The sequence below is a fragment of the Erithacus rubecula genome, assembly GCF_903797595.1.
Source record: "Erithacus rubecula genome assembly, chromosome: 6".
NCBI classification, from domain to species: Eukaryota; Metazoa; Chordata; class Aves; order Passeriformes; family Muscicapidae; genus Erithacus; species Erithacus rubecula.
The window spans coordinates 24085044-24156070 of record NC_136688.1 but is presented as its reverse complement, the minus strand read 5'-3'; the positions used below and the strand labels follow the sequence as shown (position 1 = coordinate 24156070).

Sequence of the window (71027 nt, the reverse complement as noted above, 5' to 3'; positions counted from 1 at the left end):
ACTTGTTTAGCCAACTTATACACAGTGTATCCACCTCTTGTGATGTGGTTATGGCTCATGGCCGTTCACACCAGCTGAGGATTTGAGCTGCTAAATTAAAAATAAAATCAAATCTCAAAAGATGGTGAGCTGTATGTTTCTATTAATATCCCTCACTATGAGTTTTCCTGTAATTTCTGAAAGGACCTCATTGAGGTGTTCATCAGGCTCAATGTATTAATCCACTCTCCCCTCAGGTGGCCTCTCCTCTTATGCACATCAAGAGATTAATGGTGAAAGGACTGCATCCCTCCATCTGCCATGACTTTCAACAGCAGCCTGAGACCCTGCCAGACTTCAGGGGTCAACAGAACTTCTTCAGTAACAAGTTTATGTAAGGCTCCAGGCCACCATTTCACCTTCCCCCCTGGTTTCATCATCTCTTTCTACCCCTTTTAAAGACTTCTCTGCTTTGTATCCTTCCAAGTCCTTTGGTGCCTATGTGTCTGAAGAAGCTTCTCATAGGCTCACCTGTGCTGTTTTCCTTTCCCTCTTGGGTGGGTCCTCCTTGCACTATTCTTTGTTGGAAGTCAACGTTTGCTGTCGCTGCCCAGCCAACAAGTTCTGCCACCTCATCATAGGTCTGAGTAGCACTCAGATGGTTCATCTGTTTTATCTTGCCTCACCACAACAGCATTTATCACTTTATGGCCACACAGTGTTGAGAAGTGCTGGTTGGAAGGCAAGGTACTGGGCTGAGGAAAGTTCACCTGGCTGGGGCAGTGCCTGCTCTTTGGGTCTTTTCCTGCCTGTGTTACTTCCCACAGTCCTCACTGGTGTTCCCAGGCTCCCCAAACACTGCTTCCCTGAGGATAGAGCTGTCTAAGGGCTGGGGGCTGGCAGCAGGGCCATGGGCAGCAGAGCCCCAGGGCCACACCTGCCTTGTGGGGCAGATGAGCAGAGCAAACCCTGCCTGTGCTGCCCGCCCTGTGGGGCAGGTGAGCAGAGCAAACCCTGCCTGTGCTGCCCGCCCTGTGGGGCAGGTGTGCAGAGCAAACGCTGCCTGTGCTGCCCGCCCTGTGGGGCAGGTGTGCAGAGCAAACGCTGCCTCTGCTGCCCGAGCGCTGCCTGTGCTGCCGGGACCCCCCAGCGCTCTTCCGCCCCGCTTGCCCAGATTTCCTTCACGGGGAAAACAGGATACACGCGGAGGGGGAGGGGAGCGGAGCGTGCCTCCGGCTCATCCTGACACGGAGGTGACAAACACAAACATGCCCGTCTGCACGGGAGCGCCCCTGGGTCCCACGCTGCAGGTACACGCCCCTCTGCTGAGCCCAGGGACAGGCGGAGGAGACCCCCATCCTAAATTTGGCACCACTACTCCCCAGTTTTGAATAATTGTCTCCCCAGTCCAAGCAGCTGATGATTTGAAGGGTGCTCGCCCTGAGTTTGCCAAGCAACATTGCTGGGCTCTGCAGACAAAGTCCAACTCCTTACCATAGCACACCTAAAGAAATTGAGCAAGTTGGCTTGAGGGAATCAGGGCCTGGCTTGTTCTCATGTTAGATGCCATCTGTTCAAAGTCCATGTCATGCCGGAGTCTGTTGACAACGTCCAGGGGAAAAAAAAAAAAAAAAAGAGAATCCAGGCTTCACTTGGTTATTTGTCCTCCTTTGCAGAGGACAACTGCACTTTAACACCATTCCTGCAAAAAAGGAAGGGAAAAATGGCCTAAGCATTTGAAGGAAAAACACATTTCCTGTAAAGAGGTTCAGCCAGGGGAGGTTGTACCTCTGCTGCCTGTATACTCGTGTATTTTAGCCTCAGGTGTGCCCATGTGAAAGGGCAGGAGCGGTGGTGTCCTCCAAGAGGTGGCATATTTCCTGATGACCTTTGTGCTCATCATCATGAAATCAGCTGATATTATGCTGGGGTTTCAAAGATGCACTCCCATCCCAACCTTTGCTCTGGATTTGTGACCTTTATTCTGCTTATGACACCTGAACTGTTCTAATCCTGCCTAGACTCCTGCTCAGTCCTTCCTGGACACCTGACAAAGTGCAGCTTTGCAAAGGAAAGGCACCAAATTTACCTGCTGTCTGTTCAAAATGTCTAGGGTAACTTCTGTCCCCAAATCCATCTTCATAATTGTAGAACAGCTGGTGAATCCCTCTCCACTTGAAGAGACCTGGGCTGTAATTTACAGCTGGGAAGATCATGAGGGGCTAAGCTGGCCCTGGCCACAAGCACCTGCAAAACTGTCCACAACTGGGGCCTGGGCATGGGGAAAGAAACAAGAAATTTGCTTTGGAAAATACATCTCAAAGCTTACCTCAAACTGTTAATTGAAGTCCCACATTACTGAAGCACAGCCCTGCCAGGAGAATAACACAATATATGTCACTTTTAACTCCAAGGAGAATTCTGTGAGAAACAGAAAAAGGGCTTTTTTTTTTTTCCCCTTGAATTACCCTGAGAAGTATAGGCAGCTATTTGGCAGAATGGAGATAGGAGATGATGTAGGGTAGGCAGCCAGCTTCTCCTGCCACAGCCATGAAGAATAATATAAACACCTTGATCCAATAAGCAAAGAGTAGATCCTTGCTTGTGCTATGCTAGTTATGAGCAATTAGGATAGATATTGCACAGTCTGGGTTTTAATTGATAAAGAATGTTGGAGGGGCACCTCCTGCCTTTTACATATACAAGGGATTACATCAAAATTCCTGGTCACATTGCCACACTGAGACCATCCCCCAGTTACTTTTGGGAAGTAGGACAATCTAAAAAAACACAGAGAGAAACATCTGGGAAGTAAACTGTCCTGTACAAAGTTTACAGTTCAGCTCAGCCCAAACCATTCAGATAAAATGAGAGCTGCCTCATGTTGTTAACCTCAGAGGAACTTGGAATCAGACATTTGTTTCAGATTAAAAAAAAAAAAACAAAAAAAACAAAACAACCAATCTCAAAATGCAGCCTAAAATGCAAATAAAACCAGAATGGAAACCAGTTGTTTAAAAGAACAACTGTATACAGAAAGGACGGAAAAAAAAGGCAGAAAACTCCTATTATTTGCCTGAGGAACCTTAAGAGGTTCTCCACCATTTCCTGCATCAGGAAAATTGAGGTTTTTTCTCCCTGCAAAGTGAGGTAGAGAGAGGGTCTTTGTGTTGGCTCAGCTCATGCTGCCCTCAGTTCAGCTGTCCCATCTCTTCCTGTTGCTGGGCCTTAATGACTGACACCTTTTCCAAGAGGCTGAACAAGCAAGACAGCAGTCCCAAAATTTGAACCCCAAGTGCAAGAACTAAGCTAAGAGTCAGAGTAGCTTTACCTAACTAAACCCTTCTAGTCCCATGTCAGTGTGACACAGCATGGGCTGGGGCTTTCACAGGTAAAGCTACAATGTACAGGTAAAGCTGCAATGAGGCTGCAGCCATGAGGCCAACGGCTCCATCTGGGTTATTTGAAGCAGTCTGGTATCCAGAGCAAGCAAACTGCAGCAATGTGGAGCTTGGCATGGGCTGAGAAGGCTGGAAAAGCCCATGGGAGCTTAGCTCATGCTGAGCTCCACGTTGCCCCAGCTCGCCTGCTAGTGCTGGCCAAGCAGCCCAGCACTGTTGCTGGCAGGTCTGCATCGTGTGGTGGGTGCTGCTGGGGTTGCTCCAGTGTGCAACTACTCTGAGATGCTCATCTTGCCATGGGGCTTTGGTACCTGAGGGGTTCATCCCATAGCCCAGATCTTTATTGCCCCCACTGCTGACTTTATGAGAGCTGTTCTAGAGCCAGGGTTATCTGAGGACATACTGTGAAGGATCAATACTTTGAAAAGTGCTCATCTACACATGTGAAAGTCCAGGACTAGTTCTCCACTGCTAACTCCACCCAGATGAAACTTGTTGGTATCATTCCTGACTGATGTTAGAATAAGTAAAAGCAGACTTAAGCTTTCAGTTTCTGCATGCTTCAAAGAATTTCTGTTTTCCTTCGTGGAAGAAATGTTTGAATTAATTGTTACACTTGCATAACATTACGCTGAAGTGCATTTTTTTCCACGGTATAATTTCTAGATGAAAAGCAAAGTTAGAGTGAAGTTATCCAATAAAGGACCAAAGAGAAAATGTATGAGAGATCTGCAGAAAATACCCTCATAACACATTAGAAATGCTAAAATTTTGAAGTTAAAAATATAAAATAACTCCAAATGCAAAATAACAAATACTAGGCAAAGTATACACCATTAATGTTGGTCCAAATTAAAGCCTGAACAGGGAAGAGTGTGAAAGCAGTGAACAAATAAAAACTTACTCTAGGGCTTTTCCTGAAAAATGAGTATCAGTTAAGTACGAATTGCAAACACTCCAATGCCATTATCTCACTACCACTATTCCTGGAGCAGGGGGAGAGCTGTGGGCTGATCAAGGTGTTGGTAAACACGATTTCCTGAGTGTATGCATGCACTGCCCCGTGCAGCAGGTGCTGTGCCTCCACCCTCTGTGGGGCGAAGCGCAGAGCTGGAGGAGGCTGACACTCCCTGCTCCTCCTTCTCCCCCAGGAGCCAGAAGATGCTGCTGCACTTCCTCACAGCCAGGGCTGGGTATAAGGCACAGAGAGAGGAAACACAGCCCTTCTGAGGCTGTGCACACACATCAACTGTCCTTATTTACCTACAGTCCCACAGGCAGGCTTATGAAAGGGACCTGTCTGCTTTGGCTGCTCACTTGAGACACATCCTGCACACTGCTTTCCCAGCTGGGCCCATCCCATCCCGGCCAGTGACTCAACTGTGAGAGATGGAAGTGTCGCTTACCCCATCATCCTGAGTCACCAGCTATTATTGTCACACGCAGGTGCACAATGCTGGTGAGAGGAATTTCTCTAGGGTTGCCAGAAAAAGCAGGATCACCAATGTAAAAATAGACACTTCTCTTTGGGAATCGCTGCTTCAGATTGATTTTGAGAAGCTTGTGGCCTCCTGACAGAGATGGCATTAATTAGTCTCGATGTAAAAGAAGCTCAGGGATCGTGTCCTGGCAGAAAACCTTGGGGAAAGGTATGTTTGGAAGTTCTGTCTGGGTTCAGGTTCATTTGCCCTATGCCAACCCCACAAAGTGTGTACATCTGGATGCTGTGTGGGACGAGTGCCTGTGTACAGAGCAGATCTGCAGTATTATGCTGTACGTGGCTTCAGCAAGGTTGCCTTTGCCAAACTGAAAACTTCCTGATTTATCAGCCTTGATCTCTTTGGCAGATGAGCATTTCAGCGCTTAACATTTTGCAAGAAAGCCCTGACTTTTCTCAGCTGTTTTCTGATGACGTCCCCTGCATTTTCATTTGGAGGATTGTTTTCTGTGCTCTCAAACGTCACTCAGGAGTGCCCCGAGAGTTCAGGAGGGAACAAACAGGGCCATTTCCCCTGCAGATGCTGGGGACTTCCAGGCAAACCGAGCTTCTGCAGAGAGCACGGGGGGCCGCAGAGCCCAGCCCAGCCCAGCCCGTGGCCTCTCCGCCAGCGGCTGCCTACGTGAGTTCCCGGCTCCCCGCGGAGGTGCCAGGGAATCCCGGGCTCCGTTTCCTAGGGCAAGGTTTAAATGTGAAGCGGGTTTTGGCTGCGGGCTGCTCACGGGTCCCAGCCGTTTCCTGAGGAAACGCAGGCTGATGGCACCGCTCCGCCGTGCTCGGTCCCGTCCTTCCGCAGGCCCGGGACACCTGGAGCGGCACAGCCGCGGCTCAGCGCGGGGCGCGGCCCGGCACAGTGCGGGAGGGGCCGCGCACCCGAGCCCCGCACTCGGGCCCTGAGCCCCGCACTCGGGGCTGGGGGCTGCACCCTGAGCCCCGCACTCGGCTGGGGGCTGCACCCTGAGCCCCGCACACGGCTGGGGGTTCGCACACCGAGCCCCGGCCCGGCCCGGCCCTCGGTACCCCCCTAGCGGCCGCGGCCTCCCCGACCCTCCCGGCCCTGGCGGTGTGCCGGGCGCTGGAAACACGAGAACCCCCCGCGGGAAGCGCGGGCAGAGTCCCCTCCTGTGCCTGCAGGAGCCCAGGGCAACAACGCCCCGGCTGGAAGGGGAGCATTGGCCCCGCACGGTGCCCCGCGCCCGGCTCGCCGTCACCCCGAGTGTCCTTAAATCCGAGCTGCTGCCTTGGTGTGGCTGAGGAGATGGAAGGTTCCCCCAAGAGCCGCAGGTTGGGGGAAAGGCTGTGTTTAGCTCACAGGGACCTTGGGGATCGCAGCAGGACTGTGGCAGGATCCTGGCTTTCCCTGCGGTGTGTGATAACAGCCACGTACCCACTGCCAGTCCAACTCTGAGACTGCACAGACATTTCCCACTTCAACCCAATGACCTCCTCAGATGTTACAGCAGTCTACCTGCTTCCCAAGCAGAAACAAGCAGCTGCGTCTCTCAGATGTGTCTGGTCAAGAGGAGATCAATTACTGTTACAACCTGGTTTATGCTCTCACAAATGGGCCAGACCCTGACATCTACACACAGGGAACTTTCATCCATCCCCTTCTCCTCATTCATTCTGTGGGCTGCAAAAACTATACTGCTGGAGCTACTGCTCTGTTTTCTGCAAGTGAGACTGCATCTTCCTGTGCCAGGCTGGTTCCCAGGTCAGACTACACTCCAACACTCATTTACCACCCCTTGACTCTCATTTACTTTTTCAGCAAACCTTCAGCTGATGAGTGAGAAAAACAGACCTTCTTCCCTGCTTCTTCTACTGTAGTTGAAAACAGCTCAGAAATGCAGCCAGGGAACCCCTCTGAGTGACCAAGAGAAAGTAGGTTTGTGCAGCTGTAGTGGAAGAGGACTTGTATGAAACCAGGATTGGGGCAGGGTTTACTTTGCATTTTGTTTAGAGCAAAGAGCAGAGCTGAGTCTCGTTTTATTTCCTGACCTGTTAGGCATCTCAGCTTCAACATTCTTTATGCTTAGGCAACATAAATCATCTATAAGCTCCTCAAACCTGAAGGAGACTTTTTTAGTTAGCTCTTTTTTAGCTGCTCTACTTAGCAGCTTTTGGATTTCATGAACCCAGTCTATATTTAGGCTTAATTTGAAGGATGTGTAGACTGGATGTCCTGTTGGAAATGCATGGAAAACTGCCTGCTGACCTGACCCATGCTTGCATTTCACCCAGCAGCTGCAGCCTGATTGGCACATTAAACACTTTCAAGTCGTGTTCTCCTGTATAAAGAAATATCCTGAGTTGTGTTGGCTGTGAGCAGGAGGGGAAGTGACCTCTTGGGTCAGTGTTTATTGCAATAGTTATAAGAAACCAAAGAGTGACTCCATAGGAGAGGCATGATCCCAGGATTTCACCTCTGGTAGGATGAGAACCTCTCTCAAATCTCTCGATTTGGAGAACCCCACCTGAAACAGCAAGAGTAAGGCTTGAGGGACAGCTGTCTCCTTCTGCCATTGGTGTACTCTACAGTCTTATACTCCCCACTTTCCTCTCTGTAGAGCAGGGACAATAGCACCATGTTTTGCAAGACCCCAGTGTGACTTAACTAGATAGAGCTTCCCTTACGCTGTGGGATTCCTCAGCAGCTCAGCTGTGCATGGCTCAGAGGAGAAGGCAAGTCAGTCACTTAGCTTGCAGTAACAGCAACACCAGATGTGGATATTACTTTGTGAATCACTCTGAGACCTTGGCCTGCACAAACTGGCACTTGGAAATAGTCTCCAGCTTGTTCAGTCTCCACATTCATGTGTCCACCTCCAGTCTCTGACCTAGAATTCTGTTGTCATTCCATACACAATATCATTCACATACTAGGCCATGGGCTTTTCAAGGTCAGTGCCATCAATATGTGGAAAGCACTAGAGGACAAAAACAGGTTGATAAATCACATGGCAAATTAGGAAAAGGCCCTCAAGGGTTTTGAAATGTATCAGATCCACTTATCACAAGCCTTTCTGATAGTATCTGTGAATCCCTGGTAGTAAACATCCTGCTTACAGTACTAAGGTTGCTTCCTCATTGTGTAGGAGCAGGCAGTTGTCAATCCCAGCCACTTCTGATACAAACCTGAAATTCTCCTTTCTTTCTCTTGACAGGAACAACTAGAGTCAGTCACCCTGCAGAGCTGAGCAATTTCTGCTTTCAAAGCTCATGAGACACAAGTGAGGAGTCTGTAAAGAAATGCTGCAAAATCCCTTTGGATTGTGCCAGGATGTTTCCACTTGTTGAGGAATATATTTGGTGTTGTCAGCTTGGTGTGCAGCTGAAGGACAAATGACTGCACACTCAGAGACACAGCAGGAGCTGATGATGCCAGGCTTTGGAACACTGAGACTGTGAGGGTATAAAAGCCAAGGGTTCCCTTTGTTTGGGGTCCCTCCTTGGAGACACACAGCTCAAGCTGTTATTTTGTTATTGCACCATGATTAAATTGTTTTAAGGATCCTGAGGTCTGAGAGTCTGCTATGGGGAAACCTGGGGCTGAGCTGGTAAGGAAATCTGGTCTGACTGGGGTAGAGGGGGAGTGGGTAGTATGTAGCCATGAAGAGGCCTTGGTCCCAGCTCAGGTGGTGCAAGTGTGACTGCCACAGTGGCTCCTGCATGATCACACAGGGAAGTTTCCTTAAGACTCTCCTTGTTTTGCTCCAGGGTCAGTAGCTGGGACAGCAGCCAGAGGTGCTTGTAGAATAGTAGGGCAGAACAACATTTATGAGACACCTGTAAAACACTGATGTGGCTGGGGTAATCTAGGATCTAGGTTCCTCTATCCTAGTAAAATTAATGTTGCCAGGCACTGGCATATTGTCTGCTCTGTCGAATAGAAATGTCTCTTGTACAGTTTTGTCATGTGCAGTAGCTCCAGACATAGTACAGGAATTAGCACAACCAGTATGGACATGAGTGGCTCAATGCTACCTGGCCTCAGTGCTGAACAAAGTCACAGGTTCATTTAATTTAATAGTACAGGTGTACCATATGGCTCCAGAGTTGTAATTTGCTGCTTCTTGGGAAAAAGGAACACAGACCTCATACCTGTCCTAAGCATCTGATTCCTGGAAGAAAGGTTGCTCACCATTCAGTTTAGCAGACAAACCACTGAGCAGCACATCCAGCAAACACAATCCTTCCTACCCATCCTTGGGGTGGGATTCACCTCCAGAGCTGAGAACAGCTCTGTCTCAGTCTCAGCTCAGTCTCTCTGCAGAAGAGTAAAGGAGGACAGATACCTCCAGGAGATGGTTCCTCCCACCTTGGCCAGTGCTAGGTGCCTAATCTGAGTCTGGTTGAAAGGAGATGCTTTCTCATGACTCATGGGCTGGGATATGCTGAAAGGTGGTTTGAGTCCTCCTGCCAGAGAACAATTCTCTCCATGTGATATGGACACAGCAGACAAGTGAAACATTCACTGAGGAAGAAATGGCCCAGTTATCTTTATCCTGTTAGCTCTATTCCTGCCACACTGGGTCCAGTGTCACTTGGAGATAACAAGCAAGTACCTTATTATCACCATGTCTGCCCTTGAGGGTTTATTCTTTCATCCCCTCCTGTCTTTGTTTCTTTCCCCCTTCCCTGATTTTTTTCTGTGTTGTCTCCCTACTTCCTACCATGCAATTCCCACTTCCCATATGGGTTTCATTCCTACCCTGTCCCCATCCTGTCTGCTAAAATAATCAGCAGTGAGAGCCTGAATATGGCTGTTCACATTGTTTCCATGGGACTCGGTGGCAAGTCTCCTAGTGCGATGAATGAAGGCAGGACGCACTTCTCAGAGCCATTGTTTCAAGCTGTCTGCTGTCTCAGGAAAGCACTGCCTGCTCCATTTACACTGAGTCCTTGACTGCTGTGTTTTCTCCTCCATCTGCTATGGGTAGGAAAAGAATCAGGTCCTTGAAATTTAAACAGTGACTGCTTAGTTTGTGGAGTGCATGCTTCATCACCATGCTTCCCATGGGCCAGAGTTGATCCATGGGGAGGATGTCAGATGAGAGCATCATGAGGTGGTCCTTTGTAAGCAGTCACAGACTATATTCACTCTCTGATGTGGTTGTTAAGAGCAGGAATCTAGCCCATGACTGTGGAAGAGGATTGAGAAATCTGAATTGAGGCTCTCCTCCTCCCTGGAAATCCTGATGTCATGTTCATCACATTTACAGTTTTCAATCAGCTGAAAGCACAGAAGGAGACATGCCACATGTGTTTGCAGAGAGCTGCATAGACACCTCCTAACTCAATAACAATAATAAGAACATGCTGCAGCACCTTTTAGCTATGTTACATGGTACCTCCAGTCTGTGCTGGTCATTTGAGACATTTTAGTACATGATCTAAAACTGCCCACAAGGAAGCACGAATTGTGGTAGATGAACCTGGAAGATATCAGTAGGATTTGCAGGTTATAAAATAATTTCTTTTTGGACATTTCAGGTTGTTTTAACAGCTTCCAGACTTCTTCCAGCATACAGAAACTGGCAGGACCTTGCCCAATATCTGAATAGCTGAACTGTACAGTTTACAAACATGATTCACAGAAAGAAAACTAAGTGGGATCTGAACATAGACGTAACAAAAATGAATATGAAGTGAGACATCCCATCTGCTGAAGAAACCAGTTTTCTGGTAATTCTGAAAATTCAAAGCAGTCTCATCTATTTCAGTAAAAAAATCTTCCCATACCAGGAGAACAGCTTCCCATCCATGTCCTGCCCAGTTTTGCAAGAAATTTCTTGTCTGCTGCTGCTCCTCCCCTTTTGACCCAAGTGATGGATCAATGTTCTTCTGTGCAGTTTGTATATGCTTAAAGTGTGTAGATAGAGGCCCTGGTATAACAGTGGCTGGAGGGTCCCAACCTCCTATCCTAAACAAGAGATTCCCTGAGCACAGGGGAGGGTGACAATTTCTTGTAAAATGCCAGTCCTTTCACAACCAAAGCTCTCCTACTTTCCCCCATGCAGAACCAGGCTGTGACAATTCTTCAGTGGGCACAATGAGAAGGTTTCACTCATTCAGCCTGAGCAGAAGGCAGCTGTCTTATCCAAAGATCTCTGTGAGAATCTCCCTGCTCCTGTGATCACAGTATCAAGTCCTGATGCCAGGTTCTGGGTTTATTTCTGGGTTATTTCTTTTTCTGGTTTGTTTCTTTTTTTATCACATGTAATTCCAGGCTAAGATTGCAGATTCATGGGAGAGGGGGAATTCAGCAGCCAAACCCTTCCAAGCCCGATTCCTCTGAAGAAGGAAGACTTAAATCACTGTTGCTATTCATCACAGTCCCTGGCTAGTCCCACAAGGGAAACAGCTTCAGCCTAACAGCTTAAGAGTGCAGTTTCTCTCCAAATTCTGTCACTCAAGAGATGGAGCATTTGCCTGAGACATGCAGGTCCAGGAGAGAGAACCACCTCCAGCTGGTCCTGTGGACCAAACCACTGAGGACTAGAGAGCAGGCAACAGGACAGCAGTCCAGTGGTTAGTGCTCCTGGGTAGAAACATTGGTTTAGACCGTGATAATTGAACAGTTTGTGCTTTTTTGTATGACAACTGTGTATTTTACAAATACATCAGAATACACAGTACCCTCAGAACATCAGTGGCATGGCTGCATTAGCTGAGTGGGGTTTCTGCAACACAATTCAGCCTTGAGGGCTCAAGTCCTTTCCCAAACCCTAGCCCTTTTCCAGACCTAAGCCTAGGTGAGTCATCAGTTTGCCAAAATCATACTGCCTCGGGTAAATAGGTCTTTAGCCACTGTGCTATGCTGTGTCTTTGTGCCATTTGTTATTTCATAATCTTTCCTAGGCTGCTGACTGTTTCAAAAAATCAGTTATTTTGTTGATGCAAAATTTAGTGGTAATTACAGTTCCTGTTTGGTTTTCCCAGCAGCTTGGAGAAGGAGGTGCAAGCACAAACCATATGTGTGGCATTGTGGGTGGGGAGGGAGAAATTCTTCTGCAGTATGCGTAGATTAGAAATATGGCTGCCAAAAGGCAAGTTCCCAAGTGCCTGGGGTCCACATGTTGCATAAAAGCAGAGTACCATCTCGGCATGGAAAAGGAACAGTGCATGAAGAAACTCAAAATCTCCCCAGGTCACATTGTCCTTACCTGAGATGAAAGTCTTGAGCTGCAAAGTGGTACCACATCAGCTGCCTTTGCAACCAGCCAATGTATTTTGCTTTGACTGCTTTGAAAGCAAACCCCTTACAGGAAACATGTGCTGGGTATACAAATGTAGTGTTTTATTTATTTATGACACAAATGCAAAACCAAACAGGCTTTCACAGTTTTAGGTCACAGATGTCTTTAATGAAAACCAGCTATTGGAATGTTAATAACAGCTTCTGGTATCATAAGCAATGAGTCCACTCAGTCATGCTTTTAGGAAACTAAAATTTCAACAGATCAACCTATTAATCACTTGGCCTCCTAATAGTTCATGTAAGGGCAGCTCCTATGAATTTGTTAGTGTGCTGTGCTGACAGTTTGCCAAGCAGTATATGCAATCACCCAGATTCTGCTCCTATGAGGTCTGCAAGTGACAGGGTCTCTTCTGGGATTCTAATGGACAATCCATTTGACCCAAACTGCTTCCATTCATTCAGCCTTTAGTCATTTAGTTAACTCGGAAATGCTCCTGTGGCTACAAAATATTCATCAGCACTAAGAAGATGACAATTCATGACCCCACACCAGCCACTCTGTCATCCAAGTGACAAGCTGGTGTAAAATACTGTCCCTTAATGCAGTCAGGGTAATATGATGATTTATACTGGCCATAAGAAAAACTGTAAGGTGAAATTGTTGTTTTCTTTTATTGTTAAGATGCAGGTAGTCTGGGTAAGTATTTTTTAAAAGCATTAGCCTGGAAAAATTGTGGAGTTCCATTGTGGAGTATATTGAATCCCTGTGTTTTCCTATGCAAGGCCTCCTGCCTCTGCTCTGCAGCTTCCTTCCTCAGAACCTTCATGTCAAACTGCTTAAACTGATGTGGGATGAAACAGACAGTGACACCTGTGGGTTTTGTCCAATTTTCAGCTGGAAGCATGCATAGCACTAAATTACACCATGTAAGCTCATTACTTCTATGTATTTTTAGACATTCTTTCAAGGCTAATCACTACTGTTACCATTAGAAAGCCAGGAAAGATTAGCTACAGCTGGACTTTCCTCTCCTAAAGCTTCAGCTTCAGAAGGAAGCAGAGGTTTTGTGATCAGTCCTGGTGCATGGCATGGAGTTACAGCCCAGAGAAGCTTTAGCTGTCCCCTCTCTGGTTCCTCTGCTGCAGCCCCGTGCTCAGCAGGAGCCATAACTCCTGTCCAAGTCCCGAGGCTGTTGGTGGGTGGGTTGAGCTAAGACATGATGTTTCCAGTGCGGAAGCAGGTACATGTCATGGTGGGGATGATAACTTCTGCCACAGGAACAGGGCGGGCAGCTGGAAGTCATAAGTCTGATTGTCAAACTTTTGAATCAGCAGTTGGTGGCTGTGCAGAATGGTGTCATTTATCCTCTCTGCTAAAGGCAGGAGAAATGTTGGTAGCAGTTCTTCACAGTTCTTCATGGGAGAATACAAGGCTGATGAAGCTGCCCATTCTTTGTTCTGTATCTGTATCTTACCCACTGTTTGCTGTATTTCCCTCCCCTTCTCAGAGCATGAGTAACTAGCTGTGTAATCAAGGTGACAGCCTGAAAGATATTTTCCCTTTATTTCTAGCAAAAGATAGACTCATTTTTTGGACCATTTTGGACTTGTGTCCTCCAGCTGAAATCATGGCAGTGAGATGCTGCCACAGCAGCTTGCCCAGTGCTGGGCAGCTGGCTCACAAGGAAGGACATGTAATTGAAACAACACTATCTACAAGGACCAGTGCAGACCAGTACCCCAAGAGTGCAACCCTAGTCCTTTACTATACCCCATTCCAACAGAAGCTCACATTTTTAATCAAGACATTCCATCATTAAATAAGAAACCTGTGGCTAACAAGAGCTGATTACATGGTGTAATCTAATACAATACTGTCTACATGGTGTACCCAGGTTTTCTCCCCATCTCTACTCACACATATAATTTACTACACCCGCCAGGTAAGCTGGTATATTTTCTTCATCACAACCAATCATATTCCAGTTATAGAGGCAACACCACAACTTACATCATAATGTTGGACTGCACATTTAGTACATGTGTCTTGGGATCTCTGACTTAATGGGACATGAGCACTTGTGCCTGCCTGTGTCACCAGGAAAGTTCTGTGCTTACCCCAAAGAAAACATAGTCCCACAATATGCAAACGTGTACATGCAGATCTTGTAGGAAAACCATCATCTCTTTCGCAATAAGATCAACTCACAGATAATAAATAGTTCATGGAAAAGGAAGAGGACATGTATGGAGGGAACTGCTGCAAAATGCAGCATTTTGCTGTGTAACACCGATGCTTAGGCTGCTGTTGTCAAAGGTGAAAGTTTAAGAATGAAACGTCCTTGCCTCCCCATGCTGCATGAGAAAAACAGCGTCACAGCCCACAGAAGGCAGCTGTTTTTGTGCAGGGTTCCTGTTTGTTACTCATTTCCCCTCCTGTGTCCCAACACTCTGCCTCTTTAAAGCTCTTCCAAGATTCCTTATAGGAGAAGGTCTGCTGCCAGCTCAGAGCTTCCTGTTGTACTCTGAGAGAGCTTTATCTCTGCAATCTTCATGGAGACTGCAAGGAGATTTTGTGTTTATTTGTGTTTTTACAAACCAGGCCATTTCTAAGGACTAAGCAGTCTCTCAATGCTGACGGTGGCAAGGCACTTTGTCATAAAAGTCTAAGTAAATTTGTTTAGTTTGTAGATTCCAAATAATTCTCTACGTCTATAATTTCTGATAAGCTAACACTTCCAGATTGCGTTATTTAGAAGTCCTTTAAAAAGTTCTTAAAATGCCTCAGAAAAATGCCTAGGGGTCTGGCAGTTGGTCTCTCTGCTTTCTTTGATATGTTTTGCCTTTTGGTTTTCTAGCATAGCTCTCATCTCTGGGCCTCTACATCATACTTGTACTCAGGAAATAAGTGCTTCATTTTCTTGTAGTTTTTCTCAACAGCAAGGGCACCACTGAAAGTCCATCAGCATTCAAAGTTAATGTAAAAAAAGGCTTCATTTCTATGCTCCTCCTTAATTTTAAATGTCTCTTTACCTCTGTACTTGTTCATCTCGGCATAGAAGTTGTATGAAAGTGAAGCTTTAAAAATATGATTGTATCAGTAATCCTTTCTTACCAGGTTCTGCTCTGGCAGAGGATAAAGATGGCTGTTTATGTCTGTTCAGAGGTACAATTATCCTGCTGTTGCAAGGCAATGATGTTACTTTTCCAGTGGCATCTCAGGCAGCTGCCAGCAATGGGATGAGAACACTGGCTGTAGCAGCCAGAACAACTTTTTTCCGGGAGAAGTCAACTTGAGAAGTCAACAGAGACTGCTCTCTGGGGAAGAACTACAGTGTCCCAGTGCTACCATGGAGAAGATGCTCTCCTATTTCTGTTCTTCTGATGAAACTGGCAGAGAAAATGTTGTGGTGCAGAACCAGATGACAGTTTATCACCTGAGATGCTGCAGGGAACAGCTTGGGGCACACTCATGGCTTTGGCATCTGCAGATGCAGTGTCATCTACATACACCGATACAGTGACTCCAGAGATGGACAATTCAAGAGAGGTTGGAAGTGAGTTTGCTCTGTGTTGCTATGAAAAGGTGTAAATTCCAGCTTGTCCATGTATCTGGATTCAATAAAAATTGGTGTGCTGAGTGGTAACTTTCCCTTTGTGAGGGGAATAAAGAAGTCAAAGCACCTCTTGACACACAGCATGGATGAGAAGGTGAGCATTATTTCCAGGACTCAGAATGTAACAGTGACAAATACTGCACTGTGTGACGATATGAGACCAGGGAAGGCTCCAGGTAATGCATAAGGTGTGAAATTCTTTGTGTGTGCAAACAGAGAATGGAGAGCTCTGTTAAAATCAGTGAAAGGAGAAAGAAATAATCTGCTGTGGGAAACTCATGAGATCCTAGCTGGAGGCTTGAGAGAAGAAAAGACTGTGGAAGAGGTGAGAAAACTCATTCTGATGCTTGGGAACAAACCAGCACAATGTCATGTGGTATCTCCTCAAGTGAATTCTCAAAACAAGAGAGCAATTTGTAGGTGAGAAGTGTGGTCTAGCCTCCCACTTAACAAGCCAAGGAGTGATCATCATCACCAGGAATTCACTCATGAGGGCATGAGAGGAAAACATCAGCTTTGAACAGCCCTGTCCACCTGAGAATGTTGGCTTTTTGCCTCATAGGAAAAACACTTCTGGACTTTTCTACAGCACTGACCTTACAACATGACTTCATGCAAAGATCCTGTTTCCAAATAGCCCCATGAAACTGGCAGACACAAATTTTACCTTTCATTTCTGAACAGTTTACTCTTCTTTTCTAATGAGGTTGTTCCAATTGTCCTCACCAGAGACCTGTCAAACCAAATCTGGGCAGACTGCGACTATGGCAGTGTCAGATGAAGCAGGAGCAGGTGGCCATGGCCTTAAGCTCTTTTCTTCCCCCACTGTTACCCTTGGAGAATGGTTATCAATGCAGCAGCCTTGCTTTTGGCATCAGAAGTTAATTTCCTAGCAAATTATTGAAAAATCAAAGTTATTCCCGTTTCCCACACTGCAGCAAATAATAAACTATTAATATTATTCTGAGTTGAAGACCTGTGTGATTTGCCAAAATGAGATAATTATTTGGCTACTTTGAGCAGAGGCCATCAGGTAGTCTGTTGTGACATTCATTTACTGCTGGGTCCCCAAAGCCTCATTATATGGTGCTCTGGGGAAGAGATAGAAAACTCCTCTCTCCACTGTCAACACAAACTGTGTTATGTGGTGCTGAGCCATTACATGCACAGTTCTTCAAAACATGAGCATGGTTCACCCCTCTGGCCCCAGACAGTTTCGGGGATGCTGGTGATCCTTGGCTGAGTGGGGTATCAGCTTAGCTGCTGCAGCCATCTAGAGCACAGATGTCTGTATTTGATCTCATTGACAAGACTCCCTTCTAACACCTGAAGAGATCAGGCACTTCTAATGTGCTTCACCTCAGCCTAAAGCAGAAAGCTGGAGCAGCTCAGATGATTTGCTCTCACTCCAGTGACTGAAAAGATACTGTCTCTTAAATTTGAGGGGATAGGTTTGCTCTATTTACCAAAAGCTGACTCTACAAAGCACTCATCTAGGGGTCAGAATAATTATTACAGTGTGACTTGATATTAAAGTGTGACATTTAATGCCAAGTCCTGGAGGGAGGCAGATCAGCCTGAGTTGGCACCTTGACTCTCAGCACAAAATGTGATGGGAGCACAAGGGGGAGTTTGCCAAAGGAGAGCTGCAGCACCACAGCCCCAGCAGAACCACTGAGGCAACCAAGCACCTCAATTGCCAGCAGCTGCCACCACCCTTATTGGGTGGGTGAAGGGAGATGTACTGGGTGAAAGAGCAAGGTGGCCCAATACCCAAACCACTTCTGCATACAGGGGTTTGATCCCTGTATGGGCCACTCATTTAAGGGTTGGACTTGAGCCTTCTGGGTCCCTTCCAACTCATATTCTGTGATTCTGTAACCTCTGAATGCTTTTGGAGAGCTACCACTATCATGCGAATGGTTTTGCTTGATCATCTGTAACCAATTCTTCTTCAATCTCCAGACACAGTTTGTCTGTAACCTTTCCAGATTTCCCTTCCAAACATCAGCAACTAATCTGCTCTGGGCTAAACATTGCCCAGCCCTGCCAGCCCACGGAGGACTGAAAACTGCCAAGGAATATACCAAGAAAGGAACAAAGAGTGGTTCAAATGTAGGGTAGGTAAGGGCATCTCCTAGATGGTCACATAAACACTCACATCACACTTCCAGCTCCCATACTCTGTCTGCCCAGGTTGATCATCCTTTCATCTGAGAAAGTTTTCAAAGCTGCCAACTGTCCTGTGCTCTCAACTTCACGACTCCAGGCTCCTTTCACAAACAATAACCTGGTGACAAAAGTAACGAAGCTCTCCTCTTCCACTTCTGACCAACATCAATAATTTAATAATAATCATTAATTTGGTATTTCCTTTTTTCCTCTTTTTTTTTCATTTCCAGTTCAGAAAAGGGAGGAAGAAGTGGCAGACAGTATTTTGAACCTATCAGATGAAACTGAAAAGTTTCTGAGTAAGTAAAAGGTCTAAGCCCCCTTGAATGTTGTTTAGATACTCAAACCCCTAAACCCCAGAGGAAGTCAGAGGTAATGATAGTCTTAAAAGTCTAAATTAATTGATCAGGGGATAACAGCTGATAAGTACACTCTGATACCTTGCAAAATTTTGCCTATTTATAAAAGAGCTTTTTCCCTGGCTTTCCCCAGTGCCAATTGAGTGCAAGTGTTGGCAAGATCTGCGCTAGTTTGTCTGGACTCTGAACCACTTTGCTGAATACTTAATCAAGCTGCTCGCCTCCCTTTCCCAACAGAGGCCATTTATACAGCAAGAGAATCAGCTGGTCGATGGAGCAGACAAGTGGAGCAGGGGAGAGGGAGCAAGCTCTTTGAATGGGATGAGAACAGAGCCACCGGCACCTCAAGAAAGTTTATCTGTCTCCAGTGCCAAGCATACACAGTGCTAATCTTTTGTTGCCATGAATATTCAAGCCCAGCTGCCAGCAACAGAGGGAGCAGCTGCAGTGGCAGAGCTGGCAGGTCCCCTCGTGGTGCCCTCGCTTGCCGACCCTGGCATCTGGGTCTGTCTGGGTGTGGGGAGGGGGAGATGCTGCTTGAATTGCAGAGAAAGACAACGAGCCATTCAGCAGCCCAGCCCCACGCTTCCTCAGCAGCAAGGAGTCAGGGACACACTCGCCCTGCAGAGCCCAGGACTGTCCTCTCTTGCTAACATGGGCACGCCAGATGCTCCAGATGTTTGGGGTCATGTGAAGCCCTGGAGGGAGGAGGTGAGTCTGGGATAAATAAAAGAGCAACAGCTGGGGCAATACAAGATTGAAGAAACGTCTGCTGCTGCTTGGAGAAAATATTGAGAAAAAATCCTGCAGGCTCCTTGGAAAGCTGGACACATATAGCCCTAGGCAGAGCACAGGTCTCATGGCTTATTTGGCAAAGGTGCCTATTTGTTTTGACAAGGTGGGCTGGTGAAATGCCATTACAAGAACAGAGCACTGGTCACGGACAAGTTGGCAGGTGAATGCTGCTGCAGTGTCATGGAAGAGTTGTCACATGAGGTGGGAAGCAGCAGTAGGGGGAAGCCATAAACTCTCCTCAGATGACCAACTTATGCTTCTCCACAATTCTGGGCACAATTTAGGGATGGGGCAATGTAAAAGCAAGTCTTTGCCTCAGTATACTCCATAGGGGCAGATAAATGCTCTGGTAAAAGTGTCAGGAGACAGCAGGTCAGAGCAGACATCCATGCTGCCAAGGCATCACTCTGCCCAGCACCAAAGTCATCAGAGGCTGTAATGACCCTGCCTTGGCATGGAGGATCACTGAGACCCACCCACTTTGTTTAGATTTCCCCTGTAATACAATGAAATATGCTAGGGGGAAAAAAGAAATTAAACAAACAAGCAAATCAAAAACAAAAACAAAACGAACAAAAAAACCCACAAACAAACAAAAAAGAAAAACAAAAAGAAAATATGACTGGGGAAGGCAAGACCAAGCTTCAAGGAACACCTAACTCAGATTATTTTCCATCAAACCTAGAGTGGTCACTGTCACAGAGCTTTGGGAGGCTGGATACTGCTGCTGAAATTTTGGCTTCTGTGTGTTGAAGAAGGTGGCTCCTGGAGGCCTTGCAATGGTCAGCTGTCAACTGCTGACATTCAAAAATGTTCATTCCCATTCTTCTGAGGCTCTAATTCCCTTCAGGAAAGCAGAGCCTCAGAGCAGCAATACATTCATGTTACAGTGCCACGAGCACAACGTCACCTAACCAGAACTGCAAATTTCCTGCTCTCTGGCACAAAACTTTCCATCAAGCACAGGCAGACAGCCATAAAACAGACCAGTTATCCAGGCCTCCTTGGTACAGGGCTCAGAACCCTGGAGTAGTTGATATTGCTAGAAAAACTACCAGAGACAGACAGGTATCCTAAGAGAGGGAACAGCCTTTGAAGGCTGCAGGTGGACACTGTGCAGTTAGCTATTGTTCTCCAAGAAACGAGGGACTGGAATTTTCCAGAGGAGTATCAGACCTGATCATCTGGGGCTTTGCATCCCTGGAACAATTTCTGTAGACAGCCCACAAGGAAAAATGAGCCTTAGACTGGCTTGGGATTTTCATTTTAGAGCTTCACATGGACCAGGGCAAGCACTCCTAAGCAAGCAATAATGCAGCACTGCAAAGGAAAAAAAAAAAGTGATCTCTTGATGATGTTGAATTTTCCAACCCTCAATCCTGTCTCTATCCTTCTAAATTAAAAGTTTATCTTAACTGTATTTGCAAATAGGACATCATAGACAAAGAGGGGAAAGTAGGAATAAAGGCAGGAGAAATCATATCTATCAAAATGTTTCATGTTTTCTTTGCCTTTTTTGAATCAAGTTTTAAAAGATAATCTAAATTGAAAATGCTAGTGACATATTTTACATTTAAGTAGGAGCCTTAATGATAAACACAAATGCAATAGCACCTTCTTGAATAATCTGATTTTTGCCTAAATGCAATTTTCCCAGTTTTCTGGCAGAACTCTTCACCGAGTAAGAGCCCACCCACCCCACAGTCCACTTGCCTGGCACACATCCCATTCAGTATTAGAATGGACACAGTATATAGATGCTTCACACAGATTTATGGCTATCTTTGTCCCTAGACTGATATTAAATGATAAACAGTTTGTGGAAAAGAGCTTTATCCACAGCAAATCCACCTCCGCCTGCTGCTGCTTTTACACACTGAGAGGTCAAGGGTTTAGGAACTGATTTCAGATTCCCAAGCTGTTACCAGCAAAGTGCTGATATAGCAGAAGGAAGGGCCATGGTCACAAAAGGTATCTGTGTTTGCAAGAATTTAAAATCCCTTCTCATATTCCACTGCTACTGTATTTCCTTCCTCCAGGTTTCACCTTGGATTGAGCTACATCCTTCTGGCCTTAGTATCATTAGATATATTTTTCTTCTGTTTTTTTTCTGGATTTGAACACAGTGGATCACATGAAATTCAGTGGCACTGGTCTGTGCTCTGGGAGTTTGCATGACTTTAGCCAGAGTGCTCCTGATGATCCCTCATTGCTTTGAAATGCTGCTCTGCACTCTCAAACCCATCAGGTGTGCACACAGCACTGCTGCTGTGCCACACAAGCACATTACAGACCAGATGAACATGGAACAAGCACCTGATAAAAGGAAAAATGGACAGAGCTGTACCTGAGCTTCCCTTGCACCACAGAGCTCTGGACAGGTTCAGGCTGCTCCAGACCTGGCCAGTGTCTGAGCTTGGCTCCACATCATTTCTCATGTACAAATTCACCTGATGGAGTTGGATGCCTGATTTAAGACCACTGTTGGATAGGAGAAGGGCCTATCCAGCAGGATACATCCCAAAATGAGAGAGCCCCTTCAAACTCTCATCACAAACCACCAAAAAGGGGAGAAGGGTTTTAATAGGGAGAGGGAGCAGGAGAAGCTGACAGTGCCTAGAAACAGGTGAAGGTTTTTTACACATCAAATTTAGGAAAAGATATTCAAGGGAATATTTAGACTCTATTTTTAGCACTATACTACTAAAAACACAGCTGAAAAGCCACCAGGGTACACTCAGCACCAGGTGCAAAGAATTTTAACCTCATCTGAAGGAAGTTAAGGAACCTGGTGTAGCCACATCTAGTTCCTGATGCCCAGCATCCAGAAAGGAGTCCAGATCCACAGGCTGGGGAGGCATTCTGAGTCTCCTCACAAGACTGCTCCACCTTGCAGATGTAAATGAGATCCCCCAGACTGAAAGTGTGTACTTCCCACAGAGGAAGGCAGCTCAGCAGAGAAGGGAATTTGGGTGTGAGGATCCCTCTTGCGTTGTCTTCTGGCTCGATGGGTGCTGGGCTCTTTCCCACACAGTCAAACTTTTTAATAGGAGCCATCAAAACTATTTCCCAGTAACCTGTGTTTTTCCTCAGCAAATACACACCTGGGAATAGGTTAGGTGAGCTCTGAGGAAGACAGGTGCTAAGTTGTTCAAAACAATAAAACAAGGCTTTTTCTAGGCATAGTGATTTATTTTGAGAGTGGGGAAGAAAAAAAAAAGGTGGGAGAGAGGAGAGTAGGAATTTCTGGGTTTACAACCTGAACTCAACATCTTGAATTCTGCCAAACAGCCTGTTCAAACACCTAACTCTACTTAGGCCAGACAAATAATGAGTACAGTTAATCAGCTATATTTGCAATCTGAGAATAGTTTGTGCATGTGTTGTGGTGGGAGGGACAGTGTCATGCAGAGACTCGCAGACTTTCCTGTGCTTGGTGTACACATTTCCCTTCATCCCTCCAGTCTGACATAAGATTAGTTACACAGAATGGAAGCATCTCGTTTTTTGGTGATGTGGAACTTCTCAGCTCTGCATGCCACCCTCTGCTGGGGGCCTGTTCAAGCAAGGAGTGCTGGGGGGAGCATATGTGCTCACACCCATCAGCTGCTCTTGGAACTGGCTGTTCCCGGTATGTGGATGCAGCTGGTAGGAAAAGAGGAGGAAAAACTGATGGGAAATACGTGGCATGTATCTTGGGTGGCAAAATAACTTCTTGCAGCCTTGAGGGCAATCAGTGAGAAGGGGTCTGATTCAGAGGGTTTTCTTCTGATGTGCTCAAAGGCAGGAACAAACCATGCAAGCAACATTCCTCTCTGTTCCCACTCCTGAAATCCAGCCCACATGCCCTTTACAGGGAAGCATGTGCTGCTCTCTGGAAGCTCCTGGGAAACCAGGTGGGCTGGAGGCACTCCCTCAGCCCAACATTGTCTCAGCCCACTGCCCAAATTTAAGTTTCCTAAGCCTCCCACTGATTCCTGCATGTCTGATATCTTCCTCTGCCAGGATAATGTCTGGCCTCTTCTCCCCATTTAAATACAGGCAAGATGTTTTCCTGGTAGTTGTTTTGTAACAGTTTCTTAAGATATTTCCTGTTTGGCTGGGTTTTTCCCATTTTTTCCTTTTTTACCACAAACTGGGTTTTAATGCCTATGTATTCAAAGCAAGAACCTGCCCAACCCCAGGCCAAAGGGCATCTGTCTCGTTTTGCCAGGTGCCATAAACAGCAACTGGACTCTACCCACTGCCTGGTGGGTGGTAATATTCTTCACCATTTCTACAGCATTTCCAATTTCCAATTTTGTACAATTCCCTCTGAGTCTGCTGTATAACACAGATGCTGCTGCAAATCACTCTGACACTGGTTTACATCTTTAGTCTTTAGTGCTAGAGTGATCCAGAGACCAGAGGGTCATGCTGGCAAATTTAGCTGAGGCTTGGCACAGAAAACACAAAGACCTTAATTCAAGATTTTCAAATGACCCTTGGGACTTGACATAGCAAAAGGAGATGTATAGTAAAATCTGTAATTCTTTCTCTTGTACCCCCTCATTTGGAGTCCTCCAGAAAATCTGTGGCAAGAACAACAAACATGGCCAAATCTATACTATATTTGAACCTATAACAAACTAAAACAAGCAGCATAAATTTCTCACCAATTCATACAAAAAATCCAGTTCTACCCCAAAAAATGGTCAGACAGAACTCCTTGACCCTTTCTAATGTCACAGGAACAGGCTGGTGCACTGGGGCTTTTGTCCTCAGTGGAGTATGGGGCCACTGCCTTCTCAGATGTGGGGAGGACAAGCTTTACAAGGTGCATGAATTAGAGAAGCTGGAGGATGCACCTTCTGCACTCCATGTGTCAGGCAGTTCTGAATCCTACATTCATGGGGAGACAACTCCTTCACAATCATCCATCAGCTGTTGGGCCATAGAATACCACAAGCCAGCAACCACCCAACACATGTTAACACAGCCCAGGGCTGCCCGTGCCTCCCTGCATCCCTTCAGACACAGGAAGCTGCTGCTGCTGCATTTTCCATGTGGACAAGCAAGCAGAGTTTGCAGTCTACAGTTCTGCTGCAATCCTGAAAGCATCTTGAAACTCTGGTGGTTCAGTGTAATTGTCTGCAGCACACAAGAATGCTTTGGATTCTTGACAAGTGACAAAGCTTCTGCTTAGGCATGGGAAAAAAATGAGGATGCATCACAGGGCTGGAGAGGGATATTTCAGATACTCTTATGCCATGCCTGACTATTTTTATCTGCCTTACAGGTAACTTAACTGCTGATGTAGCTCTTTTAAGCCCTGTGTTGCTCAGGTCTGTATTTTTTAACTTGTGCTATGTGTTTGGCCCCCGAGGGGTCTACTTTCTCATGGCAAATCCATCAATAAGAAAAGTTTGGAGATATCTGTAGGATGAGGACTTGAAACTGAACTCAGCCCCAGTTCATCATAGTACTTAAAGTGCTTGCACTGAAGTGGAGCCATGCATCATAGTATAGTAAACTGCTTCTGGACTGACCCCTGTCCACTGTAACACTGCAATGCTATGTTGACATGCACATTGATACAAGGCATTTAAGAGCTACAAAGATTAAAATTTTTTTTAAAAGTGAGGCACTTGAAACAGTGATCACTTCTGAGCCTAAACAACTAAAACAAAAAAATCCAAATCTGCTTTGTTGCCTTAATAATATAATTGTGGCCAGATGTATGGTGCCTATTTTTTCAAAATAAACTGAATTTTAGAGGAAAAAGACCTCATTTCACAATTTGCTGATGCAGTACCTCAAGCTGATGCCAGACAAGATTTGGCTGACATGCAAATTTTCCAGTTCATGCATCTTATGGGTAAATTACCATATTTATGCTTCTATGCTTAGTTCAATATTAGAAACCTTTCTACTGGGTCACTAGAGAACTTTCTGGGATGATTATCTGATGCACAGTGCTTCCTTCCATTCGAGTGCTGTGTGTGTAGGTACAGCTTGGTACCACAGTACAGGACACAAAGCTGTGTCCCACCCAGGCCTCCACCTGGGAACCTCAAAGGTCCCAGCAGTGGCAGGTAGTAGGAACCTGGCTCTGGAGGGGTGAAGGAACTGCAAAAGGGGTAAAAGCATTCCCTGACATTACAAAAACCTGCACCTGAGCAGGCCAAACCAGGGAGGGATGGAAGCCCAGCAGCCCTGAGCTGCAGTGGAGCTCTAACTCAGCTGCCCCTGTGGAGGTGACAACTGAGGCAGAGGGATTTGGTGTGTCTGTCAGTCATGTGCCATCGCCACCAGAGCAGATGGGGCAGGCACACACGCAGGGACCTGCCTGTGTGACAAGCAAATACACAGAGCTCATTCGGGGCTCTTCCCTGAATACACTCCCGCTTCACCCTCAGCCCAGGCCCCGTGTGGACAGTCGGCACATTTGGCCTCAGGCCCAGCCTTGAGGCTGCTCTTAAAATTCAGCGTGGATGCAGTGACAGTGTCAGCCTTGGCTCTGCCTGGCCCAGGAGCTCCTGCCATGCCCTGGGCTCCCAGGCACGGGCACAGCACAGCAGGAATCCCAGGTCATGCTGCTCATCCCTCACAGGGCTGCCACTGCAGGGCACCAGGAACTCCACTCTTCTCAACAAAGCAACGTGTTAGCTTACCCCAAACTGTGAATCACTTCTGAAAAGGCAGACCTCTTCCTGGTGTGTTTATACATACAGGGATTCTGCATAAACATGCCACATGTCTAAGCACATGGGCTCAGCCATATGCACCCACGAATACACACGCGCTTCCTTCCGTGTGTGTGTGTGTGCATATGTGTCCCTCTGCCAGCACCAGATTTCTGGCAGGAGCTCCTTCTGCCCTTGCCCCACAAACAGCAGGCACTAATTCTCCCATCTGCAGGCTTCACCCTTTTCCTTGCCTTGCTTTCTTGCCTGCCAGCAGACATGCCTTCTCTTTACCTAGTCAGCCTTGCAGCCTCCCCACCACTTCTTGAACTGGTGCTTTTTATCGAGCAGCTTCTCTGTTGAAGAGTGGTGTCATCAGGGAAGAGCTGCAGGGGCCAAATGCTGCAGGGATTAAGACAGCACGATGTGCTGAAGCCTGCCCACACCCCACCTCTGGCTGGCACTCCAGGGACACAGCTGGGCACACCTGAAAACCCCAGAACCAGAGCAATGACACACCACTTGTCTCTGCCTTGGCATATGGTGAATGGCATTGCACACTGAGGATAAAAACACAACAGCAAGAAATCACAAGCAGAGTTTCAAATAAGCTGATTTCTATTTTTCTTTTGTTTTCTAAATTTATCTATAGGTTATTGTAATTCTGTGCAGCACAGTGATACTTTGGCTCAAAGCCAAAGGCAGTAGAATTTTGAGCCAGCTGACTGCAAGGTTAGAAATTGGGTTAATACATTTTTAAAAACAGCTTTAATATTAGGTGGTCATCTGCTTTCCCTATTAGATCAGTCTTTTTAATCTTTAGCTATGCTATTTAGCTGCATGCTATTCATGAGATTTGACAGTTATTTGAAAACCAGACTTGGTCCCAGCACTTCTAGCTTAATATTTTTCAAGGGGCAGCTTCAAATTTAGCTTCATCCACTGAAAAGATTAAACCTTCATAGAGAATTGCCTTAGGTTTGATTAAAGTATAAAAGTAATTATACTTTCTTTTCCTGACTCTTTACAGAAGTTTTTTAAACCCATACAAGTGTTAAATTCAGTCTGAGGTGAAGCTGGTGGGGGTGTTTGTTCTGAATGATTATTCACTTTTTTACCACTTTTAAATAAGAGCGATGAATTTGACAACAGGTCCTGTACTATTTGTTTTGACAGCACTGCTGAATTAAAAAATCTTGAAGCACCATCCTGATATCTCTTCAAACCACCTTTGTATAATTTTATCAGGCATGATTACCATGTCTCTTTCTAGCACCATCTTCTTAAGATAAACAATCAGAGGCAAAGGAGGGTGAAAAGGAAACAGAGCGTGTAGAGGAGGAAAACTTAATTTATTTTTTTCTTACAACAAGAACAGCTCCAAAGCTGGCCAACATGTCTCTCTCATACATTTTATCCTCTCCCTAAATCCTTCCTAGGTTGTATAATTTTAGAAACCTGCAAACAAGCTGGGACATCAAAGAGAGCCCAGGCATAAGAGAAAAGCAAGCATGGAGGCACTATAAAGAATTAATACACAAAGACCTGTGGGATTAGTGCCTGGAGATTTAGGTCTGTTCACAGCCACAGTGGAGACTGTGCAGGAAGGGCATGAGAAAAGATTTGCCTTGAATATCAGAGTTTCCTGGTCAAGGGATTTTTCAGCTCTGCCTTGCAGGATGGAAAGGCAAAGTCAGCACAAGCAGATCTACACTGAAACAACTTGTGAGTTACTCCTCAAGTCAAGATCCCTTCCTCCCAGTCAGGGCTGTCACAAAGGCAGGTTTGGTTTTGTTGGGGCAGTTTGTTTTGGTTTTGGAAGGATATGCTTTGTCCTTGAGATTTTTTTCTTGTTGGACAGCCAACATTTGGGGCGATGCCATAGATTCCATCAATGCAGGAGCCTGCTGTGCCTTTTCTTTCTAGACTGAACCCCCAGCCTGCAAGACCAGCATGGTGTCTCTTGATCCTTCCAAATGAAATTAGGAAAATGGGCTGACTGACTTGCATCTGCCCTACGCTGCACGAAGCAGCCTTGTAGAGAGGGCGCATTTGCTGGAAAAAGTAATAAATGTAATTTCCTCCATGAATTAGCTGTGCCACACTGGCTCCAAAGGGGTCGAAGGGAGAACAAGAAAAGAGCCACTGTCTGTTAAAATACCAGCCCTTGACTTATTCAAAAGAAATGAGATATCAGGTCATACTTCAAAATCTAATGCCAGCAGTTCAGGGGATTTGATCAGACCCAGTTCCTTCACCCAATTTTTACAGGGCACTGGGTACCTTAGAGTGAGCACAGAGCCCTCTGTGCCTTTGAGGAGAAGGTTCTGAGGGGTAGAGCAAAGGGATGAGGAGAGGGCAAAGCAGGGCACTGAGTTGTAACCATCTAGCTCTGTTGGTGCCTAAAGTGACCTTGTGTAGAAGCAGGAAGAATTTCAGGTCGGCAGAATGCAATTACTCTGGTTGGAAAGTTGCCAAGATTCTGGCATCAACATCCCCATGCCTCTAAAAAATGCCACAGGGCCAGAACTATAGATTTCTCCATGGCTAAAAAAACAGCACTGGAGAGGTAGAGGAGCCTGTAAGCTTTGTGAGCAGCTTGAATTATTTTATAGTGGGGGTTGCAAGAGCAGTTAGGTTTTCCAAATCTCTCTTTTAGCTTAAAAGACATGGCTAAGCTAAAGTAAAATGGTGGATATTCCTTTCCACTCTCCAAGCCCCCCATTCCCCACCCTTTCCTCTCTCCAAGACAAGCAAGAAGAAATTCCTATAGAACTGTAGCAAATACAACATGGTAAAATAGCACACACAGATTATTTATCTTCCTCTCTTCCCCCACTGTCATTGCTTTTTGCAAATCAATCTCATTCAGGACAAAGTCTATAGCAGACAGGACAACACTCAATTCAACACCAGATAAAGACTGAGGAGCTACAGTGCCCCTAAAAAGACAAAGGTGAGGTTCTTTTTACTAGTTTGTGACAGTTCAGAGGAAGCAAGCTGAGTGCCCTACACTTGGCTGAAGTTTAACAGGACTTTCTGCAGCACAAAAGGCAATAGCACTATTACAGAGTATTGAGTCCTGGTGAATTTCATTGCCAGCAGAAACACTTTGTACAGCCAGGTATGGAGGTTTCCTACATAGGTCTTCAAAATCTAGGGGCCCACATCTGGTGCCAGAGGAGAGGAAGGGACACATAGCACAACAGCTGTATTGGATTATATTCATAATTCTCAGAAATGTACAGAAACACTTTCCAGCATGCAAACACTTGAGTTTCAGGATTAGTCTTGAAAAGGCAGAATCTAATTCTTGCCTTTCCTGGCACTCTCCCCTTGACCCACAGGGAATCAATCAGCTTGTGAGCTACAAATGAAGATTTGCACACAATAAAGATTCTTTTCAGATACAGCATTTGGCAGGGGCTCATTAGAGGGAAAATTGCATTTCTTTAGGCAAGGAGTGGCATTAACTTTTCTCCTTGCAAAAGGCAAAGGATATCAGTTACACAGAAAACAGACATGAAGTTTGAGAACGGGGGCCCAATAGAAAGCCTGAGTGACTTTGGAGCCCTATGGCTTCATTGCACACTGCATGTGCATCCATGGCTCGTGACAAAGCTGTGACTGTGCAGGATGACTTCACTTCTAGGTCAGAGCTGGGTCTCTTTGAGTAACAGTTGTACAGAAGAGCTTGGAAAAGCAAGATGGAATAGTCACTGTCACAACTCTCACATCTTTCTTTTCAAATGTTGCTTTAAAGCCCAGACTCTGAAAGAACACAATGATGAAACATTTATATTTTCAAAGTTAGCTTCTGTCCCTCTCTGCTATGGAAGAAAGCCTAAAAAATGCTGGAAGCCCAAAACAGAAGAGGCATTTTGTAAGTGTCAAAATTTCTTGGTCTCATGCTCTCCAGCTGGCAAGATTATTTGAAAGCCCAGGGGGCTTCTTCCTCAGGAGCTTGCCTGACCTGCAATACCTAAACAAACATGCAGGAACACATCCTCTCATTGCTTTCCTACAATTTTTGCTCCTATAATTATTCTCATTTTATGAAAGCTAACAAGAGAGATGAATAGTCTTACTCTCCATGAGAACTGTCTTTTCCCCAGGGGAAAAATCTGTAAGTTTCCACATGTTGTTGCTCTTGTTTGTACCTAAGAGTCTAATAAAAGTTAACCACTCCTTCAGAGATTTTTGGTGGAAGTGCATTTGCTATTTTTTATAAAAAGGAAAAACAGAAGCAGGCTGCCAAAGAAACTCACATGACTGACTGCAAGTGAATCACTGGATCCTATTTCTTGTATATGCATAAAGTTTTTCAGTCCCGGCATGCCCTGTCCTCAAAGAAGGATCTCCCCCATACTCTGTTTTGACTCACTACAATTGCATTTCTTCTGTAACATCAGCTCAAACTGAAGCCCTAACTGTTCTGAATGCCAGAGAGAATAGTTCTAATGGACAGATAAAAAAAGGCAGTCAGAAGATGTCTCAGAGTTCTGATGTAACACAGAAAACATGCCAAGAAGAAGGCAAATGGAAAAAAAGAAAAAAAAAAAAAGGCTGGAAAAACTGACCACAACCTTGCATTTTAGGCAGGAAAAGGGAGCTCAGCTGGTGCCATTCCAGTACAGACCAACTTTGTTTCACAGTGTAAAATGTGTTGTGAATGAAATAAAGCTGTCCATACAAGCATTGCCTACCTCAGAGGTACTCTGTGAGTCCAGGTCCTGCTGAGATTTTGTGCTGGCAATTGTTTGATAATGCTCAAGCAATGTATCTGCACCCTGAACCACTGCAGGTACTGCTTTTATAAATAACAATTTTCAAAGCCTTAAGTATGTATTAATCAAGGTGCAATACTGAATAGGTATGTTATCCCTAGATGGAAGCCTCTAAAGTATTCCCCAGTTCCTGAGGAATAAAGACATGAAGCAAGAGCATCAAGAAATCATCAAGGTCACTGGATAGCAATATGATAGTCCCAGTGGAACATTAGGAAAGAGTATTTTCTTTTTTAGAATGACAACAGTGTAATTTTCTGGCCTCCCCATGCATGATTGGAGGGCTCGCATTTCTGGATGATCTGGATTAGTGTAACTTTAATCTGTTGCAGCATTCATTCCATCACCAGCTCTGGCAGCAGTCCAGGCAGAGGACAGAAAACCTCCAACAGACATTCTTTGGGAGCCTTTTTTCCCCTACCCACTTCATGGACATGGTGACAGAGCTTTTTCTGACTCAGAAATAAGCTTGACTTATATTTCTGTTGGCTTTGAGGGCCTGAGATAGCCACACAGCCCACCTGCCAAAGGTATCATTCTCATTTTGTCATACCATTATGTGACTCAAAAACCACAGAATAGGCAAGTATCAGAATCAGAAAGATGCACTATGTTTTTTACACCTCCAAAGAACAATGGCATTAAACAGATGGTAATGGATCGTGAACTATTTTATTGGGTTCTGGTTTGCATCAATTTTAAGAAAAAGGTGTTGACTGCATGAGGAGTCCTTTGATATACTATAGTGGTATACTATAAAAATAGGGGGAGAGAAAAAAATCAGTACTCAGTTAAAAATAGACTCCCCTAAAAAATAGACTTTCTTTTGGTCAACCCAGTAAGTGAGAGTAGAAAATGGAGCTCATCTGAACAAAACCTAGAATTGTGGCACTTCTCATGTGTGGTGGCATATTAAACTGTGATAGTTATGAAACAATCTCTTCCTGCAGCCATCTACCACGTCTCCCTCCAGTGAGAAGCAGGATCCTCTGCAGGATCAGCTACAATCAGGTGTAGTGCCATAACAGCTCCTGTGCCACCATCATGTATCAAAGTCAAGTTCACAATGTGTTTTTTTGCCATCTCCTGCTAATTATCAAGAGCTAAGATGCTCCTCACCACCAGATCCTCTTTCCTACTTAGCAGAACTGTTCAGGCTGGTTCAAGAAAAGAGGTTGTTCTCTAAAATCAGTGCTCAAACTTTTTCTCTTCTACTGAGATCTTCCCCAGCTAACACCATTGCAAAGCAACCATTTTGGGAAGGGACAGAACAGGATATCTCCTCTTAATCTGTTGCCTATACACTACCTGCATCATCCCTGCTCTGCAGCTCTTAACACTTCTCTGGAGCTTTGGGGCACTGACAGACTAATGAAGTGTCCTGCCTCATGATGGCCTGACCATGATTCAGGCTGTACAGCAGAGTGGAATGTTTTGTGGAGGACCCAAAAACTTACACCACTCTGTGGCTGCAAATCTTCCAAGCTCTTATTAAAGATTAGCCTCTACAAGTATCCAGTCCTCCCACAGAATCACTCACCACATGACACACAATCACAATCAGTTTCACCCCAGACCTGGGACTGCTATGAACGAGCTCCTTTAAAGATGAATTCAAAGTGTGCCATCTGTAAATAAAGCAACCTGCACTTGTGAAGCCAGACATCTTCACTAGGAAGAAAGGCTCTCAAGTCAAAGGCAATAAAATATCTCAGTAGGACTATTGTGGAGCTTAAAATCCCTCTTTGAAGTAGCACACAGTACTGTTGTTATGTGTGCTAATGAATAGCTCAGCATTCTCAGACTAGTTAGTTAAGCACTACAAGGAATTAGAAATGCCTTGTGCCAGCCACTCTTTTCTATGAAGCCACTGGCAATATTTTTGTAGTAGTTTGTCTCTGAAGCCTTAAAAGTGGCATTGATGAGGCTTCCCATAGAAAGAGGGAAGGGAGAAATTGAAAGCAGGTGTACTGGATAAATAATAAAAACCTTGCAATTTATTTCCAAAAAGTCCCAAGACACAGTTCAGCAGCAGCAAACACAGATGTTCAGCACTCTGGACAAGCACATGCAAATAAGGATGAGACAGAGACATGTAGAAATGTGAGTTCCCTACTCCCCAATCCTTCCTTTTGGTTATGTTTATTTTAAAAAAGAGTAAGGCCAGAAATATCAGTTAAATAAGTGTAATCAATAGTAAATCAACTGTTTTTGAACAGGAAACTCTGCATCTCTCTGCTGCCTGAAAAAATAGTGTGTGGGACATCTTTCACAGGAGATGCAAAGTATTATTATGTGGACCAAAGCCAGGAATGAAAGCCAGGATAACAGCAGAGAAAAAATAACTGTGATAAGCTATTAACAGCAGTTCAGTGGCTTCTAAGCTTAGCCTCACTTTTGCCAGCAGGAAAGGTCCTGGATACTACTTCACTCAACATAACTGCCTAAAGCAATAGAGCCTCATTTATTTGAGCATCTGTTTCACCTGCTAAAGAGAAGTGGTTTTGGTCTTGTATAGGCTGGAAGTGACAGCAGCCTGGAGAACACTTTCAAGGAAACTTATGCAGAGGGATGCTCTTAAAAAAAAAATAAAGCTCATCTGCTTTTATTCCTGTATTCCAGATGCACTTCTATTTGTCCCCTAATAAACCCTCACTCTCTCTTAAAAGGTGGGTGTAGAAGTGCCAGTGCCTCTGTGGATCACTGTAACCAGTGTTGACAGACTCAATCTATGCATGGTCCCTGGGAATTCAGTGGCAGAAGCAGTCCTGCTCAACCTCCCTTGGAAGGAAGCTCAGAAGCATTACCCTCTGCCAGTGGTCAAGTAGCTGCTGTACCAGCTAACAAATGCTAAAAGATTAACAGGATGAGGGGAGACAGACACAGTCCAGGCTCCATCTCTTCTCCTGGAAAACCCCCCTTCCCCACATGCAGATCCCATAGCCCAGCTAAAGAAGTTCCCTTTAAGAACAGGGGACACCTCCCAGTCTCTGCTGCCTGACAGAGCTCTGCCCATTACAGCAGCCTGTGCTGCCACTGTCTCCCAGGTGGCCTGAGCAAGCCCTGCTGCAGTGTGCCTCTGTTTCCCACAGCAGAGAGCACCCAGCCCTGCAAGAGTTCTGCACCTTACAGTCTGCCCACCACCCTGCAACCAGCTAGCACCAGGCAGGTCCCTGGGAAAAGAAAGAAGCATTAACACACAGTGCTCTTTGGGAAAAACAAAAAACCCAAAACCAACTCCCCTCCACCCCCCACACACTTGTTTTTACTTACACTCTGATCAGTTCCAAGAAGCCTGTTTTTCACCCAGCATGCTGCTGTCAGGATACACACAGTCTTGCAGTTGACTCCCATTTGTCATGGTTATTGTTTCCACCAAGAGAGATCCTGCCTTAGGAATACACACTATCATTACATATCCAAACTCTCAGCAGCCTGAGACACAGTTAAATATTAAATAGCTCACTGCTGCCAAGAGATGAAAGTCCTTTTCCCATTTCTCTCCTCTTCCGTCCCCACACGTATCTTGTCAGATCTTATTGCCCACCAGTGTCATCCACAAGCCAGAAGAATCAAATGTCAGCTCAGATGCATGGTGAAATCTCTGCCTTGGGCTTTCTCTCTCCCTGCAGGGCTCTGGGCAAGACCCAACTTAATCAGGGGTCACCTGTTCAACAGAATGGCCAAAAGTTCCATCTTTCTTCACAAGCATCACTCTCTCCCTTACACAGGACATGGTTCAGCCATTCTCTTTCCAGAAAATAAATAGAACATGTTAATAAGTGTCCTGCAGGCACCTACAAGGATAGTCTGTAGTGCTAAATTAGGACAGTCATAGATAGTCTCTGAAAAATACAAGGAACTTGGGGCTTTTTCCCTCTCACACTGACTACTGTGACTAGTTTTCACCAACAATTGCAGAAGTCAAATCAAAGAAGATGGCTGTTATACAAATTAGCATTTGAACTCTCATGTGTCTAATAAGTTCCAGTATCAGAAGTTTTTCCTCTGGCCACAGCCTCCCCTCTTTTTCTTTCATAAAGATTCTATAGTATCTCAAATTTTGGGCATACAACATTGGTGTTGTCCTTAGAGTCACTCCCCATCATCTATTTTCAGGAAACTGACAGTAAGTCAGTAACTTTAAATGTATGTGTCAAATAAAATTGCACTCAGCAAATAAATTCAGAAATCATAGAGGAAAAAAACACAAACACAGAAAAAAAAAAGATATAACAAATGTGCACAAGCTCAGATGCACAGGCATTGTTTCCTTAGAAACCAGACTAAGAACAGGAAAATCCTGTGACCAACAGCAACGTCTGTAGCAGGGCCTGAAGATGTAATAGCAAAGCTTTGTCCTTTAGAATATGAGCTCAAAACCAAAAATCCTCCCTCTCCTGGAGAGAAGGAGGATACACCTGCAACACATGGACAGGAGTAGATAGTGATTGCCTTGTAAGGTTCAGATGCTACACTTATTAGTGACAAGTGATACAGCTGAGAATGTGAGAAGTGCCATCCTTGCAGAGAACTGGCAGGAGACTGCTGCATTATCAGCACCCAGAGTAAACAGAAACATTTATCAAGGAAAACATCTGCATTTACTGTTCTATGGAATCAAGTCTGAATTTCAAAAATGTCTGTCAAGATCTTAAACTTGTCTGCTGTGTCTTCCAATCCACCTGAGGAGTAAATGGAGAACAGGCCAGTGTCAGGTTATTTTTTTTGGAGAAAAATTCTTCAACCCAAATCCTTTGCCAAAAGTCACAGTAAATGGCACCAAAATGATTTTTGAGTGGATATTACATGGCTCATTTCAGATAGGGACAGTTAGTAATAGAGTCTAGGTACCCTAGGTAGATTTCAAACAGTGAAAATCTGTACCACGGCCTTGTGCAGCATAGGAAACTGGTGTTATAAGATAATTAACTGCAGTAACACTGCTCTAGAGTATTCCAGAGAAGACTTCTTCCTGCAAGGACACTGGAGTAGCTTAGATGTAGACTTGTATGTGGCTGTGTCAATGTGCAAAGCAGCAGAATATGTTTGAAGAACTCCAAAACAGATGGAAGTGGGAAGTAATTTTGTTCAGACTAGGTATTAGACAGTGCAAAGGTGATGTTGGTCCAAGGGAGATGAGGATCTTCTTGCCTTGTGGTATATGTGGGGGAAATTGTCTCAGAAAACAGAAAAAGGAAAATATTTCTAACCAGATTGGTCAGTTAGAGGTCTTGATCACAAGAGTCAGCCCTAACACTCCGGATGCAGTCTCTGACTGGCTAAAATCTTAATCTGTGTGGTGGAGAGTGTGTGTATTTCCAGAAATCTTAGCAGTAGCTGGAAGAAATTGGTTCCTCCCTTACTATTTCTTTAACTCAAGAGGAGGTGCCTGGTTGTCTGACAGTGCAATCTTTGAGCCAGTGGAAACAGAAAAAAAACATGAAACCTGTTCACAAGCTGATTATTATGCAGATCAGCAATCGTTATCCTTTCTCTCATTACCTCAAATGCTTTCTGCCATCTGTTGGTAACAAACCTGCATCTGGCAGATTACCAGAGGAGCCCTAATCAATGGGTAATTGGGGTAGAGGATTGTGTGGACAATCCTGGCAATGAAAGCACAGAAAAACTTCAAGTGGGAGAAGAAAGTTTGCCCGTCACAAGGGTGAGATACCACACCCAGCATTTCTCTACCATTCTGACATAATTCCTTCTAGGTGGGAACTGTGTGGAGGAGTTAGGCAGAGATTTGTTACAGGCAACAGGATGAATTATACCAGCCTCTGTAACAATACCTCAAGCAAAAGGTTAATTTCTGACAGATTATGCCAGCAAGTGGTGCCAGGAGAGGCACAAGCAGAGCAAGCACAAACATGCATGAGTTTGCATTTCCACAGTTGCCTTTTAGAACCATCTGTTAATGAGACACAGAGGATGTTATGGACTCATTCAAGTAATGGCTCCTAATCTCTTAGTGCCTCCTGATAAGAAATGCTCAAAATATGTCCACTGCAGGTTTTCCTTCTCCAAACATGCATTCAGGGCTCGCCTCTGTTCCCCATAGTCCCAGGTCTTGATTACAGCATCTCAGATCTAATATTCACATTATTCCTCTGGCTTCCAAAGGAAACAAAGTTCTAAAATCTAATTTATAGTGCTGAACTCCCAGTGACATATTGACAAATTTCAACTGACATTTCAGAATGAGGCAGAGTTACCAGATTCCTACAATTTTTTGAGGAAAGCAGCATCTGAGTGGAACAGAGAAACCCAGCCAGAATCACCAGCAAGGGAAAGAAAAAGGGAATTTGCTGCTCTGTATTCCCACTGTCAGCTGGCTGGTCAACAAATGCTTTGAGCTATTCTGCACATGTGGACTTGTCAAGCAACTACCTCAGTTGATGTCCTCTACCATGAGCACCTAGGAATTAAGATGAAACTTTCAGTGGCAATTGTAAAGATTTCTCTAATGATCAGATTTTATTTATTCACCTTTCAAAGAATGGATCAAAACAAAACCAGTACTGTACTGTTTGAAAGTTCCACCTTTCTGCCACTCTTTAGATCCAGAGGAAATTATCAGCCAGAAAACTGTTCAGGGCATTTGACTCTGTCCCTCTCTAACCACATTGTAATGGCATTTGAGATGTCAAGATATCTGACACAATAAATCAACAAGCCTGAGTAATCTCCCAAAACTAGATCCAAGGGTGTAAAAAGAATAGTACTTTTTTTCCTCTTAGTGCCTTGCAGGCCAGTGCTGTGCCTGTTTTTACTGGCCCTGGCAGCTGGGAAGGGGCATACATAACATCCCCTGCCCAGACACCACCCTAGGAGGGCTGCATTCATTGGTGCATGGAAGAGACCAGGAATTCTTATAGTAAGAAAGTGGCCTAAAGAAAAGAAGGAAGTAGAAATCCCTAAAAATATCCAAGGGCTGCCAGTACCCACGCATGCTGGGCTGGGATCCAAAGTAACTGTTTTGGGGTGATAAGAATCCATATTAGGCACCTGAACATGGGAGAGGAACACCAACACCCAAACTATGATGTTAGTAAGACTGTGACCAAAAACCAACACCCTCAAGTGATCTAATATCCAGGCTAGGGTGACTAAAATGTGAGAATGTGAATTTTTACTATTCAGAGGGACTAAAAGGAGACATAGGAATGCAAGTGTAAGTTGGTTTTAGAAGCATGTTCCCAAGAGATACAGATCTTATTTCCTTCCTGCTATTAAAGGAAGGGGTTCTTTGATATGTACTGGACTACATAAGGGCAGAGAGCAACACCCCCATTTATTCAAACCCAACAATTTTTTTTTTTTTTTTTTTATTCAGTGTTTCAGGGACATTACTGCAATCTCCATCTAACAGCTGCAGCCTGTGACATGCTGCATTTACATCCCCACTCAGAAGGCATCTGAACACAATAACTTCTCATAGGCTACCAACTTGGACTGCTACCAAAACCCAAGGGTTTTGTATAGCTTGTAACCCAAATCAGCTAACTTGAAACTCTCAGAGAGGGAACAGAAGTAAAGCTGGTTGAGAGATTTGCCACACTGCTTTTTTGAGGGGTTGTTTTTATCTTGAAATAGAGATATTGTGACCCACCTTGAAACAAGGAAGCACAACTCGGTCACTTCTCTGCAAGACCAGATACCATTTGTCAGTGGGAGGAATCATTGCTCCAGCCATCCTGAGCCTCTCACACTCACTAATAGTAGAAGTCAGAAAGATGTAGGCACAGTGAAAAGCCAAATTCTCTTCACATGTCATCTGTGGCACTGAAAAAGCAGTGAAAAAAATACTAAAAAAATCCAGACTCAGTCCTTCACCATGACTATGTTATTGTGGGCAATCTCTGTAGGTTTAAATCTCTAGTTTTGCAAAAACTGCAATCCTATTGCTTTGCTACTGAGACATCCCAGCACAGCTATGCTGGACATGTGAGAGGTGCTGGCATTGGTTCAGACATGACACTGAATTGTCCTGCTGACACTTCAGGAGTGACTCAGCTGTGCAAGCATCTAAGAGCATTTTAAAGATTCTGAGTATTTCCATATATACACAGTGCTGTTCAAGAAATAAAAGCACCCAAAAGCCAGGTATGACACTCAGCAGCCTTGAATCCAAATTATGTTCTGTCCTACTCTCTAACTCCTCATTTCACTGATACAGGAGCCTTGTAGATCATCACCTCTTCATTCACAAATTTGTGATGCTCCTATGACTCAGAGAAAAGTAGTGCACTCTTCAGGAAAGAGACTTGCCAGAAGCAAGAATTTTCACAGCCTGTACTAATTCTGCTGTATTGAAACAAAGATGGCAATACACTCATCACACTACCCTGGCACAGCTTTGGTCTCTATCCCATGATTCATCCTTCTGAAATCTGAAACCCAGTGGGCCTCCTGTTACCTTCTTCATATAATTCTCTTCCTTTCTTCCTTAGTTTTCAAGCTTAGTGGCAGGGAGGTTCACCACTCCCCACATATTTATATAACCCTTTCTCTATTTATGTCAGAATCAAACAGTTCTTTGCCAAATCAGAGAGCAAAGAAGGTGAAAGAATTAAGTGAGAGACAAAGGTGGCTGCTAGGATTGTGCCTGTCCCAGTGATAGAAGAATAAATAAAAATTATTTTTTAGGCAGCACTCTTGACTCAGGGTTTCAAACGAGGGTAGTCAGTTCCACAAGTGTCCTAATTTCTGAAGAACAGGATAAGAATAGAGCACTTTGAGCTTCTGCCCATGGCCCTACCTACAGATTTTTGTTGACCTACAGAGAGCATTTAGCCTTGCTCTGACCTTAACAGTGCAGGTGTACTGAAGGACTCACAGCAATGTCTATGTTGTGTGCAGAAATTCTTCCTCTTTCCTCATTTTAACATGAACTTCTCAAATTGTTGATTTCATTCAGAGCATAACCCAGGGCAAGACAAGATACCTGGCAGGCAAATAATTCACATCTTTACCTTTGGTTCAGCTGCCACAGCATCAAGCAAGCAACTCACCTCAACTCAAAGCTGCTAAAACACCATACTGACCCACTCAATTCCATGAAATTACCACTTTCCAGTGACCTCTACATAAGGGTGCAAGGGCTGTTCAAGATTCTTCTGAAAACTCCCTTCTGCTTTCCCTTAGGGAGAAAACTCTGATTCTACACCAGCAAAAAACTACTGCCAGAGTCCAGTCTTGCTGCCTTCTGAACACTGCTACACATTGCTCCACTTCACCATCTCCTAGGACTGCCTGTAGGTAACAAAATACCAGGTACATCCAGGATCACAAGACATTTCTCAATCAACAGCCAACAACAAATTTAAGAAGATGATACTTATAAACAGAAAAGTCCACATTGATTGATTTGTACCCACTCAAATTCACAGATGACATTTCTGTTTGCCCTCCATTAGATGTTTCCTTTACTGAAATATTTTTTTTGCTTTGGAAATCCTGCCACTGCAAGTCTTTGAAGCATATATTGAGGATTACCATAGGCAACTTATCAGTAGAACACCTTCATAGAAAGATAACATGGTCCTAGTTGTTCTAATCTCATTAACTGGGCAAGCAGGCAAGTGTTTGAAACAGATTGCAAGAATATAAGGAAATATTTTCTTCCAAAAAGACTTCTCAGCAGAATGTCCCACTGTTAAACAAATGCAGGTGTCACTCAGAGACAGTCATGCTGTGACACACAGGCAAGTATTTAACAAAGAATTGGGGCATCGAGGAGCATAAGCCTCAAGTCTCTCTTTCCTCCTCACCCAACCACTGTTCAATTCTCTCAAACAACATGAGCTGATCTAAGTCTACAGTCCTGTTATCAAAGATGGCAACATATTGTTCGGCTTCATATGGAATATTTTATTTAGATGGAGTATACTGTTATCTTGATAGCTATGAGAACTATGAGAAAAATTGGACAACAGATATCTTGTGAAAACAGTGGTAATTAGTCGAAGACCAAAAATTTTTTACTACCCATATCTTCCTAGGCTCTTACCAGAGAATAAGTGTCTTGTTCACATGGTGAAAAACATGCAGCACCCATCAAAAACAGCCAGGACAGCTGCTAATAATTGTCATGTAGAGTCAGTAGAAAAGAGCCCTCAAAAACTAATCCGTCAGCCATTGTGCTCCTCTTTGCCTGTACCATTCCTCAAAACCACACTGTGTACCCCACTTTTAATAAATGCATGAAAATAAAAGAGAATCTGTAGATAGGAACAACTTTCTTAGGAACCCAGTTTCACAGTAGTAATTTGTTTACTAGAAAATCTATTCAGCATGTACACACAAAGAGATGAAAAAAGACTGTTGAATAACTGACTAATTGGAAAACACAGATGTCTGCTTAAGCAGAATCCAGCAGCCTACAAGTTCAGGCTGTGTTCTGAAGATCATGCCCCATGCTAAGTGACCAGCACGTGGATTTAAATTGCATGCAGTAGGGAATATCTGGTTTTGGATACCAAAGCAGTTGTTCAATACTTTCCCTATCAGCCATCACCTACAATGAACCATTCAGGATGGATCATGAAATGAGGGGTAGGCTACAGTTCCAGCTTCTCTGGAACACTTACACTGTAATAAAACTCTACCAAAAACTAGTGTTCTCTGTTCAGATAAAGCAAACAAACCATGTGTGAAACAAGCAAAAGGCTGTATCTAATCCTTTTCTGAAGACAATACAGCCCACAGCCAAGACCACAGCACAGCAGGAATACCTGCTGAACTCCTGCAAAGTGGTGAAATGCCAGAATTACTGTCACACATCAGGTACAGCCTGTAAGCCCTTTTACAAAGCAAGGGTATTTATGTGGTGCTAGGAAGCATATGATGGAAATCTCTGTGCAGTGAGACAGCCTGATATTGTACATCAGTTCTGCTTATTCTTACACCAACCAAGCAGCTCAAGTGTTGAATTGAAACAGCTCTCCCATCACCACAGGGGCCTAGAAGCACTGCAGCAAGTCTGAACCCAATAAAGACATGCTGCAAGTTGGAAAGTCCTCTACTGAGCTGTCCCTCCATGGCAAAGACAGTGCATAGGATTAGTTATAGATGTCCTTGTAACCTCAGAGTGCTCCTGTAGCTTCCCTGTTTCTAAGCAACTAGTCTTACTCAAACAAGCTGCCTCCAATAACTCTGGCTGTGACAGAGAGGAAATGCCTGAGCCCCTTTTTCTCTCCATCCCAACAAGTTTCAACCAGTAGATCTAATGAGTTTGTCTAATCCTTTCCCCCCTCCTTTCACCTGAAAGCAGTTGCAGGCCAGGTTGCTTTGAAATGCATACCCTAAATAAGTGCCCTGACACCTTTCCTTGAGATCTGGGAGTGAAAAACCCAGTGAGCTGAGGGGGAATTATCACAAGTGTCCAAAATCACAGTAAACAAAGTCAGGGCAGGGCAGAATCAGAGACAGCAGACAGTTGAGGAGCTGAACTCATACATAATTCACAATTTAAGGAATGCCTGTAAAGTCCCTCTTTCTTAACAGAGTCTTTATTTCAAAGGAAATTAATTTTCTTTTCTTTAGCACTGCAGTATGAGAAGTACAGATCATCAATAGCACAGTTTCATTGGAGAAGCTTCCCTGAAGTCAGATACATGAAGGTTAGCCAAATTATTTTACAGAAATCACCATTCCCTTTCCCTTCTAGTGCATCATTTCCTTCATGTGCAAAACCAACAGAAGACCCTGGACAGCCCCTCTCTGCTTTGCAGATGTCATAAGATTCTCTTGTACACACTACACATACCACAGTGAATCACATCTCACTCCATCTATTCTAGAGAAAAATACTTAATCCATCTCAATAGTAACAACCTAAATTCAAACATACTGTAAATCTTGTGCATTTCAAACCTCAATTCTCAGCTCAGCACATTTACTGTAAGGAAGAAGTTTAGTTTTAGTGTGTTTTCCCATAGCTCAGTACAGGGTTGTTGGATGAAGTGAGAAAAGGAACAACAGACTTCCTATGAAATCCCACTAGAAACTAAGAATTTGCACTTGTAAACACAATCTATATGTTGGCATTGACAGGACAGGGGTGAATGGGAATTACCCATTCCAAGAAATACATGCTAATACATGACTACAGTCTGAGTCAAACTGCATCTTATTTTGATAGAGTACAAGATGTACCTACTCCCACTTGCTGTGTTATGGGGATTATGATGCCACAACTCAAAAGGAAAAAGCAAACATACTAGCTTATCTGTTTATGCAAGTCAGTGTCTAATGTCACATTGCAAACCCAGCTTTACTGGTGCTTTTAACAAGACACACTAAACATGAACTCATGCAGCTAAGGAGCTGGCTTACCCTCTGTCTGCTGTCATGAGAGCATGAAGAGGAAGCAAACAAAAATGACCAGGCCTAGATATTGCAACTCCAAGCCCCTCTAGAGGATGATCTCTCTACAGTTTACTGAAATCAGCCAGGTGTGTAGGGAATTCACACTAGAATGCAATTAAACAAAAGAGGCTGCACTTCAAACACTGTGTTCAGTCTCAGGCCTCTCACTACAAGACAAATATTGAGGTGCTAGAGCACTAAGAGGGGTCTGAAGAGCAAAAGAGTCTGGAGCACAAATCTTATGAGGGGTGGCTGAGGCAACTGGGGTTGTTTAGCCTGGAAAAAAGGAAGCTCAGGGGGAATCTCACTGTTCTTTACAACTACCTGAAAGAAGGCTGTAGCAAGGGGCCAGTTGGTCCCTTCTTCCAGACAACAAGCAACAGGAAGACAGGAAATGGCCTTTCAATTGTGCCAGGGGAGATTTAGATTGGATATTATGAAACATTTTTCACTGACAGGGTGGTCAGGCATTGAAATAGGCTGTCCAGGGAAGTGATGGAATCACCATCACAGAAGGCATTTAAAAGGCATGTGGATGTGGCACTTGGAGATGTGGTGGATTTGGCTATGCTGGGTTAGCAGTTGGACTTGATGATCTTAAGAGTCTTTTCCAAACTCAATGATTCTATAATTCTATGATACTTATTTATTAACAGAGTAAATCCAGCTTTTGATGTTCAAAACATGAAAATCAGTGATCTGTGAGCTAAAATTGCCATTTAGTTAAAGACAATTTCTTCAGTATCTCCAATCCTTACACCAAATCCAAGCTACCTTACACCAAAAGTTGTGTCTCCAAACACCCAGCACACTCCCCCAAAGGCACTGGGATCCTGCTTCAGTTTTTCACTTTTGTGCCATTCTTCCTTCTGCTATAGAACACTTCTAGCTGCCTGCAGCAAACCTCAGTATTTAAATGGACAGCAATGACATCTAGTGGCTTGTTAAGAACTTGCCTTTCTGAATTCCCAGCCTGGGCATTCATTTTTAGACAGGAACCCACTGCTTTCAGCATTTCACCTAGCTGCTGCCAACTACAGGAAATACACCTAAAAGTCTCTACAAACTCTTTCAAAACACACATCCACCACTGTCTCACTCAACTCAAAGCATTTTCCCCTATCCCTTGCTCAAAGCCTAGAAGTCATGCAGCAGGTACCAGTTTGCTTTAGGCCTTGCCTACACAACTGAATTTCTTGTGTAGATGTAGCTACAGATATTTGTTCTGAATGCACAGGGCTGGGGCTCCCACCCACCCTTTTGGTTATGCTGTTCCTCAGCTGCATTAGGCTAAGTGGTAGGAGTTATTCACACAGACAAGGACAAGACCCAAGGCCACATCACTTTTAACAGCTGGCACAGTTCATCCATAGCTTAAAATACATACAAAGGAACTGTGCTGAAATTAGGAGAAAAGATAAAAATGCTATTCTGAATGCAAGGAGGAAGAGATCTTGCAGATTAGATTTATGGGAAAACAGTAAGCAGCTCACTTCCCTACACCACCACAAACCCACCCCCATCTCCCAAGAAAAAATAAACCCTCTTACCTTTTTCACTGAGTAATGTTGTAAAATTGCCAAGAAGCACAGGTAAGTGGTTACTGAAACTTTTGAAGTATGTGACAGTGTAAAGAAAGTTCAGAAGATATCTTTGTGTACCTTTTTGTAGTACTGGCATTAGTCATTTAATCACTGCTGCAGTCTGCCAGCAGTAACACTCTCTATAACCTTGACAACAAATCACTTAAACCATTATTCAGTTAACAATGGTGAAGAAGAATGAGATTTGTGGTACATGTATCAGGTGCATATGCCTACAGCCCTCAGAGAATATTACAAATTAGTAATTAAAAATACCTAGTTCTAGTTTTGCTAAATGAGACCTATTAATACCCATGACTGGAATCAGAGGTGCCTTTCCCCACCACCCAATCTCAGGCAAAGACTAGAGGATTTTTATTTACTTGCTATCCTTCATCTCCCACAGCTTCTTTCAATGGACAAGGAGATCACTCTCCAATGGTGTATTTAGTGATGTGACTTCTCTAGCACAAACAGGGAAAAAAATGGAGGACTATAGTAATTATAGTGTATCAGGAAAGCATCCTGTAAAAGCCCAGGAGAGACAGAACAAGAACATGTCAAAATAATTTGAAATTACCCCTCTATCAGAATGAGGTTTTACCTATTTTCTGCTAAAGGACAGAAAAACAGCCATTTACCATTGACCAGAAACTCATTTGGGTGGGAGGCTACTGTTGGTTTATAATGACATGTACAACCTTAAATACCACACTGCTTACAGGAAAAGATGATGATTCACAGGAGTGGCCAGTTATAACAGGTTTAATGGTAAACTTCAAAAGACATCACATTTACTTTTCATCACAAATTCTTCTGCCAGATCTACTGACTTATTCAAAGCCAAAGAAAACTCCAGCACGTGAGTTTTCTGAACCACCACTTAATGGAACCACTGAAACAGTGCTTTCTGACAAGCCAGCAAACAAACACCACCAGGTGGTAATGGGACTGCCCATCCCATGGCTCCATCAAAGAAAAGAGGATCTTGAAACCTCAGGTCTTCCTACTTTCATATCTGCTTTTTATTACTCATGTAATTTTACACAGATTAAATTCATTCCAGGCTGATGCTCCCAACAAAAGCATAAGACATTCTTCTGAAGTTCTGAACTCAGAATTCTTAGGTCAGATCCTTGAGGAAACCAATACATATTCTCCTACAATGACATGAAGACCCATTTCTACAACCTACAAACAGGGTAAGTGGTTAGGAGACTGAGAGAGGTATTTAGGACAAGCACACATATTTGAGGTGGTTTCTCAGAAGACATTATTTTCTATTGCCTTAATTACAAGAATTGTATTTTTTCTTCTAGAATATTCAATTCTTCTGTCAATTACTACCTTTGTGATTAGGTCCCAAACAGCAAAACCTAATTAAAATTTTATTTTCTTAAAACAAAACAAAAAACCTTTGCTAAACTGCTAATGAAAATTTTTTTCTCTCACTCCTAACATAGTGACTGCTACCTTCTGGGAAAAGTTTTCCAGGTTGGAGCAATAGATAGACCATTGACTTGCAGCCACCTTCAAAAAGTGGAAGGCAAAAGACTTTTAGGCACAAGGTACTAGCTTCAAAGGGCAAAGCAAATTTCACACCAACAGAACTTTTCTGTAGACTACCCTTGAGCAAACCTCTGACTAGATCTTGAGTCTAATGCTCAAGTGCAGCTTGAAGAGAACCACTGCAAGACATACAAACAGACAGTGCTCCTGCTTGCACAGTATCAGTTGAAACCTTACTACTGCATCTATCAGTTTTGGTTTGAGGTGAAGACAAAACCAAGACCCACTATACAAAGGCAGTCACAGTAGAAACAGGATGGAAAGAGGAAGGAAGGGGTGAACAGACACTTCCAGAAACGGTACCTACAGAAAGTCCAAATGTGTGTGGTCTTGTGCACAAAGCTTGTGAGAAAGAGAATTATACATCTCGAACTGCAGGCAAATTACTGTAGTCCATTATGAGACACTCCTGCTTGAAAATTACACACATTCTTTTATCACATTGTATAGAAACATGTATTTGTGTAGCATGATGTTTACAAAATATAAATATGTAAGAGCTTCTGTCCTTTCATGTTCTATGTATGTGGTTATAGAATCTCAACAAAAAGGAAACACAGGGCAATTCTAGCTTTGAAAATGATGAATGAAAACTACACTGCTTAGTGGCCTTCACTGTCTTTCTCTTTCAGCTTGTCTTCACCAAAACAAATACCACACAACAGGGCAGATAAATCACAGGCTGTTCCCAATTCCTTCTGGACAACAAGGCACTCCATTTAGCTTCACACTGAGAACCTCAGAAGAACTGCAAGCAGAAACATCTGCTAAATATATTCCAGTAGGTTAGCTCTAAGTATTGTTAAAGTTCTTAGGCAGCCATAGCTATATCTCCCCTTTACTCAAGACTAGTTCTCCTTAACCCTGGTAAAAAGACTGCACTACCCTTTGTTTAGAGTTGCACAGGAGTTCCTGCTCCTGGAGGTTATATTCCCACCACAGAAGCTTCACAATTTGTTTGATAATTGAAGATTTGAAAAACTACAGCCAGCTTTGCATTTCCTCTTCATACTTTTGGGGGTCAATAAAAGGCTTGTCAATGGACCGGATCATCAGCTCACCACAGTACACACACTCGGCTGCCACAATGTCATCAATGTCAGCTTTGATCTGTTCCCGGCTCTGCTGCCCCTTCCCCAGGCTAATGGTGTCTGCATCCTTGGGACGATGGTGGCTCTTGGATGGCTGGCTGGTAGCTGCCAGCTTCTTCTGAAGATCTTCAAGTTTTGCCTGCTTATAGGCAGGAAGGTTTGGGAAAACTGCTTGGAGGAGACAGTCATAGTGAAACATGTGACCACACAGGAAAAGGTAAAAGGGCCGGTTTAGAAGTGGAAAGTCACAAACAGCACATTTTTCCTGAGGCTCCACAGAGCCATACTTATTTCTCATTTCCTGGATGTCCTCTCTGATCCTCTTGGCACTCTGTGTGGCTTCCTCCATCTCCCTTTTCAGCTCCTCAATGTGCTTGTTGTAATCCTCCAGGGAGTTACAGATTGCCTCCTTGAAATGGTCAATAGTGACAAAGTCTGGAAAGAATGGCAGCACATCTTCAATCTTCAGCAGAGCACAGCTGGAGAGGCAGGCCATTGCCTTCTTGACATCCTTCTCTTCCTGAACAACATGGCGAGCGATCTTCAACCACAGCTTCTTCCGGAGTTCCTCATCATCTTCAGGAAGATCTGCACAGGTCTTGGCAAGATCAACGTCCACCTAGAAGTTGGACAGACAAAGAAACAGAGTTAAGCTTTCCTCTTTATTTATCCACCATTCAATTTCAAAGCCTGCTGTCCATTTCAAGAGGCATTCAGAAAATCCCTATGCTTAGGACTGCATTACTGGCCTGCTCCTCATTTCCATGTCAAACACCTCCCCTCTCCATCAGTACTCCTCACTGAAGATTAGCTTGCTACCCAACAGAGAACAAAGGCCAGCACAGAAAGTACAAATTCATGTTACAGTATCTTTGCTGGACACACGTTTCAGCAAGGACACAACAATTTCAACAGGAAAAAAATCCAGCATCTCCTTGAAGGTCAGACTAAGCTGACAAAGGCTTCTGTGATAATTACCAAAGCCAGGAACAGGAAGTAATTAGAATCCTTAACAATAACTATACAAATCTTGCATAAATGCAGATATATTACAGGTATTTTATATCAAAGACTGAGCTTGAGACAAACAGTACTCCTCCTTGTACTTTCCATATCCACACCCTCAGTTATGGCTTGTCAATCAGCTGCCTACCTGAAAGAGTTGTGAAAGCACAGAAAAATGTTATCAGAGGCAGGTCTTTCCTCCAAGCCTCAGCTGCACAGCTTTGATACCAGTGAGTCTGTCCAGCTCCTCTCAACGCTCTGATGTTCAAGGTAACTTGAACAAGCTACATGTGTATCACAGCATGCACGGACACACACACATATACCTGTAAGGCAAGATCCACAGCCTCCTCATATAATTCCATCACTTTGTAAATGTGGACACACGCACGGTGGTGCCCGTGCTCTGCACACAGGCGCAGTGCATACTTCAGGTCGTAGTGGATCCTGTTTGGGTTGGTTCCTGCTTGCTCCAGGTATGACAGCAGAGAGTCTGGCCTACACAAAGCATAAAGGGACAACAGGTAGTTGTGAATGGCTTGCTGGGTTTCCTCCAACTGGTAGACACAGAACTCCATGTATCTAATGGCTTCATTGATCTGCTGGGTGCTGGCACTCTGGCTGTAGTTAACAAGGGCTGGAATGAGGTTTCTGGCATCCAGTCTAGAGCCCATAGAAATCCAAGCATCAACTACCTTCTTGGGAATATGTTGGATGAGAACCGGAGAGAACTTGTAGAAGAGTTTTTCATCTCTGTGCCTGGACAACACGTTTAGAGCCTCATCGTACTCGTCATGCTGGCAGTGGTGAGCTACTACACGCTCGTAATCCTGCATGATGACTGCAAAGTAGACCATGTGCTCTGTGTCGCCATGGCTTGCCAACAGCTCATAAATAGATGCCCGGTTATTAAAAAGACAGTCTTTGTTTTTAGGACTGCTCAGGAAAGTGCGGAACTTCTCCCGCGTATCCAAATAGAGATTTCGCTGTGAGGGGTCGCCTTGCAGGATACCCAGCCAGTTCAGGTACAGCTCTGTCAACCATGTGGTCAGCAGAGTGGTCTGTGTCTTCTCTGAAGGCTTTAGGTTACTTAGCTTCTTAATCAGAAACTCCATCAGGGCCTCTTCTTGCTTGGCTTCAATGAACTTCAGAGCAATTTCCTCAAAGTAGTTCTGGGTCAGTGCGTAACATTTGGCACTGTCCAGATACCTCTTGTTTTGGAAGCAGTGCTCTGCCTCTTTGGCCAACACAATGTCAAGACACTCTGGGCGGTCCTTACAATACTCTTTTGCTAAATCAAATTTGTTCATATTCATATACATCTTCCACACGTCTCTAGATTCCCGCTGGACGTGGTAGCGGAACACGACTTTCTCAGTGTGGATCCATATCTGCTGGACTGTGGGATCTTTAATCATGCGTGTCAGCGAGCCAAACTTCTCCAGGAACAGATCCTGAAAAACAACCTGTCCATTCAGAGTGCAGACAGCCTTCACTCGGTCAGACAGCAGCAACAGGAAGTGGAACTGGGTAAGTACAATGGATATTGGTTTGTTCACAGTTATGTCAATATCAGCAGGATAAACCCAGACCCGCTCATCACTCAGAATTGAATCAGGACGACTGTAATCCAATGTACCATATAAAACACCGTTTCCCATCATCCAGGCAAAGGAGCGAGGGCTGGAACGCAGTTTTGGAGTGTAAAAGGCTATCTCACTGAAACCCAAGTTAGCTGGAAACTCCCGAAAGCTGGGCAGATGGTCAGCATGCACAGCAAATATGGAGCTGAAGCCTTGCTGCTCTGTCCCTTCAGGCACTTTGCCAACAAACTGAAAGAGTCTCTTCCTAGTGGTGGCTATGATAAAAAATTTCCCTTCTATCCCTCGTTCAATTTCCAAGCAGCAGACTGGGGCAGGTCCAGATTCCTCCTCCAGAGTGTAGACCTGTCGGAAGTACTGGTCAGGGTTAGTGCTGAAGAGGCTTCCTTCACTGACAGAGATTTCAGCCTCATAGATCTGCCCCTGGGATGTCCCCACCAGGATAGGCCCTGTGTTGGTTTCTGTACCAAGAAATTTGTTCCAGCCCACACTTTCAATCAAGTGTCCTTTCCAGCGGGAGAGTGCCCGCACTTTCTGAACACTTCTGTTCAGGTAAAGGCATTCGCTGGTGTTCAGAGCAATCAGGAGATGAGAGCCTGCCAACAGCAGAGGGGTATGGGAGGGAGAAGGAGAAAGAAATCAAGACTGTGCCTAAGCAAGCCAAATTCCTGAAGCTTCTAATCCTAACATTTGATAAATTCCAATATCAACATACTTAATCCAAGACTTTCCCAGACATTCACGGGAACGTGGGGGATTTCCATGCTGGATCAGAACAGTAGTCCATATGTTGCAACATTAAATAACTGGTACCAGATGCTTTAGCAAGAAGGTATTCTGTTTCAATAAATGTTCTAAGGATAAACACTTCCCAGAGTTCCCTCCTATGCCTGGCAGTTGGTGAAAGATACGAGCATCTCTTTCCAAACTTTTGTTTAGTTTTTTAAAATCAGTCTAGGCTACAGTGAACTGCAGATGTTTAATGTCCCTTTTTAAAAATTCCTATATAAATCATACAGCAGAGTGACTGCAAACACTTCCTTTGATAGGTTTTAGCAGCTTTGCTCAGAACAGCCTAATTTCATGTGTTCATTTCAGAGTTCAAAAACACAAGAGGCACAACAAACCCATACTAACAGCAAAAGGGCAAACCAATGGGCAGGGGCCCTGGGAAATAGGGTCTGTATCGTGGAAGATTGATATGTTCTCCTTATATACAAAGCAGAAAGAGAACTCCACCAGCACTTGCTCTGCTCTGTTCACTGTCTGTAAATATCCATGACCCACTGCCTCACCTGTGTGGTCCAAGAACATCTTGTAGACTTTGGCTTCATCTTTGCGTCCCAGCTCTACCTGATTAGGTTCATCTGGCTTCCCAAGATCAATCCTGCAAAGAGAAACCATGAAAGCATGCTGCCAACAAAGCTCATATACTTGTAACTCCACATTTGTTTTCCATACTGGACTCATGGCTTTTTATCCAGTTTGCAAATGTAAGTTCTCTAACAAATTAAGGAAAAAAAAGAAGGTGGGGAAAAACAAGCAATAACTTCAGGATTCTGGCAGCATTACCTGAGAAGGGTGTCTTTCCCAAGGCTCATACAGAGCTGGTTAGAGGAGACCACTAAGCTGTTAATTTTCTCTGGAGGAGCAAAATCAATCCTCTGCTTGTTAAATATTGGCGTTTCCTTCTCCAGTCGTGCATTGACATATCCTGGAAAAAGAATGTGAACACTTAGAAACTAAACAACAAACCCCACAACAACAACAACCCCAAACTACATCAAAATCCAACCTAAAAGACTAAAAGGATCATGTCCTGCTCCAAGTTTTACTGGAAAGGAACTGTGCTCCATAGAGCAGGAACATATAGAAAAAAACCTCTAATTCCAGCCCTACTGGTGTTGAAAAAAACAATGCAGTGGAAAGTAGACTGCTACTAGTAGACAAATCCTTTAATTGCCTGTTCCACCAATGCTTTCTCCTTGCCTCTGCTTCACCTCTAGACCAGCTGCAGGATTCTTAAAATACACTTTTTCCAGAAGGAAGATGCACATGCTGGAAGAGACAAAGCAACCACAACCTGAGTAGGCTCAGCACGTGCTTTTTCCTTACACATTGACCCACACATTACACACTGCCCATTATACAAATGTGCATTCACTTATTTCCAGTTAAGTAGAACTGATGTTCTTCTTTTCAGATTAGGGAGCTGCAATGCCACAGTTTAAATTTGCTGGTATGAACTGCAGTTCAAAACATGTACAAAAAGCTTCCAAGGTGCAGATTCACTTGATATCACAGCTAACCAATAAATTTGTCTTTACATATATATATATAAGGGAAGGATTACTCTGAAAAAACCTACATGTTATCAAACCATCAAGTCATATTCATCCAGGTAATCTCAAATTTTTTTCAGACTGTGACCTGGCAAAACAAGGCTGACTCAGCAAGGAAACTTTAAATTCAGGAAGGAAAGGGAACAAATAGCACCTATAGAGAGGTAAGGGTTTAGAGCTAAGGAGAAGCTGTTTATGGGTTAATTCAGTCATAGTTCAAGCCAAAGCACTGAACTTCAGCATTCTGGACTCTTTAGGCCTGTATCCATTACAACACCTTAGGATCATCACCATTAACATTCAGATTTTGGTTATTGTCCCTAATAGGAGAGGGATAAGCTTCCTTAATATACAGTTCTCTATACAAAGGAGATGCCTATTTTACACCATTCATTCCTTTCAAACAGTCTCCTCCCTCATCTTGTCCCCAGTGTCCCTCCTCTGTTTAAGCAAGATTCTACTGCAGAATTTCCCACCCTGATTTCTGGGCAAAGCTACATATTTCCTCAGACCTTTTAATCTCTCCAGAGATCTAAGATCACCTCTATGGTCAAGTCTAGTGGGTCAAAGTAGGCTTTTCAAAGCTGGAGCTACAGTACTTGAAGCTCACAATGCAGCAGGACTTTAGGCTGGATATAGAGTCACTGTTTTATCTACAACTTTGAGAAACAGTGCCTGCACTTTAACAAGCACGGGGGAGAACTCCCTGAAACTGAGGAATAAGTTTCACTATCTTCCAAAATTACAAACCTAACCTTAAGGACTGCTTTCAGGAAGTTAACTATTGCATCATTTTACAAAATAAATTTACTTAAACTCCAGATTGCCCACAACTTTTCCCAAGCCAAATTTTATTTAAAATTGCTTGTGTGGCCTGATTTAAGAATAACTGAAATTCCAATTAGGCTGTGCCTTTGCAATTAAGTAGTTTCCCAAACTTCCTTCCAATATCAGCTGTCAGCAAACAGGCAGATTTCTCAACTCTAAGACAGCTATGACTGAAGACAGTATTGCAGCAGTCAAGAAGAAAAGCTGAGTCCTGGAATTTTTTTTTTTGGTGACATGACTTGCCCCAGCACCGTTCTACACAACACCTAAACAGGGCACTTATTCTTTATCTAACATTATACAAAGAAATAGAATTCACGTCAAAACCAACAAGGGGAACATACCTACTTCAGTACCTAGACTCAGTAACTCTGTCAGTGTATTCATGCTCCATAATATACATAGCATGACAGAATTTATAAATTCTTAGCACATATATGAACTTCACAGCCTGGTTTCCCCAAAGGTTACCAGTGGGTAACACTATACAAGGAAAAAAATTCTAAAGAATGTGCCCACGTATTTCCAAACTTTTAACTCAAAAATGCCAGCTGTCATAGCATCTGGTACTACCATGACAATACCAGGTAGAAGGGAATTCTCTCATAACCTACATTTCCCTGCCACACTCAAAAAAACCTGAGAGGTGACATGGAGTAGAAAATGGTTATTGAACCTAATAAAGCTTGACTTTATCATGGAATAATAATGGAAAAAAATTCTCAGAGATGAAAGAAAAAACAGTCTGGTCATCACACCATGACCTTACACTGATGGGACACCTCCCCGAACAGCCTAGCATAGCAAAGCCTCACACTGCTTGACAGAAAAGTGCACTAGTGATACAGACTGCTTTGTTGGTCACCTTGCAGTCAGCCTAAAGGAACCACTCGAGAGAAACGAACTGGTAAACTGCGCCTGGCTTAGGGAGGCGCTCGGTGCGGGAACAGCTGTGCACACATCCATCCATGACAGGGTTCAGCAGGGCCTCTCGGAGAGCAGCAGGAAGAAGAAGTGCGCGATGTTGAGCTGTGTCCGCGCAGGGCCGAGCGGCTCGGCTCCAACCGCTCCCGCACGGGCACTTCACGCCCCGCGCAGCACCGCAGGCCAGGGCCGCCCACACACCGCAGCACCGCCGGCCCGACCCGCAGCACCGCTCTGCCCAGCCACAGTCACGGGCTCCCTGCCTCCAAACACGTCCCGGGGAGAAAACAAGCCGCAGCCGAACGCTCAGCCACACGCACGGTGACACACCTCTTCCAGGCAGCACAGCCTGGCATGCCCTGCTCCCCACCCGCAGCTGCCGCCTGGCCTCCCGCTCTCAGCAGGAACGCCGCGCACGGGAAGCCCCGGCGCACACGTACCGGAGTGCGGGATGCCCACGCTGGCGCGGCCCTGCGGCACGGAGGCGGAGCGGTGCAGGGAGTCCTCGTACTCGTCCAGGATGGACGCCATGGCCCGGCCGCGCTCAGCTGACCCGCCACGCGCGCGCATGCGCACCCGGGCCGGGCCGGGCTGGAGCGCCGCTCCCTCACAGCGATGGCGCTGGGGCCGGGCCGGGCTGGAGCGCCGCCGCTCCCTCACAGTGATGGCGCTGGGGCCGGGCCGGGCTGGAGCGCCGCCGCTCCCTCACAGCGATGGCGCTGGGGCCGGGCCGGGCTGGAGCGCCGCCGCTCCCTCACAGCGATGGCGCTGGGGCCGGGCCGGGCTGGAGCGCCGCTCCCTCACAGCGATGGCTCTGGGGCCGGGATGGGCTGGAGCGCCGCCGCTCCCTCACAGCGATAGCGCTGGGTCTGGGTCGGAACGCCGCTCCCTCACAGCCATGGCGTTTGGATCAGGGCGGCCTGGATCGCATCCCATCCCCGGCACCCCAAGCAGCCTGGGCCCTTCCTGCCAGCCTTGGGGTCCGCGCGGTGCCCGCCGCTTCTGCTCTCTGCCACAGATTCCGAAATATGAAAGGGCCCACTCGAATAAACAAACATTTTTGTATGCCAGTAATAACCAGAAGTTCCTCTAGGTGGGTTGTAGGCTCTGGTTTTGTTGCCGAATATAACAAGATAGAGCCACGCCAAACATCAAAACTTGGATTTACCACCAAAGAGGGCTAAAAAGAGGCAGGGTACCTCTCCTACGACCCCTAGAGACCCCTCACATGAACACTAGAGACCCCTCAAATGGCCCCGACAGACCCCTTCCCTAATACATGAGCTTCTGTAGTAAGACCTACACGACTAATTACATACTGCTGCTCGGAAATAGGTGTAAACTTCTTGGAATGTAAATACATATTCATATAATAAATCGCGTGTAAGTATATGGAAGTGTGAGTCTTGGTGTGCATGATAGGCAGAGAGGCACCCCCACATCCAACCCCCCCATTTACCTGGCACTGTAACAAAGCTTTCTGACCTGTTTGAAGGTTTTCTTTCCCAGTTTTCAGTGACACTGTCCTGTTGTGTGCAGCTCTATGCTCGAGAAATCACCTCATTAACACAGCAGTGTGCCCTACTAGAATCTGTGCTGATTGCCATAGCAATCCTATTGAATGCAACTGGGAATTGTCTGGTTTAAAACACTCTGTAAAAACTCCTGTGTTTTGGCTCTTGTATAGCATTAGGTGGCAAAATCTTGGTTTTATCTCTAGAATGATTGTTGAGGCACAGCATAAGGGCATCCTGCATAAGGCTGTCCTTGAACTACACTAGACTTGCTCTGCAAGCTTATCCCAAGTTTCTGTGTTGGACCCAGCTTCTGTGTCACTAAATATTATCTATAACCTGGAGTTTCTTTTGTTCTGGTGTGCCAACAATTGTTACTTACAATTTTACCCTCTAGCTTAAACTAGCAGAGTTTATAACAAAGGCATTAACAAAAAGACTGGTCTCTTACACAACCCTTTGGGTTCCATCCTACATAAAATGAATAGAGATGTATATGTGTACACTGTATGTGTGCTATATACTGTACTATGAGTATGCTGTGTACTGCATACTAGATATAAGCTTCACTTTCTGGAAGCAATGGAGAAATGCCTCACAGGGTACAGGTCAGCTTGCAAAGTGGAGAGATGGATTATGAGACACAAGAGGTCTTCCCAAACTTAGTTTGCACATCAGGTGGCAGTGAGGCACCACAGGCAGCAGTTGCATGTGGCTGGCTTCTCACAAAGTTACACCTCCTTTTTCTCTTTTTCTGGACACCGCACCCTCACAAACCAGGGCTGTGCTGTGCATCACTCAGCCTCAGGCCTTCTCCCCAGTGCTGAGCCAGACATGCAGGTCCCACGCTAGCTGGGTTCCTGGAGGCTCCCATGGCACGCCTCCACAGGGTCACCGCTGCCTGCTTTGCTAAAAACAGAACTTGGCTTTTGCTGACTTAGCCTGCCTGCAAGCACCAGTCCCAGCCTCTGCTGTTTACCCTCTTTATGTGGCAGCTCTGAGCCAAAATAACAAAACCACATTCTTTTGCTGTCTAATCATCCTGATCTTCATAAGCAGCAACTGTTCCCTTTCAGCATCTCAAAAGGTACAAACAAATTACATTAGGTTTAGGGTAATGAGGTAGGAAGGGACTTCTTGGACTATCAGATCCATTCTCCCACTCTCGTAGATACCACATCATATAGTCCTTTCCCTATTCCTGTCAAGCTCTGTCTGATAGTGTGGATATTTTTTCCCCTGACTGCCCTAGCTCATATCTGTTCCAAACACTCCCATGATCTCAAGCTCTGATTTCCAGTCTAATATAAGCTATGGCTAGTCTGAATACTCTTGTTCTGATTTAAACACTGTCCTTTAGTGTCCATTTTTTGGCTTTCATTTTCTCTGCAAAAATCAACAGCAATCATAGCCTTCATTACAAAATCCAAGATTTATCAAACCAAGAAGTTCTTGACTTCTTTTAAAAAGAGATAATTAGTTCCTTGGAACATCCTGCAATTCTCTACATTGGTTGTAGCTTCAGCTCAGGTTTATGTCATAGGGGTGACAAAAGTTTCACCCCTCATTCAAGATGAGATTTCCCCCTGTTGTCTTCAGCAATGATGCTTCTACTTTTTTCTTTTTCTAGTCATGTTTTCAGCAGTAGAAAATGGAAGGGTTGTTTGGTAAGGGGGAAATAAACTGTCTTGAAATATATCTGGATATTAAGCTAAATTGACATTTGTGCACAAACTTCTCAGCGTGCAACTCTCTGGGCTGTTTCTACTCAAAGCCTAGATCAGGCCATGTCTTATAAGTTGTTTTTTTCTTGGTCAGATCTAGAAATGGAAGAGATTTGTGTTCTCATTCTGGCAGATATTATTGCCTGTTAAGGCTAATCCTCATGAGAAACCTGTGTCTGATTGTAATGTGGTTAAAGTGGAAGCCAGATTTTCACCTTATTTGGAAATAAAACATCAGCCTAAAGCTAACCCAAGCCCACAAGCCTGCTCCATCCATCTGCAGTATCATCTGCTGTGATTATTTAATTTACAAACATGTGCGATAATTATATCCCAGTGCTGTATTCACAGATTTGGTATTCTGAAAAGAAGGGAAGAGCAAGGGTTAGATTAAAGATTTATCAGCTCTTTGATTCACCAGGAATGTGTGGACAATCAGATGATTACATATTGTGTGCAACAGTGGTGTAAGTCTGTAAGAGGGACTTGTGCGAGAGAATTTAGGAGATTTTGGTGATACATTTGGATTGGAACCCTAAATCCTTGTCTTGCTTTGGTATGGCTGTGGTCACAGCAGCAATTTGCAGTAATTTTGACTTAGACAGTTAACATTTTCTCCCAGCTGTGGACACAGCTATCAACATCTAGGTGTTGCATGGCATGTTATTCAGATGCCTAGAGGAACAGGTAATTCTAGATCACGACATTGACAAACATATAATGTGTCCAAGGTCCAGACTCCCAGCAGATTAACCCTGTCTAAATTTGGGCTTCCTCAATGCTGTCTGTGTCATTCCTGGCTGCCCTGTCCAACCCCCACTTGGTGCACATCAGTGCATATATGATTGCAGAGTGAGACATTTCATTGCCCTGCAGCAGATGGTTCTGTGATCCATGATCTGAGCATGAATGCTGGTGCAGAGAAGAGGGCAGGAAAATGTGACTGTGGAAAGATGTAAGGGCAGAATCTAGTGACATGATTAAAATTTGAATTAGGCCCTGGACTTCCTCACAGATTTCCACTACAGACGGTACTGATCATCACTCCACCTCACTTCATATAGAATATTCCTTCACAGTGATCAGCATAAAAAACACCCTATATTTTTAAAAGCCATAGGCAAATTGGTGTAACTCCCTAAATGCACCAGCCTCCATAAGACACCAACAAAGGTGTAATATACTTCCAGTCTATGAGACACCCCTGTTTCTGCTTTGATGAGAGTCTTGCAGATACCTGTGTCCTCCAGTCAACCAAGAGACCTCCTCCCAAGACAAGGCACGGCATTTCTGAGAGACGTTTTGAATGATGTGTACAAATTTAATGCAGTAAACAGGATTATAGTGGCTGTGTACCCTGGGTATCACAGTTACCCATGAGAACCTGAACTGGAACCTACATGGGGAGCCATACAACAATTATAATTCACCCTAGAAGAGATCAAAGCCCAAAATCTTGCCAGAGCCCGCCTCCTAACCATTAACCAGCCTCCCAAGCTCTTCAAACCCATTGTCAAAGCAGACTCCTGTAGACCAGTAAACACTGGGTGAAACTGTATCATGCCCGAGCAGCAATTGCAGACCTGCGGACCACGGTTCCCCTGACACTTGAAGAAGTTTTCCCACAAGTGAACTACCAAGGTCTGTTGATGCTACATGTGCATTCCAGAGCAGGCTGCCCTTTGCAAACCCACCGAGTGCCCCCATGGAAACCCTAGGGCATAACGCATCTGTCCTAGAATGCACAAAAAGCAGGACAGGAACATGCTTTTACAGTGAGAAAACCTTTTTCCCATCACCAGCACCCTGTGGCTAATCCCTCAGTTTTGATCCTCGAGGAAGATCCATAAATGATAAGCTTGAGAACTGAAACTGATAAGTTGGCAGAGACAGTGATCTTACAGCATTTTATGGTTTTCCGATCACCCTTCAACCCAGCCCTTCACTGTTTAGTGTTAACTGCCTTCCTTTCCTTCTTTCACAGGGGGGATATGAACTTTATCACCTTTCTCTTGCTAATTCCCTCACCCATTCCTGTTAAACGTTAGCGCCTCGTTTTTGTGTAAAGTGTCCGATTGAGTGACATAATTAAATTAAGTTCAGACCGTTGTCTTCCAACCTGTCTTTAGTCTGAAAATTGCTGTTTCTTTCAGATTTAAAGAAAGTCTTTGAATGCCTTAAACTTTGCCTGTTCTTTCACATTCATCCGTTGATGAATTAAAATATATACTTTCTCCAGCAGATGGCAACACACTTCTAAATTATTCATAGCATGTCTGAGAGGTAGGACTAGTTTTTAAGCAAGTCAGAGAGGAGATGAAGTTGAGTTTGCGGAAGGGACTTTGTACAATGCGGTGCTTTTCTTCCATTGGAACGTTTGAGAAAATATTATGGCATTTTATAGTGGCATTTTTATTTCATTTAAACTAATTATTCTTTAATCTGAAAATGTAGTATAATGTTGTTGTTGTGGCTCTTTGCCTCCGCATTTAACAAGAGTGGTCGTGAACAGATGAACCAGAACATCTCTGTGCATCTTCTAGACTTTGCTTTTATTTCCAAAGAGCAATGAAGTAGTTCAGAGGGCAGGATAGTGTGAGCTGTATTCTAACATTGTTTCTATTTATTTTTTTTCTTTTTTTTCCCCCAAAGGCATTTCAAAAGCACACATCTCGAGTTCACACCATAAGTATCCATTATCTGCTATAGAATTGTAAAGCATTTTTATTGCGGTAGACTCAGAAACTATGGAGTTCCTATCAACCAAAATCTCTGTATAGGAAAGCAAGTACTAGAATATTTCTTCTTTGGATTTCTCCTGTCATAATTTTTCTGTGCATGGGTACAGCCTGATGTTTCATTGACTTTGTATTGTGTCTGTTTCTGGCTCTGCGGAGTTGGTAGAAAATGATACAAAGAAGTTTGACATCACTTCCTGAAGGTTACAGTAACTAGACAAGGCACACCGCAAGGGAAAACCAGGCTCGGGCTCTTGTCTTCACCCTTTTGTCTGTCAGTCCTTTTAAGTGGTAATTATAGTTGCGCTTGATTTTTCCCAGGGAGGATGCACACTCAGGTGCATGACAAACACTGGGTGACTCAGAACTGGTTGTGTCATTGCTTGCAATTACCAATTCGACCAGCTGGGCAGCGGCTGTAGCTCCATTTTTTTCAGAGTGTCTCTTGACATCACGGGATCCAGTTTGCTGTGGCACCTGCACTCCGGTTCAGCCCCACTCTCAGTCTAGGTCCCAGTGCGTGGTGGCATTGTCGCCTGTTCTCACTGTGCTCTCATTTCTCATTGTTTAGGGTTTCTCTTGTGCAGCACTGTGAACAGACTCAGAAATGTGATCCCAGGGCACCATTTGCAAAGGAAGTGTATTGACATATGCAGCCCACTTGTACAAACGCAGGTAATGTTGAAGGCTGGGTTTGCTCACTACCATGTGAGGAGAGGCTGATAATTTTTTTGCTTTCCCTTGGTAAGAAGGGAACCATGCTATTTTTAAAACTGCCACCTCCCGTAACATACAACGCTTTTTCTGAGGCAACAGGAGTAGTTTGCTAGGGTTTGCAAAAATGATAATGGCTTCCACTCTGTGACTTTCAGACAAGACTGGGAAGCAGAATATCAGCCAAGGAGGCAGAATACAATGTTGTCAGAAGAACAGAACACGAGGTTATTGGTGGTCAAGGACTGAAAGTCTGAACCACTACCTGTAAAAAAGCCCAGTATAACCATTTCCCAGTATTATAGCACTGCACTTCAGAAGGGATATTATACAGAATAGTTTGAGCTGATTCATAGTTTCGTCCCCACAAGGGACAAGCCCATGTGTCCTCCTCATCCAAACTGGCTTATGTACTGTTCTTGATTTGGTCCATTGGTGGACTTCTCCTGCCAGAGCAGCAGGGAGAAAAGTTATTAAAATTAATAGAAATGGGCAGAAAAGGAAGTGTCTTCCTCTAAATAACTGGTTTTTGGGTTTTTTTTAATAAAAGGACTTTGTACAGAGGTATAGGGTTTGTTTGGTGGTGGCAATCACACACTGCCTACATATAGAATAGAAGTCTATTTCCACTGTAAATCACCTTAACGGAGCAGCTTTTCTGTGCAGCCCAGATAGTACAGCCTAGCTGAGTAATGGCTAAACATTAACAGTACCTGAAATCTGTATTTGATCTGCCTGGAAAGAGTTTGATCTTCTGCGCTTAATTCCTGGTGGATAGGAATTCACATCATGAGAAATATCATCATAATTTGTAGTAATTATAATTTCTGGGAGCGAGGCCAAGTGCAGCCTTGCAGACTGCGTGTTTCCCACTTAGGCACAGCTGATTTTGGCAGAGGAGCACGTCAGGCAAGCAGCATGAAATGGGGCTCTCCTAATGTACCTGCTACCTACATGGGCAGAGCCAGTCCCCAGACCTGTTGGTTCAGCAGCTCAGGGAATTGGACAAATTTTCATTGAAAAAAAAAAAAGCCAAAACTGTACCAAAAAAAAATTTTAAAAAATCTAGCAAACCCAAAACGTCTGACTGCTCTCTGCATTGGGAAACTAAACCTGCATCCTCTGCTAGCTGTCAGGACAAAGGCAAGACCTGAGAAACGAATCCGTGGGAACGGCCCTGTTTGTTTGCTTAATCACTTAGTTTAAATACAGATTAAAAATCACTTAAGCTCATAGACAAGTTAAGTGTGTGTCAACCAACGGTTGTCAGAAACTGCAAGGAAAAAGGAGCATAGTCCCACAAGGAAGAGATTTTAGGAAAGGTATAAGAGAAAAAGGGCTGGAGCCTTGGAGTGGGGCAACAATGTGTCTTCTGAGCTTGAACTGTCAAATTCTCTTCACTGTCCCTGCTAACAGTGGACAATTTGGTGAATAATTGTCAGTTGTCCCTCCTAACAGTGTACGATTTGGTGAATAGTCCCTCATTATATCTTCTGATTAAGTGGAAATGTCACAGTTCACAGAAAGTCAGCCAGTGTCTGAAATGCTCTGGGAAAGCTTTTTGCATTTTCCTCGCTTGCTGTTCCGCCTGTCCCGGCTGCAGCGCAGCGTGTCCTTGCCGATCCCATTGGAGGCACTGCCACACCTCACACACTGCGGAGTATCGCCTGTCCCAGCGCATTCTCCTTTTCTGGAGCAGTTCAGCTGTCACCTGGCTCTGAACTAGCACTGGGGAGCACGGCACTGGAAAAAGCCAGTCTAACGCAAGCCAGTCAGTCCCTTGAGACAGCAGCCACTCGCTGTAGCAAGACTATCTGGCAGAGGTTTTAGCAGCAGCCTAGTTTCTAATACCATCCCCATTTTTTGTAGCTGTAGAAATTTAAGGCTGTGCTGTGTGTAAAAACACATTTAAGCAAAATGCCAGAGGAAAGTGCGGAGGACTAGCATTTTTGCAGTTCTCAGGAAAGCTAGTGACTGCCTCCAAAGAGTAGACATGCTTTGTCCACTGAGCCTGAAGAGTTGCATTGCTTATGACTTTCAGTCAACCACAGGGAAAAGTACTCTAGACTCTGCCTGGCTTAAAGATTTCTTCTCAAGTTCAACATCAGTGTAGTGAAACACCTTTGTATCTTCTCAACATGGATGCAAACTACAGCAAGACAAACTCATGAGCTGCTAATCAGCAGCTGCTTGCAGCACAAGCCTGCCTAGTGCAGACAGGTCTGCCTTGGTGAGAAGACCATGAAGGACATCATGGTAACTAAATGAGTGTTGTTCATTGACAGCCTGAGTTTAGCTCCTCCATTGGGAAGCAGCTCCACATTCAAAGCTAATATAGCAATAGTGGGTATTGCAGGAATTAATGCTTTCCCTCCAGTGCTTCCAATCACCTGGAGGTGCTACACTGGCGTGCAATGATGGCTGAGATAGTGTGGCTGTATCTCTCCTTTTAAGTGATGTGTTCCCACTCTTCTGTTTGTTTAGTCATACCTCTTTAGACGGTGAGCTCCTCAGGGCAGGGATGGAGCCGTCTTCTTAGCTGCCAAGGGCACCGTGTGATGTGTGAGCTACCAGAGGTGAATATGAAAAACAGGCAGCAGACTGGGAACTCCTGCACTTGTCCATGCAGCTGGGAAAATACACTTTGTGGCTTTTGCCAGTGGGTAGCAACAGCTTGGCTGGGCCCCAGTAAAGGCAATCGCATCGCTAACAGATGCCGTGACTTTTGGCCATTTGTTTTATATTGTCCTTCACACTATTGACCAGCACTGTTGTTTTTATTTGCGTCCTGATTTCAGGGCAAAAATCACAGATGCCCCAAATGGGACAGTGGGGCTGCTTCTTTCGAAAGGGAAGCGGGGGCGACGCGGATGAAGCGCGGCTTTGCCGTGTGTGACACCTGCCGAAATTCCGAGGGCAGGCGCCGTTCGGGGCATGGCGGGGATGGGGGTGCAGCAGCGGGACCCTCGCCCGCGGTTCGGCGGCGGGAGGAGGCTGCCGGGCCGGGCCGGGCCGGGCCGGGAAGGCAGGGCTGGGCCCGGCCACCTCCCGACGGGGCGGGACAGGGCGGGACTAGGGAAATCGGGGCTGGTTTTGTGCGCAGGGCGGCAGGTGTAGCGATGAGGAGCGAGGCTCGGCGGGTTGGAGAGGGTGTCCCCGCACGGCAGCCCCGACAGCAACCCGCTCGCAGGAGCATGGCAGCGGCCCCGCGCTGAGCCCCGTCGGGTCGCGGTGCCACCGGCAGTGCCATCGCCATGCCTCCCCAGGAGCTCCTGGATTACGCGCCCGCCCTGCGGAGACACAGCCCGCCCCGCGGCAGCGGCCCGGAGCTGGGCATCAAGTGCGTGCTGGTGGGCGATGGCGCCGTGGGCAAGACCAGCCTGGTGGTCAGCTACACCACCAATGGGTACCCCGACGAGTACCAGCCCACCGCCCTGGACACCTTCTCCGGTAGGTGCCCGCCCGGGCTGCGCGGGGGATCCAGCCCGGAGCAGCGAAACCTCGGGAGGAGCGGGGTCCCGGGTGGGTGGAGGCGAGCGCTCCCGGGGGCTCTGCGGGCACACGGCCCCAGAGCATTTCTGGGGCTCGGATCGGGTCCCTCCGACCTTTAGCAGGTGGACGTCCTCCGTTCTGCAACGGAGTCGAGTTAATTTGCAAGTTCTATGAACTCGGGCACCTTCCTGGTTTTGTGGTGTTGTTATGACTAAATAGAAGGGGGCTTAGGTTTTTGGGGTTTTTTTGGGGTTTGTTTTGTTGTTGTTGTTTTTGGTTTTTTTGTGGTGGTTTTAGTTTCAGAAATAACCTACAGTGTGACACTGCGATTTTAGCTTCAACTGATACTGGTTTTTCTAACCATCCTTTACTCTCCATGTCTGGTGAAGTTGGCATTGAACAGAGGTTGTCAAAAAGTTGACGAGCTTTATAAGTCTGGCTAGAATTGCAAGCTGATGAGCTCTCATTAGTTTCCACTTCTGTAAATGCTATCTTTGTTCTTGTTCTACGCTCCTCTTCCTTTGGGCTCCAGTTTCTAATATAAACCCCAGGAGAATACAAAGCCCTTTGAAAGATTTCTTATCTTCATTTGATATGAAGAAACACAGCACTATTTGACGATGTAGATTGGTAGATTAGAGATGTGCTCAAGTCAGACTGGGAATGATACATCTAATGTGTCATAGTCATAAGGGTGCTTAGAAGGAGTGTTTTGTTTGTCTGAATGTCCTCCCTCAGTTGCTCACTGAGAGTTTTTGATTTACCTTGACCATCTCCCGGCTATTCCACTGTCACTTGAAGGAAATGAACGGGGAACTTCTGTTCACGGTCCAGAAGCCCTTTGTGATCACACGTAAGGAATCTTGAGTCCTTCAAGGGAAAGGTTACTTCTCTCTCTGCTCTCTTTACATTCATGTGTATGGATTAGACTAAGAGAGGCTTAAAATTACTGTAGTTATTAAACTGCACATTTTTGGAAGGGCAAATCCATTAAAAAACGGTCCAGAAAGGTGAAGGCAAGATGAGTGCAGAAACTCCCTGATTAACAGCAGGTAATGTGAAGATAGTTGCACATAGGTTTAGTCCCAGTCTGGATGTTCTAGTACCAAGTCTGACTTCAGAGGTTCATCGGGTATGTAACTGATACAAATCAAAAACATTAAAAATGTGCCTTGTGAAGTTTACTTTGTGCTTATTGGGAGGAAATGGAAAAATAGATAAGTTTCCCTTCCCAACCCTGCTTTTACCCTGAATAAGCCTGAAGAAAGTCCCTTCCTGGGAGTCTCTTCCTGGACCCAGGATCCAGCTCAGTAATTTCAGCTCAATTCCTTCCACTTTTGGGGAATGCCTGCTATTGAGATTGCTGGCAGAACGGAGCAGTTTAAATTCTAACCTTAATCCCGGTCATGGGGCTGTGATGGCAATAACAAGATAGGAGAAGGTGTTGCATTATCAAGGGACAGTGACCCAGCCACATACATTTGTCTGGCTGCTACCTCCTGCTGGGTGTCGCTGCCTGGTGACAAGAGCAGCCCTGAGTGAAATGCGTACCCGGTGACCTTTCTCCACCAGGCCATCCTGTTCTGCCAGCCCCTTCGCTATTGCACCGTGATCCATCCTCATCCTGAGGGTGTGGGCCTTGTGAGGGCGGTTTTGGAGGGCTGGTGCAGAGTTGCTGGCGTAGCTCAAGCTAGCAGCAGATGGGATAAACTCTGTGCAAACGCTGGAGCAGTAGGTTGTACATGTGGTGAGTTTCTTCCGAAGATGGCAAGACATTTCAGAGATGCTAATTCCTTCTCTCAATGCACTTGTGAGACAGAGAAAACCAGATACTAGAAAGTCAAATGCCTGCTGCCTTGAAGATCAAGTCAGGATCTAGCAGGTTCTTTGATCAGGAACAGGTTTCTCTTCCTCCTCTGGGGCAAAGATATGGTAACAACCCGACTGTTTCCCAGTCACACGGAAGCAATGACTTTCAGCTACGCCGCGAGGAGTGGCACTGTGGTGGACGCACCCACCCCTTCATTTTTCTTCCCATCTTCATCTGCCACCAAACTTCATCTTTTTTGTTTGCGTGTCCCTTTTTTTTCCCCCCCAGACTGCTTTCAGGGAGGAGTGCTCTCTTTCAAAAGCTTGTGTTAAACTCTCTTGTTTCTGTCACTTCTCACCTGATGAATTACTTCAAGAATCACAAAAGATTGATCCTGCTTCTTCTGGTTGGGAGATTTTTTGTTTGTTCATGGGTTTGGGCGGGCTTTTTGGGTTTTTTGTTTGCTTTTTTTTTTTTTTTTTTTTTTTTTTTTTTTTTTTTTTTTTTTAAAACAAAAAGCCTCCTCCCTGCACACAGCAGTGGAGTTTTGCTAGTTGGTGTTAAGTGCCAGCCATTGTCACCTTAGCCATGATGTCTGCCTCTATTCATGAAAGCACAGCCCCATCCAACTGGTCAGGACTTTCAAGTGATTTCCAGCTCCACAACCCCTTTTTCTTTCTCCTCAGTTCCTAGCCAATCTCTGTGGTGTCTATGCACTTAAACATCTAACAGTTTCATTCCCGACTGCCATCAGAGGTCCTGCCAGCCCTCAGTCTGAGTCAGCTGATACCACATGAAGGCTTACTGTGATTAGGGAGTGAAACGGGAGCAAACCTTACATGTGTAACTCAGCAGTTTTTCAGTGTGTGGATAGTCTCTGAAAGGGATTTCACTCATCACTGTTTCCTTAATAGTTTCTTCATTACAAAGGTGGCTTTTTCCCAAACTAGGACACTCACAACAATGTTTTTTTAAGGCCTTTTTTTTCTGGTCTGGATAGGAAAAAATCTCCAGTAGTTTGTTTGATGGAGACTGATTTGAATTTGCTGCTTGGCCAAGAAGATAGGAGCAAATTGCTGAAGTCCTCTGGTTTTATCCTTTTTTTGGGTTGCAGAAGAAGAACAAGTGGTTTTCAGGGAACTGTTTGGCTAAGGGCTCTTCTTGTCTAGAGGAGCAGTTGTTCAGTAATGTGTAAATATTCCTTCAAAACAAGAAGAACACTTGAGAGCTAACAAAACCAAGTCTGCTGCAGTTTTCTTAATGTTTCTAATGTAACCTTCAAGAGTCTTAGTGAGGTTTGGGAGGATGTTCAGCAAGGAGGAGACGTGAGCAGCTTCAGTGAGTCTGTTCAGCAGGGTACAAACCAGAGTGCTCAGGAAAAGCCTGTGTGAGTGTGCATGTGTATGCTGGCCAGCTGCTTTAGACTCATCCTTATTCTCCTTTTGCTACAGTGCAGGTCCTTGTGGATGGAGCCCCAGTCCGGATTCAGCTGTGGGACACTGCTGGACAGGTAAGCTCTATTAAAGCAGCTGTCAACTGCGGTCCTGTGGGACCAGGATTGTTTTCAGGCTTTGAGGAAGGCAATGCTTAACTGGGAAGAAAGGAAGTGCACAGGTCAAGCATCTGTGCCATTTGCTGATATGGGAGTCACAGACAAGTGAATGATAGATGTCCTCAGCTCTGAAACTTGTGTCTGAAACGTGGCATGGCCACAAAGTCAGTACAATGCCCTCCTGCCTTTGTTGCTATCCTATTAACTAGTAGAAAAGCTATTGCAGCATCATGCTGTTAGAAGAGCAGTCCAGTGAAGATTTTTTTTCTCCCCCTCCCTTTCCTACAGGAGGACTTTGACTGTTTGCGCTCTCTTTGTTACCCTGACACCGACGTCTTCCTTGTGTGCTTCAGTGTGGTAAACCCAAGCTCCTTCCAGAACATTACAGAGAAATGGATCCCTGAGATACGAACTCACAACCCCCGGGCGCCGGTGCTGCTGGTGGGGACGCAGGCAGACTTGCGGGACGATGTCAATGTCCTCATCAGCCTGGACCGCTACCACGTGAAGCCTGTGCCCCGGCCTCAGGCAGAAGGTCTGGCTGACAAAATCCGGGCTGAAGCCTACCTGGAATGCTCAGCACTGACCCAGAAGAACCTTAAGGAGGTTTTTGACATGGCCATTGTCAGCGGTGTCGAGCACAAGGCACGTCAGGAAAAGAAGATGACTGCCAAAGGCATCAAGACTCTCTCCAAGTGCCGCTGGAAGAAGTTCTTTTGCTTTGTCTGAAGCTGCTTTGAGGGAGGGGAAAAGAAACACCCAATGCCAGTATTGGCTCTGCACCTTCTTGGAGTGACTGCTCCTATGGCCCCAGCAAGGAGGGTATGATAAGCTGCTGGGCTTGGAAACCTGTCTCTTGCTGGGTACAGTATCAGATGCCTAGGAGACATGAACTAGATTTCCACTGTGCTGAGATGTGAAATGGTCCAGGCAGCTGTAATACCTGCTGGACATGTCTGTAGTTCCAGATGAATGGGAGCTCTTGATACATCGAGACTCAGTACCTCAGAACAGGCAGGTTCCTTAAATTGTTGAAAATCACCAGTTTTCTGGTTGAAGCTCACACATTTTCAGAGTTCTGATGCAGCATAATAAACATAAGGGACTTCTGAAATCAGCCTGTGTTTTGGCTGATTTATAGGTGTGGCAGAGAGTAGGGCAGGGGCAGTTACATGCAACTGCAATGTGGTCAGGCATGGGGTGCAGAGTTTGTAACGTGAGACTTGGGTTCCCCCTCTGGTTCCATTTGCTGAGATAGATAGAATTCACTTGGCTGTGAAAAAACAGCACTCTTTCTCAAAGGCCCTGTACTACTAGGAGTACTCTTGAGAAGGTATTTCCTGAATAAAGGAAGAAGATAAAATGCACTGGGAGCTACAGTAATACTTTGAGCAAAACCTTCTCTGAGAGGACTCTCTAGTCCGCTGGGTGCCAGTGTTATAGTCCTGTCCTAAGAGGTAGTTGTGGACTTGGGGATCAGCTTTGAAAGGCCTTTTGTGTGTCTGGTGTTTCAAAAGAAAGAAAAGGTGAGGAACAGTGAGAAGTAGCTCTGTCTAGCATAGAAAAAAAACTGTGTCAGCAAACTACCAAGGGGTCAAATGCAGATGGAGAGAGAAGGAAGAAAAGGAAGCAAATAGAAAGGAGAAAGATGGAATGAAGAAAGGTAGATGGAGAAGGAAAGAAGAATGAATGTTGTTAATTTAAAGTTGTGGTTCTACTTTGTTGAGATGCTAATATGCAAGGAAACCTTTAGGAACCTGAAAATTTAGTGATACGAGTTTCAAAGTACTATTATCTATACATTCAGTTCTGAATCAAAAGGAGGGGCTTGTAGTGAGAGAGAACTCCTCTTCATTAGTAATCCTCATTTCAGATCTACACAAAAGAATGGAATTTACCTTGTACAGTTCTTCCTGAGACTGCAGAACAGGAACAGAGGACTCAGGTCTTTTTTCTGTTATGCTTCTCTTTTTTAAAAGTCACTGCTTGATCTGCTGAAATCAAAAGCAAAGGAAATCCATGAAGTTTATGCTGGAGAAAAGAATTCCTTTTGTTTCACTCTCTTCTCCTCTCACCTGTTTCTCAGGGGATGAATACCCCAGAAAGTCTATTCACATTTTATTATATTTCATTACAGAACTTGCATCAACTTATAAATCTTCTTTTGCAGAGACATTTCATTTTGGTTTATGTAGCAGAGGGCGTGACAGGTCTGTCAAGCAATGCTTTTGATACTCAGGGGGTTCTCTGCATCTGGCCACGGCCCATCACTTTGGGAACACTCTGGACTAATGTGACAGAAAGAGAAATCGCTGTGGATGTTTTGCCCTAGACCAAAAGTAAGCATAGGTGAGCTCTAGTGAGCCTGTAGCAAGGCAAATGTGAGTAATGCAGTCTGGCTCCAAACAAATGCCTGCAAACATCTCTCACAGCCATCTGGTTTTGTAGTGCAGCTTATGTAGTTCTTGGGATGTGAGACAGGACTGCTGTCTCCCTGGGCAATATTGCAGGATGAAAGAGGTGGAGAAGTCTTCCTGTGAAGGGAAGTCCTAAGAGGTGGTGATCACAGAGACAGTGACTATAAGTGACATGTGTGACAGGGGTCTAGGTAGGACACCACGTCCTGACAAAGCTCTCACTCAGCAATGCATCCCTGTGTGTACATCCTACCTGTACAGGCACCTTTGCTGCATCACTAGTTCAGTTTGTCTGTTGGGTCTTTACACATTTCTTTAGCCTGTGAGGCCAAGGGCTGTGGTGTGACCTGCCAAAGAGCATGCCATATCCCTGTGGAGCAAATCCACAGGTGGAAAGAATACCAGCCTCCTTCCTGTTGAGGAGAGCAAGGGTAGTCCTGCAGTAGCTTGGTATGAAACAGGGGTTATTTCATTCTGGAAAAGAAACTGTACTGAGAGCTACTTTCTTCCTATGTGATTATGTCTAAAATTCGTTTAAATAAATTTTTTTAATGTCCACAATTTGTGTTTGTAATTTTGTCAGTGCAAATTGAGTTGGGCTTTAATATGGAGAAAGAGTTACTCCATTTTACTGGCAATAACCATAACAGGGAAATAGCCCCACTTCTCACTCCATGTCCTTACCTCCACTAGCAATGGTAAAAATCCCCTCACAGCTGAAACTTTCCAGGTTCCTTCCAGGTTCCTTAATCTTTCCACTCAGCATGGAAGCTGCTGAGGGGGATGGAGTAGCAAACATCCAAGGCTTTCAATGCCACCCTCCAGGGACCAGTCAGGAGGCCCTCCCAGTACCACTGAGCCAAGCCCGTGTAGGACTTGCATTGGGAGCCATAATGACAGCATGCTGCTCTGTCATTAATTTAATTTAGTGACCAGCTTCACTTCACTTAAATTTTGTCTGTGCCACATAGGATGCAAAGGCTTTATCCAAGACAGCTCACAGGACTAACCCTTTCAGCCCTATCTTCAGTATTACAGATAGGTCTGGCCTCCTGCCTGTCCAGATGTGGAGCCCCATAGCTGCTCCAGAGTCAGAGGGCTGGAAAGTGGAGCTGCTGAGGGAGGAGTGGTAGTTCAGCAGAGCTAGGATAGAAAATGGACAAAAAGCTGGTGTAGCAGAGGTAATGAGCAAATTTAGAGATTAGAAGGGAGTAGGAAAATACTACCAATGAAACATGCTTTGGGAACTTGTGTTTTGGGTGAGGAGG

At 44.8% G+C, this 71027-nt stretch overlaps 2 protein-coding genes and 2 long non-coding RNA genes across 6 annotated transcripts in view; 2 read left to right on the top strand and 2 right to left on the bottom strand.

The window, feature by feature from the left end:
• LOC306803779 overlaps positions 1 to 5728 on the bottom strand; it is a 14342-nt gene extending 8614 nt beyond the window's left edge. For 2 of the 3 annotated variants that reach the window (XR_013774694.1, XR_013774695.1), the window contains exons 1-2: positions 5601 to 5728; positions 2069 to 2251 (exon numbers count right to left, since the gene is read on the bottom strand). This is a non-coding gene — a long non-coding RNA (uncharacterized lncRNA). Of the gene's footprint in view, positions 1 to 149; positions 327 to 1767; positions 2252 to 5600 lie in introns of those variants that run through there. The other variant, XR_013774696.1, reaches the window with a different exon arrangement.
• Positions 5729 to 6613: 885 nt separating this feature from the next.
• Positions 6614 to 8394, top strand: LOC306803778. Its single transcript, XR_013774693.1, has 2 exons — positions 6614 to 6762; positions 8046 to 8394. It is a non-coding gene; the product is annotated as an uncharacterized lncRNA (long non-coding RNA).
• A 36791-nt stretch (positions 8395 to 45185) lies between these two features.
• VPS18 (VPS18 core subunit of CORVET and HOPS complexes) lies at positions 45186 to 54385 on the bottom strand. The gene is made up of 5 exons (XM_079309544.1): positions 54239 to 54385; positions 51277 to 51418; positions 51000 to 51091; positions 48430 to 50300; positions 45186 to 47717 (listed from the first exon to the last, which is right to left on the bottom strand). Exons 1-5 carry the CDS (start codon positions 54366 to 54368, stop codon positions 46989 to 46991), a joined length of 2964 nt encoding a protein of 987 aa, XP_079165670.1. The 5' UTR covers positions 54369 to 54385; the 3' UTR covers positions 45186 to 46988.
• Positions 54386 to 63566: 9181 nt separating this feature from the next.
• Positions 63567 to 70318, top strand: RHOV (ras homolog family member V). The gene is made up of 3 exons (XM_079308540.1): positions 63567 to 63938; positions 67242 to 67300; positions 67631 to 70318. Exons 1-3 carry the CDS (start codon positions 63743 to 63745, stop codon positions 68069 to 68071), a joined length of 696 nt encoding a protein of 231 aa, XP_079164666.1. The 5' UTR covers positions 63567 to 63742; the 3' UTR covers positions 68072 to 70318.
• Positions 70319 to 71027: the final 709 nt, after the last annotated feature.

What these genes read in the sequence shown, in the direction of transcription:
- VPS18 (XM_079309544.1), bottom strand. Translation starts at nt 54,368, where the DNA reads ATGCGCGCGCGTGGCGGGTCAGCTGAGCGCGGCCGGGCCATGGCGTCC. An exon ending in GGGAAAGACACCCTTCTCAG is followed by an intron (nt 51,092 to 51,276) that starts GTAATGCTGCCA and finishes TTCTCTTTGCAG; the next exon opens with GATTGATCTTGGGAAGCCAG. An exon ending in GATGTTCTTGGACCACACAG is followed by an intron (nt 50,301 to 50,999) that starts GTGAGGCAGTGG and finishes TGCTGTTGGCAG; the next exon opens with GCTCTCATCTCCTGATTGCT.
- RHOV (XM_079308540.1), top strand. Translation starts at nt 63,743, where the DNA reads ATGCCTCCCCAGGAGCTCCTGGATTACGCGCCCGCCCTGCGGAGACAC. An exon ending in CGCCCTGGACACCTTCTCCG is followed by an intron (nt 63,939 to 67,241) that starts GTAGGTGCCCGC and finishes CTTTTGCTACAG; the next exon opens with TGCAGGTCCTTGTGGATGGA. An exon ending in TGTGGGACACTGCTGGACAG is followed by an intron (nt 67,301 to 67,630) that starts GTAAGCTCTATT and finishes CCTTTCCTACAG; the next exon opens with GAGGACTTTGACTGTTTGCG.